Source organism: Mytilus californianus, unplaced genomic scaffold, assembly GCF_021869535.1.
Source record: "Mytilus californianus isolate M0D057914Y unplaced genomic scaffold, xbMytCali1.0.p SCAF_7, whole genome shotgun sequence".
Classification (NCBI taxonomy): Eukaryota; Metazoa; Mollusca; class Bivalvia; order Mytilida; family Mytilidae; genus Mytilus; species Mytilus californianus.
The window spans coordinates 65,877,914-65,950,002 of record NW_026262723.1 but is presented as its reverse complement, the minus strand read 5'-3'; the positions used below and the strand labels follow the sequence as shown (position 1 = coordinate 65,950,002).

Genomic DNA, 72,089 nt, shown 5'->3' with positions numbered 1-72,089 from the left:
GTTATTGCAAGTCTTCGGTTTTTAGGTAAGATCAGTTTGGCGCGTATTTCTTATTGTTCGCTGGCTTATTGTTCGCTAGCTTGATACACCTTATTGTTCGCTGGCTTATTGTTCGCTAGCTTGAGTCTGGTGGACAAGCTTTACAATTTATCATAAGAGAAAACAAACTCCTGTCATGTATTGAGAAAAAAGTTATATATTAAAATCAATCAACCAAAAGAATGAATTATGTTATTTTATATAAGATAGGATTTTATCATTAATTATTAAAATGGAAAACTCACCACTGGCTGAAATATAATTTCTAGAATATTTATAAAAAACAAAACATATATATTCCCGATCTGTATTTTATTCATAAAATTAGTGACTTTATTTTGATTAAAACCATATGGTTTAATTTCTTGCGAATATGTGTGTATGTGAAAAAATACATTTTTCATGTCGGGGACGTTTATAGCCGACTAGTCGGTATGGATTTTTCATCATTGTTGAAGGCCGTACGTTGCCTATAGTTGCTTACTTCCACTTCATTTGGCGGAGAGTTGTCTCATTGGCAACCATACCACATCTCCTTGTTTTGTATTAAAAAAAACGAACTCCAAGGTAAATCAAAATAAAGGGAAGTCCATAAAACTCGACAAAACCAAATGCTCGACTATATCAACCAACGGAACAAATGGATAATAAATGTCATATTCCTGCCATGGTACAGGCATTTTCCAAAGAAAATGGATGATTAAACCTGGTTTTATAGCTAGCTAAACCTCCCACTTGTATGACGATTGTTTATAGTTCCGTCATATTGACAAAATTGTGTGAGCAACCAAAACAGACATACATGTAATCAGTTTACTTGACAACTGGGATCCAGTGTTTTCAACATTCAAAGAATCTTAATAATATAGCAGCTGAACGTTCCTGATATCAAATTAACACGAGTGGAGTATGTCTTCTTATGTTTGTGGTATTCGTTTTTGAATATATATCAATGAGTTGATGTAACATTAAAACTGAGATAAACGAAACAACTGTTCTAGCAAAAAGCACAATATTTGACATTTTAAGGTTGATAACATCAGAGTGTGTAACGCAATCATAAAGTTATGTTTTTGTTGTCTGATCATCGGGGTATACAATAAAGTCATGAACATTAATTAATACTAGTATACTGTAAACAAAGTAGTTTCATATTGATTTATATGAAGTTTGTTCGGTTTTATAGAGCAATTGCCCTTCAATTAGCCATTAATTACAAAACAGTTATATTTTTTATTAACATAACCTTTTATTTTATTGACAATCTTAATATAAATAAGTTGCCCAGTTTCTGAAAAAGAAACAACATTTTTAATAAAAGAAGGAAACGGATGTTGTTTTACTTCGTTATGGTATGGCGTTATTGCAAATTAATAGTTATTACAGTAATAAAAAAAAAAGATTTATGGTCAAAGGAAAATAAACAAATCTGCCCATAGTTTTACTATGTTCGACTGTGTAAACGTCAAATAATTACAAAAACTCCTTTTCAAAACAGCAAATACACTAGTATAGATGATTAATAAAATAGTTGTAGTTTAAAGCACTCTAGCTCTAATTGTAAAAAGTAAAATAATAAAAATACCGAACTCCAAGAAAATTCAAAACGAAAATCCTTTATCAAATGGCAAAATCAAAAGCTCAAGCACATCAAACCTTGGTACAGGCATTTCCTTATGAAGAAAATGGTGGTTTAAACCTGGTTTTACAGCTAACTTAACCTCTCACTTGTACTAGTAACTATTAATCATAAGTAATGGAAAGAATTGCACAATTGCGATTTTGTTATTCTCTGCACAACAAGATGGGCGCAACAGACTGATTTGGTCTCGAATATAAATTTAACAATCACTATTAAAAGTATAAACATTTTAATTATTTAGAGATATTTTTTTAAAAGTGTATATCCTTTGATAATTTCCTAATAACTATTGGTTGTAGTTTTGTGTAAATCTTATGAAAACACATTAAAAAAAATTGGTTTATGTTTTCCGTTATTTGGAGAATGGGGTGTTAATGGCAGATGATCACATCGGTTTTACAACTTCCCCTGAAATGCCCCTTTTTAAAATATTCAGCTTGCAGTTTCATGTAGGCATACATATTTTGTACAAAAAATCCCTTTACATCAGAAATTAAAAGTTGAATAATTGCACCGCCGTTTTCTATCTTTAATTTATCTCTTATTGATTCTGATGATTTTTATTTTATTTAGCCTCTGACAGCGTTACGATGGTCGTAGTGCATTGTCATGACCAGACCCGCTTTGCTTAGACACATCTCTGTTAGACGTTGCAAATGGTCATGTCTTTTGGACTTTCCATCATCTTTTTATTGCTTTTTGTCTGTTTCAAACTGTAGAAGTTTGAGAACAAACCATTGACTACAATACATTATATTTTATTTTATCATTTACCTCATTATGAATTTCTATAAAATTAATGATATAAATTGTATTTGAATAGAAATTAAAAAAGACATTCTTGAATAAAAATACATTAAAAAATGTACAATCATGTTATCCAATTTTATTAATTTTTTTGATAAATTTTAATATCCTGCATATTTTCCAAATATTCTTATTATATTTCATTGACACAAATCATAGACATATGGTCAATTATTTTTTTTTTATATAAAAATACTTTTTTTGATTTATTACTTGCATTTATGAATTAGTACTAATAATACTCTGGTCAATAATTTTCATCAAATGAGTATTGTATACTGTATTAGTTGTCACGACTGAATGCACATACTAAATCAGTGTGGAAATTGGACTATTAGCATCAATTTACTTTTCCGCATCGCTTATATTGATATTAATATAAAATACTTAGGAGGAATTAAAACTAATGAAAATAGGTATACATGAGTATTTTTAGCAGCAGGAATTAAGTCCGGAAAACCTGGATTAACTGGTTACTGAACTTTCTGTTTATAATGGATATATTTTTACCAGTAGTGGGAGTACATTTGTACGGTCGGTCGGATGTCACCCGCTTACTTATTGCATGCCTTTTAAAGTAAGCTGCATGGCATCCTTTTGGACTGACTTTTGATTTCATACGTTGCATAAAAACAAAACAAATTGTTTTTTCGTATAATTTAACATCTCTGCAAAATACTTATTTTCATAGGACGAAGTTTCGTTCGTAACTGTTACTTTGACTGTAAACAACACATCGTAGGAGTTCCAGTTAGCTTTTATAAATTCTCAGATGATTGATAAACACCATGGAGCATGATCACATGGAGCATCAAGACTACGGCAAGGAACCGGAAAAAACCTTTTGTCAGTAGTGAAGCTTCCAGTCGATACTGAGCACCGAGATGAAATCCTCATATACAACCTGTAACTAGGCAAATAGTGTACTAAGCGAAAAAGGTCAAAGTGTAAACATGGGAACACGTGACACGTCCTCTAAGGGAGACAGAAATAGAATTCAAGTTACAGGAAGTGAAAACGCCTCCTAGCGATTTTGAAAATCTCAAATAAAAATGCTACAAATCTATACTGTTTCATAGACGAACAGAGGAGTATTTCAACCAGGACGATGGACAGTCTTAATGACATGGCCATTTGTAATTCATACCAGAGATTCGTCTTAGCAAATCGGATCTGGTCATGACGATTTCTACGACCATCGCAAACTCTGACACAGGCAAATTCACAAAACAACAAAGTCACTTAAAGGCAATTAAACATCAGTAAGCGGAAGTTCTTAAATTTCATATATATCTGCTTTAGCACAGAGGAAGCATGCCAAAGTAGATGTGGGCCGAGCAAAAATTGCTTTCGCCGAAGACAGAAAGCTACCAGGTTTAACCCACCATATTCTTCGGAAAATGCCTGTACCAAGTCACTCGTTCCGTTGGTTGATAGCGTTTGATTTTGTCAGTTTTTACGGACTTACTTTGGTGTTCGTTTTTTTTTAATACTTTTTTACACTAGACTAATTGCCCCTGTGTAGATATGCAAAAATCGACCAAGAGGTAACCCGTAGACAGGCAATAAGAATAAGAGTCTGTATGTAAAAAAAGCTCAAGATACCGCACGTGCAATATGGGATAAGACTTATGTAAAGGCCGCTATCCACCTTTCCAAACACAAAGAGAAGCTGTAGAAACAGAGACCCGTATTCTAGAGTACGAGGACATCCAAGGGCTAGGCGATCTTTAAAAATAGACTGAAGACCCTCTTTAGGGATTGCATGACTTTGTCAGCTAATTACCTGTTGTGCTGTCGTACCGGAAGAAACTGATTTAATAGAAAAACAAAGGATAGGGAGTATTCATCCATGACACAAAATCAGTGAATGCACAGCATAAACACACACAAAAAGCAAAGGAACAGAACTTTGATTGCTGTTCTTAATCTCAAAGTCACAATGAGGCCTTCAACGCGGAGTAAAAACAAACTCTCACCTCACGGCAAGTTTCAGACGGCCCCTAGCATCCGTTTGAGCGGAATTCTTTGCAAAATGATTCGGATAGACTTAGTAAGATATAACACCACCAAATCGAGCCCGGTTAAAAAGAACATGCTGGAAAGTAGTACATATTTAAAACAAATTAGTTGATACGCATATTGTAAATATCAAACTATGTAGAATACTTTTTAGTAATTTAGGTATCAAATGAAAGGTGAAGGATTGGTGATCCTTGTACAAAACTGTGGAACACATATTGACCAATAATTTTGAATAGTACAAAAATGTATGAATGAATTCTAAAATTGAGGGCAAATATTGTCTGTTTCTCAGATATGAAGTACCTGGTTTAGTATGGTCTGTCTAGAAATACATAAACTCGAATTGTAGCTGAACTAAAACCTCTTGCACCCGAGTTTATGTCGTTTGTTGACTAGAACTTCATATCGCAAGCACCTCCGTAGACATGCAAAAATCGACCAAGATATCTGAAATACATCAAACGAATGGAAAACAACTGTCATATTCCTGCTTGGTACAGACATTTCCTTATGTAGAAAAGATAAAACTATAACTTATTTGTTTTATCTCAAGAAGACTACCACCAGGGAGCATGGAGCCATTTAAAAGTCGTGAAAGATTTGCAATATCTTCGCACGACCGACAGCAATGGTACATTCAAATTTGGTTTTGATTTTGGAAAGACAAAAATTCACAACAAAATACAAGTTGTAACACCATCGCAAGTCTGAAACTATGTGCTGTAGTACAGGTCGTCGAGATCTAACAGTGCATCGTCAATAATCCAGATTTACATCGTAAATTCCAGACAGACGGTAAGTGCTATAAGATTAACAGAGTAGAAAGAATCAGGAAGTTCAGCATTCCAAGTCAGTGGAATATATACTGACGGACTTTAGAAACGCAACACACATTTTGGTATTTTTTTTTTACAAAATCATGATTGATCCTCATACATTTTGTAGAACTACTATTCATGCTTACCATACTTCTTTATGTTTAGAAAAATTCAATACCTGACTTCCCTGAGGTTATTGAAAAATGATTTTTTAAGGTTTTTTTTCGTGAAACAATTCTTTAAATCCATACCCACATTTAAATCATCAAAAACATGTTGCATCTCTATATTGCCGAGACTGAGCAATGAAAATCTGAATCAGGTCATAAGAATATTGCAGGCAGGAATACGCGAACGTGCTGTTTCCAGACAATTTTACGAAATTCGTCTTACTGTCCTTACAACAATGGTACAGGCAAACGGGATTTGTTGATGACCATCCATGACCAGATGAATATGTAGTGACAACGCAACGTCAATAAAATTTGATTATGCAACGTTATTTGCGAGACATGTTTACGGCCGCAACGTCAACTGCTAATCTAGTCTCCGAATGCCATGGCATACAGATTCATGCCAAACATATACTGAAATGCCAAAGAATCGACTGTAGAAAAACTTTTTAAAGCCCTAAATTTTAAACCGCTTTATTGCCAAAACACACTGTAATGAATGGGACAGAGGAAAAATCAGAAGGTACAAAACAGAACTGAAAATATTCCCAACAGAATTGGTTGACATTTCTGACAATCATTTTGACATTGTTTACAGGCAGTCACTACCTTCGACGGTAACACATCCATTGATAAGGGGAAAACCAGGCTTTCAGTGCATACCACATGATTTGAACATTAAAAATGACGTCATCAATTCGACTTTCAAATTGCAATTTTTTTTGGACAATAAAGAAATGAATGAAATTTATGATTACACATTTATTTTACAAAAATTACATATTTGAAAATAGGAATAAAAAAAATAATCTAGTGTTGCGTTTTCAAAGTCCTTCAGTATAGTACCAACTAATCATAATATTCGATCGATTCAACGACAATATCTGTTCTATCTAACAAAATTTACATTAGCATATGGTAACTATAACCAAAACATCCTCGAACCTAAAAAACAGGAAGAAAATTACGAAAAAGACCATCAACTCGTTGATTCAGATGATGATTAGTACCGAGAAATTCGTCAACCGCAAATGTTGTGAATACTTATTTTGTATATGATTTAGCAGTACCGGCACTTATAGACTTCAGCGTTTTCCCAACTAAACATCACTTAAGCCTCTTATTTTAAACGATTCTGTTGTTTACAGGGGTTAGCAAAGAAAATATCAGCTACTACCGTAGAGAGTTTTGTGAATCCGAAAGATTCATCCTGAAATCTGCACAATCCGAAGTCTACAGAAAGCATACGGCGACACCCACAGGGTGTCGTCAATTTTTTTCTGGTACCGTTAGAGGACAGATTGTCTACCGTTACTATAACAACGACGGAATAGGATCAAAGTTCAGTACAATATCGTCGAAGGAGACGTCGTATTGCTAAGGGACAAAACATAAGTCGTACCCAGTACCCAACGTGAATTATGATGCGTTCTGACTATCACTTTCGGAAAGTGCATGTACAAACAATCGTTAATGGAATAAACATGTCTGATATTTTCCATCGACAATCGGAAGTCAATTGAAATCCTTACCAAATGGTTATTTTAGTACGTAAGCTTACACGTTTAGAAACTGTTCTTAAAATGCGATGGCTTAATAGACTTATTGATAAAGTTCATAAGTATAGTGTTGTTGTTTGATTACTGCGTCTGGTATTTTTTGGATAAACATTAATTTGGTAATTGATAGTTTGAAGCTACAATTATACAAAAATGTTTCTTCTATTTTTTTTGCATTAGATTATACAGTGTTTTTTTTTTACTTCCCTTCCTGTTTATGCAGGGTATATTCTTTGAAGTACAACACCCGATGCTAGCACGTTAAGTAACTTCAAGCTTGCTTTAAGTTACTGCGAGCATTTTGTGATAAGGTATAATATTTTTTCGTTATCGTTACTTGAGAGTTATGTGTATTCTTGTTTTGTCTTTAATATATGTTCTTTCAAGTATAATTTGCTAGTCCCTTGATCGATATTAGATGGGTCAATGATCTTCAAAAAATGATTTTTCCCTTCACCATATAAATGTGCCTGTCCGAAACGTCAGAAAATTCGTTTTGATTGTCTTATGTCATAACTTCGTACTTTGTATGGTACCATTAAACCCAAATAATGACCTCTTTCAGATATTTTAAATATTTACGGGTAAATGATTGATATTTTTAAATTTTCAATATTCGCATTAACCACCAGTCCTGTTAATTCTAGATAATCACAGATGTTAAACTAGAAATAAGATGCACTGGTTTTTCGCATTTGCAAACACTTCGCTTTGTAAAGTTCAAATATTTTGCACGTACAGGTTAAACAGCAATTTGTATTAAGAAACACTTGGGTATTTCAAAACATCGCCCAAGAGCGTACATAACATGGTCCGTTAGGTATTACTATTATTGATTGAACTGGGTTATTGAAAATGATAATTAATAAGGGTCGTCAGGGCAGCATGAAAATTGTCTTCACAAAATATTTGACTGTAAAAGTACGTTTACTTTTAATGTCATCATACTAGTATACTGTTTCCGTGCGTGCAACACAATCATTCGAATGAGGTTGATATTCTCAAGATAAGATTTTCCAAAGGGATTTGAGACCTCAGTTTTAACACAATGGCATAAAAATGAATGAGAAATTTACAAACAAAATATACCATTAAAACATAACTCAATTTTCTACTGCAGAGATGGTACCGTAGTGCAATAAAAGTTGTTCATCAACGGAACCGACCACGTGCTAGTAACATACGTATTATAAATTATGATTCCTGTGTATAAAATACATGTTTCTGCATCCGACTCCATCGGGTACGCTAGTAACAAAGTTTCTAAATTCTAAAAAAAATAAAACTCTTATAAAAAGTAGATGTAGTATGATTGCCAATGAGACAACCATTCACCAAAGTTCAAATGAAGTGGATGTAAGCAATTATAAGCAACCGTACGGCCTTCAACAACGAGAAAAATCCATACCATAGAGTCGGCTATAAAAGGACCCGACATAGAAAATATAAAACAATTCAATTGAGAAAACCTAATTTATAACAAAACAATTTACGAAAAAAACAAATGACAGACATGAACCAACGACAATCACTGAACTAAAGGCTCCTGACTTGGGACAGGCTAATAAAGAATGAGGCGGGGTTAAACATGTCTGTGAGCGCTCAACCCTAGCGCTGGACAGTATTTAAAACCAAAAGGGTCTGAATAGATCAGCAAAACCGTCTGAGGTTATTTTGCCTCAGGGAATTGCAACCATTAGTTTCAGATCATTTACATAATATTATGAATGGGAAATTTACCAATAAAAAGTATCATTTCAATATTAACAACGAAAAACACTTATTATAAATACAAAATATTGTAAGTTCTTATCGAAACAAACTAAAATCTTATCGCATAATCTTTTGCTATTTGGTAGTTTCAAAGGATTTAGTCGTGTTGATTCAACCCTTGCTTGAAATTGGTAAAAGGGAAGGAGATTTGAGAAGTAGCATGATTTGGCACCTGTAATTAATTGCAATATCGGAGTAGTATCAAGGCAGTGATAATTAAACAAAGAGCCGATAGCTCTGAGGTGGAAGAAGATACACGAAAGAATAACTTGAATTAAAATGAAAGTAGACCACACCAACCCAGCCTTCTATTCGCCATCGTTGCTTTCGACGTATTTTTTTCTTCCAAAAATAATTTACTTACAAAAATAACTCATGTCTCCACTAAAACAGATGAAACTAAAAATATGAAAGTTGGCAGGCATTAACACTTAATTCTCATCGGACGCTAAACTTAAATTTGAGAAACACTAACCCAACAATCAATCATGAACTGTTATAGTTGTTATCATATTTAAAAGCGGTTCAAAATCCTATATTGACTATGATTTTTTTATGTTTGTTCTTATGTTGTGCTGTTAAACAATAGTCCCTGGTCAGGGCTTGGGTTTTGAGCACTTGTTAACATTTTTTACCCAGACATGTTCTGTATTTGCTTGTCCCAAGTCAGGAACCTGTAATGATAATTTTTAGGGGTAATTTATTTCAGGAACAGCCTAGACTCTTAATCCTTAAAGGGAATTGCTGGTTCCCTAGAAATGATGAAATCTAGCTTCTATGAATAAAATTGAATACTCTGTGCTAGAAAGTATAAAAGTCCGAACCCCCTTTTTGCCACAAGAATTAAGGAAAAATAAGTTTTGTCACTCATCTGGTTCAAAACGTCTAATGAAACTGTGGTAATTTCAAATCCATTTTACACATTCAAGTAGAAGTTGAAAATGCTTGTAAATGATTCTATAACACATCACGAGTATTAAAATAAGTCAAAATCACAAACAAAAAAAACAAAAAAAAAAAACAGTTGGGAAAGATCTGTTTGATATCAGGTGGAATTACGAATAGCACTTGTAAATCGGAAAATGAGTACGGTGCAACTGTTCGGAAAATCCGTACTTCATAGATATCACTAGAATACCACTTTGAAAGTAAAACAGTTACGTCCAGTAGTAAAATTCTGTTAAATATATTCATCACATTAATAAGTGAAGGATCTTAGCTAAAACAAAGCACATGCGTCAGGATAAAACACTAAAACGGAACGAATAACCGATTACGTTTTGTAGTTTAAACATCGTTGTGCAAAAGCTGGTTCCCGGTTGACCTTTACACTTTTTTTTCATTCTGTTGAATACAAGCGGATCCTAGTTTATGTTATGCAATGCTATTAAAAGAAACGAGAAATTTGTAATGAAGCATTTACCTTTGATATAATTTATCAGTCAAACTTAATAATCATGGATTTTAAATTAAAATTGCATATTAATATGGATCGGTTAAATTATTAGTTTTGAAATTAACTACAATTTCATTAACAAACATGACGGAACGTAAACAAACCTCGCGCAATCGAGTTTTGCTTATCGTACTCCATAACCCGCACCCTGCATGGCAATTTTAATTTTGAAGTAAACACAAATTACTATACAAGCCCTAATTCGAGAAACTGTACAGTACATATATGTCTCTGTCTTTGTTTCACGATACAGACGCTATTCTATAAACTTGTTACCGATCATGTCAACAAATCGGTGTCGAGATGAGGCATGGAAGTTATAGAATTCTAAAATACAGAAAGGGATACGGAAACACTCCTCGAAACGTTCTATGTTTATACTTGACAATCCAGCAGTATTGGATTTCAGAAGACTTGACAAAAGTCTCCTTTCACAAAAAACGTACATATATAATATATTTGTGTCTAAACGTGTATGTTGTAGTGTTAACCCTCATCATGCATGATCATGCATATTCACTCAGTCAAGGATAACGTTTGATAAGCCTCAAATTCATAACGTTTCAGAGTACACAAACCAAAATGGCCTACACAGAACAGCCAAAACTTGGCCTCGGGGAGTTTCAATTTTAGTATAAGCACATGAAAATATCGAGATTGGTAATTGCTAAGCGTTCAGTGGCAAATATGTCATGCATATTCAAGACAAGGTCGAATTAACAAGAAATGTAAAAGGCATGTTATGCGAATTTTGATATCCACTTGAGATTACCACGTACTTTAGTAGTCAGTGCCTAACAAAGGATGCGTTTGCATTTACAGAATCTATACACCATATGCCGACAATCCACACTCAGTATACCATAAACTTTGTTGTTTTTATTGGAGGATGTAACGGTAGACTACCATTAATAAACTCATCATAGGTACCAGGCTTAAATTGTGTACGACACACCATACTCGACTTCTTCTCTGGTGAAATTATACCTCGTATAGTAATCTACCGTAACACCCTTCACTAAAGCCTGTTTGTTAATAATATAACAAGTAATAGCTTTTCTAAAAAGCTTGCCGTTTTATAGCCTATTTTGTTGAAATTTTTTTTTCTTTGTAGTTTTATCCATTCAAAATATTCCTCTGCGTATAAACTGTAATGGAATATTTATATTAAAAAAGTGGAATATCGGAAAAACCAATATAATATTTTAAGGGTAATAATTTTCTTTATGTGTGTGGTGAGTTAACCCCTGTCTAATCTTAATTTCTAAATTACTTGCCTTTATGCCTGTACTAATTTCGGTAAACTTGTTTATGAATCAATTTTTTAGCAGACATGTCATTTATTAACTCTCTGTGTGTTTGTGTTTAAAAAAAGTGTGATCAATATCTTTCATTAATTGTCCCGAGAAACAGACTCTCAAACGTTTTAGATCCCAATGAATCTTTATTATACCGTAACGTTTTGTCCCTTTATCCTACTTGAGCAAGTCCCAGTAGTGTAGAAGGGTGCATTTTTAAGGAGTAAATCGGTTTTAAATCGGTTCTGAAAAAAAGTCGATAAATTGGCATGTTATGAAGTAAAGTAAATACATGTGTGACTCTCTGGTTGCTATTTTCTGTCTTTATATTGGTCTTCTTGTTAGTTTTGTTTTTTTTTCCTTTTTAGCTTTGTATCAATCCAATAAGGCAACCCCTTTTCAACTGGTTTTTACAGGTATTGCTTACATAATAGAAAAGAAAGGATATTGGGTATCCATCAATGACACGAAATCAGTACATGCACAGGTAAATAATATAATACATAAAAAGCATAAGGACAGTGTATAGTAAGCTTTAACACCACTGCCTCAGGTTATGGATGGGTTGGGCGCCCGCTAACTTGGTAAAGCCCGCCAAGTTCACTGTGTGCTTGTACCAAAATCATGAGCCTGAATTTTATTTGTGTCGTTTGTTACTGTGTATTATATTTGCTTTTCGTTTATAATTGTTTTGTACATAAATCAATGATATGCCGGTGGTTTTGTCGTTTGAATTTTTGACTATTTATCATGTCGGATCCTTTTATAGATTGCAATGCGGTATGAGTTTTTCTCATTGTCAAATGCCGTAGGTTGACGTTTATTTGCTAACAATTACGTCATTTTGTCTCTGGTGAATAGTTACTTCATCGGTAATCATACCATATCTTCTTATTTTCATATTATAAATATTTGACTGACAAAACAAATTTACTAAAACTATGGTTTTGAAGATTTGCCAGCACTATTGACATGCATCGACCAAAGTTCAACTATATACCATTTGCTGTCAAGACATTATAATACAAACATGTACATGAAGCTGTGATTATTGTTTTCTCATATGTCAACAAACGGAGCTCGTTCCTGTTCATTGCCTTAAGGTTTACCGAAATTTGTGTATCTTATTTTGCTAATATTATCCACAATTATCTATTTTTTTGAAAATTCAGAGTTGAAATATTGTAAAGACATGTATCCACTGGAAAAACCACAGTGTTGACCTTGTTAAGGCTTTAGTTTGGATGCTGTTTTATTTATGACGTCCTACATCTCCTTTTTTACACAAACAAATTTGCCAACGCTTTATATATTTTACAATCATGTATACCTGCTTCCAAAACACGTTACGGCACTAAAAAAACCAAGCCACCGGACCTTTACAGCTGTCTATATGTGTAAAATACCCCTCCCCGAAAAAGTTACCGGTATTAAAAGTACTAAGTCTTATTATTTTCCCTTTTGGAAGTTGACCTTAGATATAGACCGTTTTGTCATCAGAACTCCACTGTACCGTGATAAGGAATACGACACATGCCCACTCTTTATATCCTATACTATCCTGTAGACCTGGATTAAATGAACATTAAAATTAATTGAAAATAAAACATTTGAAGATACCTGTTTTCAGTTTTGTTTATGCTTTGATATATATCAGTTAAAAGATACTTATATCTAAATTTTTATTAACTACAGACAGAAGCATACGCGCTCCTTCTATGTAAATGTGTGTTTTTATGAACGTAGACTGATACCTGGTCGTTATTGACAAGTTTGACAATATTTGTATATAATTCCGAAGGCATACTGAATATTTTACGGAGGGAACCAACCTATTATGATTGTAACAATTGTAAATGGCTGTGTACATTCACAACAGTGTACTACTTGATATAGCGTAACTTAGTTAAATCCCTACGTGTGCATTTTAGACATCTTAAATTAAAACAAAATCGCTGATGTTTCGGGTATTTATTGATATATGTGCGTTTGTAATATCATAAGACTGTATAACGATACGCATGAGGGATAAATTTTACAGTAACTTGGTGATTTGTACAGTACATTAAATATTTAACTCAGGAACTGATCTAAAATACACTAACAAGTCAATTGTGAATTCGACAGTTAAAATAATATTTATATCTGATGCAAACACAATTAAATAATAAAGACAGAACAAAGCACATTTACTATACTCATTTGGATACTAAAAAATTCCAAAGATCTTTTAGAGTACATACAATCTAAGACTCTCTCATCTTGCAATAGTATTAAACCATTTGACTTTTCTACACTTTACACAAGTATTCCCCATTCCAAACTAAAAGACAAATTGAAAGAGTTGGTATTACTTTGTTTCATTAAAAAGAATGGCGAACGTAGATACAAGTATCTTGTCTTGGGGAGGGATAAATCCTACTTTGTAAAGAATCACTCTGATTCAAACAAAAAATTCTCTGAAACTGACATTATCAAGATGCTTGATTTCGTGATTGACAACATATTTGTTACGTTTGGAGGACGTGTTTTTCAACAGACTGTCGGAATTCCAATGGGAACCAATTGTGCCCCTCTTCTTGCCAACTTGTTTCTTTATTATTATGAGGCTCACTTCATACAGGAACTTAAGCTTCTTAGGAAGAAAGATAAGAAGTTAGCAATATCCTTTAACTTTACGTTCCGCTATATAGATGATGTTCTCTCACTAAATAATACAAAATTTGGTGACTATGTTGAACGAATCTATCCCATCGAACTAGAGATAAAGGATACTATAGATGCAGTTAAGTCTGCCTCTTATCTTGACTTACATCTAGAAATTGACAATGAGGGTCGGTTGAAAACAAAACTTTACGACAAAAGAGATGATTTCAGCTTCCCAACTTTCCATTTCTATGTAGCAGCATTCCAGCACCGCCTGCATACGGAGTATATATCTCCCAATTGATACGATATTCCCGACCTTGTATTTCCTGTCATAATTTCCTTGATAGAGGATTGCTGCTCACAAGGAAGCTATTAAACCAAGAGTTCCAAATGGTGAAGTTGAAATCATCCCTTCGTAAATTTTACGGACGCCATCACGAGTTGGTTGACCGTTATGGAATAACTGTTTCACATATGATATCGGATATGTTCCTTATGTCGTAACTACAATACCCTTCCCTTTTCACGAATGTGACCTACCGAATAAGACTATTTACCGGATTTGTAATAACATAAGCAACACGACGGGTGCCACATGTGGAGCAGGATCTGCTTACCCTTCCGGAGCACCTGAGATCACCCCCAGTTTTTGGTGGGGTTCGTGTTGCTTAGTCTTTAGTTTTCTATGTTGTGTCATCTGGTGTTATTATTTGTCTGTTTGTCTTTTTATTTTTGGCGATGGCGTTGTCAGTTTGTTTTCGATCTATGAGTTTGACTGTCCCTCAGGTATCTTTCGTCCCTCTTTTACTTTGAATCATTTTGCGTTTGACCTTGCATCATTAAAATATCGATTCAACACTTCACTTTTTAATTGATTGAACGCTTCACTTTCATTTACATGACCTACTATCATGATTTTTCCGTCCTCACTTACGGATACGCTCACATATAAAAGATGCACCACAATATTACTTATGCTGCGTTCACACGTAATTCGAATTTGATTCGCATTAACTAATTCGCATTAGTTTAATTCGCATTCGAAACGTTTAACGTCCAAACGTAAATTCTAATTCGCATTGCAATGTGCGTCAAATTCGCTTTACTGTCCTAACGACGTTAACTTTTAATTCGTATTAACAAAAACGCATTTCTAGTGCGAATTGGATAATGCGATTTAGCTAATTCGAATCAATTCGAATTAAAAAAGAAGAGTGTGTGAACGCGATTAGCGAATTCGATTCGCATTCGATTCGAATTCAATTCGAATTAAATGTACGTGTGAACGAGGCATTAGTCAGACGTTAACAAACTTTAAGCCCCATTTACTACATACGGAATAACTAATATTACCAATGAGAATCCTGAAACAGATTTACCCTATTGTGACGTGCAGCGTATGACTTTTTAGAACGGGTCTCATGTGACCCGGTAATTAGGAAAATCAGAAACCAAATATATTCTTGACAGCAAGATACTATTTTAATCAAGTTATATCAAAGAAATCACAAGATGTAATCATTATTATCTAATCGTATATATTAGTTTGTTTCTTTGAGCCGGACTTCCGGTGTTTGTGCGGTCTTAGTACCACCTGACCATTGGTATAGTCAACGGAAAAATAACGTGTGCTGGAAAATCTCTTCGTTTGTTTGTTGATTTCAACTGCTGCATTGTCATCATAAAAACGATATCTACAACATTTTACCATCATTTTAATTCGAATCCGAATTTTTCTGCTGAATAAACAGTATATAATTGGATTTATACCACTATTTGAAAGTCCAAGCCATTGAGCAATAGGTACAATGTAATTGTTAAGTAAACGGACGAAGTCGAGGTTATCATATTCGTCCATTTGGAAATATATTAAGAATTTTATAATATAAAGCGGTAGCCAGGAAAACAGAAACAGCACAACAACAACTGTTAGCATCTTCACTGCTTTTACTTTCGACTTGTGAATTACTCCGTTGGACTTGTATACGCCAGGGGCGTTCCTATTCCAAACACGAAATCCAATCAATGAATAGCAAATTATGATCAGAACTAATGGCACAGCGTAACAACAAATGCAAATTCCAACAAAGTATATTTTTTCTAGAAACTTATTCTCCCACATTTCACCACAAACATACAATAAGCTACCGCTTTGTACATATCGCTGGTAAAACAAAGCCATTGGTATCGAGATGATAAGAGAAAATATCCATATAGCAAACATGATACATTTGGATGTTTTCCACTTCATTTTATAGTTAAATGTATAACAAATGGCTAAGTACCTGAAATAGAAATTGCATAATTAGATATATTCACATTTTAACCAGTTCAAAATGCATATCTATTTTCTGTATCTATTTATGTGTTTTACATGTATATACTGTCATAAGGCAACTCAAGTGTTTTATCGTTTTCTTATTTTTCGGTGAATACTAAGTGTTGTTCATATTGAAATTGAGTATGTCAATCATGTTGAAACCTAACAAAGTTAATTTGTATTCATATGCCCAAAATTGTATGATTATTATTGTCTGCAATATTTGGTGGTTCCTTCGGAAATACCGGTAAGTGTTTCCGCCACTTTATGGATTACGTGTTTTCTTACTGATTGGTCAATAGAAATTTTGACTTTCTATTTTTGAAACCGCCCTTGTTGTTTAGTGCACTTTGACATTTACTATATGCTGCTTCTCTGCAATTAACAGATAGGAACAAACTAGAACGAGCACACTACTACCTTAAAAGAAAAACAAGATATCGTCCTGCATATACAAGTAATATTTGTTGCGGAGGTCTACGAGGTCTAACAATCATCCATTTATTTGTTATGAAATTTATTTAAATGCTTGCATGTCCACTTTCTTTCATCTGATTAGCAAATAAAAAATTATCATGGATTACCCGATTTCAATAGGATATGCATATAGCGAATTGACTTATTTTTCTGAACATCCTTCTGTTATTCTAAAAAGGATTCGTTTTTATTTGGTATTCACATCGGGTCTTTTATGTATCAACTGACCGGAACCATCATTCTTAAAAAGCGCTTTAAAAAATCGCCGAGTCAGAAAGTCGTCCTGATAAATGTAATTCAGTTGTGAATATTTTTTGCTGTGAATATCATAGCCATGTCGTTTTGATACATGCACAACTTCGTAAAGTAAAGGTGTTCTGTTTTCACAAAAAAAAAACGCACTGTTACTAAGAAACTGTGAGAGTATTTTATAGATAAAAAGAAAAACTGTGATTATCGCCTGCAGGAACCCTCAAGGTCGATGGTTTAAAGCTAATCAAGTTTAAAATTTTAAAGCTTACAAACCAAATGATTACACAGAACTGCGATAATCTAAGGTCAAATTTGCCATTGTTAATTGACTTGGCAAATTAAAAACTAGAGGCTCTCAAGAGCCTGTGTCGCTCACCTGTATCTACTGTGGTTTTGGAAATCATGTAAAATAAGGTTTAAATCATAATAAATAGTATTAGATACCCTAATAATGATTGTGGCCAAGTTTGGTTTAATTCAGCCAAGTAGTTAAATCTAAAGCAGGTCATCCCATTGTAGTCTTACAATAGTTACTGAAGACCCCTAATCATTATTTAAATTAGTTTTCAAGTTGTGACCATTTGAAATTGTTTTTTTTTTACAGTTTTCCCATAGACTTCTATAGTAAACCCTATGTTCTATTTTTAGCTATGGCGGCCATGTTGGTTGGATGACAGGGTCATCGGATACATTTTTCAATCAAGATACCCTATTGAAAATTGTGGCTTAGTTTAATTCTATTTGGCCCAGTAGGTTAAGTATAGAAGATTTTTGAAAAAGATTACAAAAATTTACGAAAAATTGTGAAAAATTGACTTTAAAGGTCAGTAACTCCTGAAGGGGCAATTGGCAATTTTGATCATGTTGACTTATTTGTAGAGCTTACTTTGCTGAACATTTATGCTGTTTACAGTTTATTTCTATCTATTATAATATTCAAGATAATGACCAAAAACTGCAAAAATTCCTTAAAATTACCAATTCAGGGGTAGCATCCCAACAACGGGTTGTCTGATGCGTCTTAATATTTCAGGGCAGATAGATCTTGACCTGATAAACATTTTTACCACATGTCAGATTTGCTGTAAATGCTGTAGTTTCAGAGATATAAGCCAAACTGCATTCTACCCAATGTTTTATTTTTAGCCATGTCGGCCATCTTGGTTGATGGGCGGGATCATCGGATACATTTTTAAAACTAGATATTATCCTAAGGATAATTTAAGCCAAGTTTGGTTAAATTTGGCCCAGTAGTTTCAGAGGAGAAGATTTTTGTAAAAGATTACAAAAATTTACGAAAAATTGTGAAAAATTGACTTTAAAGGGCAATAACTCCTTATGAGGTCAATTGACAATTTGGTTATGTTTGACTTATTTGTAGATCTTACTTTGCTGAACAATTTTGCTGTTTACAGTTTATCTCTATCTACTATAATATTCAAGATAATAACCAAAAACTGCAAAATTTCTTTAAAATTACTAATTCTGGGGCAGCAACCCATCAACGGTTTTTCAGGGCAGATAGATGACTTAATGAACACTTTTATCCTGTCAGATTTGATCTAAACGCTTTAGTTTCAGAGATATAAGAAAAAAACTGCACTTTAATCCAATGTTCTATTTTTAGCCATTGCGGCCATCTTGGTTAATGGGCGGAGTCATCGGATACATTTTTTAAACAAGCTACCCTAAGGATGATTTAGGCCAAGTTTGGTTTTATTTGGCCAAGTAGTTTAAGAGGAGAAGATTTTTGTAATAGTTAACGGACGACGACGACGGACGACAATAGACGACGGACGACAAGTGATGAGAAAAGCTCACTTGGCCCTTTTGAGATAGGTGAGCGGGCCAGGTGAGCTAATAAGATAGATTGTTAACCCATTTATTCTAACCTGATAAATGCAATAAGACCCATTTGTAGAACATTTGTAACGTTTAAAACTTTTGTAGTGTACACAAATATTGCTATTTAGTTTGTTCAATGTACCACGTATTTCAATATAATTGCATGTAGCCATCTACACGTAAGAATTATCTGCCATGTGATGTCATCTCGTATTTCAAGGTATTGAATGTCTAATTTAGTTTGAGATGAAAACCTCAGGAATGTTAACAATAGGAAACTGAAATGTGCCATTAAAGTACTTCGGAACAAACATGCTTATTTTATAGTCTCTCATTAGATTCTTCGAACTTGTCTTCATACTAAATTCTTTATCCTAAATATTTACTTTAAGTTCTAATTATATTTAAAATTGAGAATGGAAATGGGGAATGCATGTGTATACTTTGCATAACTTATTTTCGCTTTTTGTGAGTACGAGATAGCTATGTTTTTATACATAACTAAACTTTTGAATAAAAGACAGTACAATGCAATTTTACGTGATATCTAAATGAATCAATGCCTTCATAGTAATAAAATTATAATGGGGAAATGCTGATTGCCAACCATGCATGCAACTGTTGAGTAGATAATGATACTCTGCATTGTAATAATACGAGGGTCTGGATGGGGTTCCCTCATTTCTGTATTCTTTAATTTTTTAGGTCATTTTTCTTTATTCATTATTGTTTGCCCTTTATTCTCTATTTATCATATTTCAACACCCCATTATTCCCTATTCTTTTTTTATACTATGTTTCTCTATTCTTTGAAAATTTTGCTCTTTATCTTGCACTTTTTGCCCCTTATTCTCTATTCTGTAAAATACATGCAGACCCTCTAATAGTATTGTCGTTTCTTGTAGTTCTATTTTCTCTAACATGGATGGCATATGCCTTTCATTTTTGAGTCATTATACATTAATAACAACTTGTTGGTTCAATGTAAAATAATAATACGCTCTGCATGTTCGATTTGATCCATAAAATAGAGCTCGCTATGTGTTTTACATGATTTCGTATTTCACTAACATTTCTAATTTGATTTAATCAATTTTAGATAGTACTACATGTATGATATTAAACTTGACTGCATGATATTCTTTAATGTTTAGAAAGTCAGCAAGTACGATAAAGACCCAATAAATGGACAGATATAACCAAACATTGAAGAATATATAACCAAACAGCAATAAGAAAAATCAATGTATTTTCAGGAAAACATCCGTTATAAATTGTTCGATACAATGTAAAATTGAGAATGAAAATGGGGAATGTGTCAAAGAGACAACAACCCGACCATAGAGCAGACAACATCCGAAGGCCACCAATGGGTCTTCAATGCAGCGAGAAACTCCCGCACCCGGAGGCGTCCTTCAGCTGGCCCCTAAACAAATATGTATACTTAGTCTAGTTCAGTGATAATGGACGTCATACTAAACTCCAAATTATACACAGGAAACTAAAATTAAAAATGATACAAGACTAACAAAGGCCAGAGGCTCCTGACTTGGGACAGGCGCAAAAATGCGGCGGGGTTAAACATGATTTTTGACTTGATTTAAAACACTATACATTTAACAAAAAAAAAAAGGAACCTGTAACACCTCAATACTCAATAACATTTCAGGCTTAATGTATTTTGTTGGATTTATGAATGATTTACTATAATGATTGTTTTTGTTTTGTTTTTTGGTTTATCTTACCATTTTTTTAACAAAACGATAGTAGGTTCTGTCGAAGGACAATGTTCATTAGATATAATTGTTTTGTACTACCAATCAATAAACAATATTTTACCTGTCTACGGCTATTGCTGCCAGAGTATTCACAGATGCACAAACAGACACAGCTTGAAGGTACGGAGTAACCTTACACATGACAGCTCCATATCGCCATTCTATATAAAATAAAAGTAAACGCATAGTGTCAATAATCACGTGGTTCGATAAAAAATTAAGACACATGTCAACATTTTATACGGTTTGGTAGAGAAGACATTAAAAATTGGAAACACAGGAAGAAATAGCATGAGACAAACTGTATTTAGTCAATGCCAAACACGATTTTAAATAAGTTTATTCAGAAAAAGAAACATTAGACGTTAGATATTTTCGAAAGTTGAAGGTTAGATTGTGATGAAAGTAAAGCATTCAGAAAATGATATTTGTATAGTAAACAAAATGACATTGATAGCGCGAGGTGAATTGAAAGTCAAAAGGTCTGAAACAATACATTACATTTGTATAGATATTAAGGATTTCACTTATGTATTAGTGCTTCTTGACATTTTCATGTTTTGTAATAACATTTATTAACAGAACTGAAACACAATTTAAAAACAGTAACAGACACAATACAACCAGTTATGATCAACATTTCTATATATTTAGAAAGAAAAATAGTCCTCTCTGTTTTTCTAGTTCCAATCACTTATTCCGGAAACCGTAAATCGTTTTATTTTATACAATAGTCATGTTCATCACAACGTTTGAAACGGAAGTATCTATAATTCAAACTCCATTAACGTAAGAAACCTTTTAGAATTCTTCCATGAAAAACCATATTACGTGATTGAATACATACATGTACATGCAAATGGATGGTTATAATGAAGTGTAATTGCTGGTTATAGATGGCAACAACTATTAACAAAATAAAAAAAATGAATGTTTATGACTCTTTAAATACATTTATTTTTCAGGTAAAGTATCATTACATATTGTTCAATTAGAATTGCGCAGGTACATACAATTTAATGACCTACGTTTTGCATATTTTAAATTTTAATGTTGGCAACAATTAAGTGCAGGCCGTTTCCTTATTTGAAGTTAGAAATTCTGTGCTTTAGTACTTCTCACATATTTCCAATGACGAGCATTTCATGCAGGGAAACATAAACAGTGATTTAATGTTCTAAGATAATTGCAGGAACAAGAATTTCATTAATTGACACTCGTAAATTAAGTTCAAATGTGCCCTATTATGGAATAATGGGGTAAAGTGTACTTCTAGTTGGGAGCACTTCTTTTCTCCATAAAGTTGCTTTCGATTTACATTTTATTTTAATTTTATAAATGTATAATACTTTCGTTTTAAAATGCAATACGTCTGAATTCGCAATATTCCCACGTAAAGCAGTCAACATTAAAAGTGTGTATCATGGCAAGAAATGTTCCAACAATAGAATATTTACAAATTTGTTCAGAAGGAATCAATTTATAAAACTACTGATAGTTACAGCTACCAAGATGAGTCTTAGTGTTTGACTGATATTTATATAATATATTCCCGTTAAGAAGACGACCAATGTTTGTTTTATAAGATTTTTCTATGATTTATTTTGATTTTAGGTTTTAGGTGTCTATTTCTTATCAATTTTTCATTAGCATTGATAGCAGATCTCAATCTAGAAATGTTCAACTTTTAACATTCCCTTTGGAAGTAGCATTATTGGCCAGCACGATTTAAACGAATACATAACATCTGTAAGCGACATCTTTATCTAAAGATATAATGTAACGTAAAGTCATTATTTTCCTGTATATGTTAAGCCTTAACTGGTTATTTGGACATAAGGTCATTCGAAAACATCGACATATCGAAGAAAGATTAAAAATTATATATATAAACTCGCATTTGGTCATGACATAAATGGTTAGAGATGATGCAATTGTTGCTAAGACAAATTGAACATAGTTATCCATGGTCATCTCTGTCATAGATAATCCATAAAGGTCAGTTAAGTCATGGTGGCATCTATGAATCGTTCAAAGAGATCACTTCAATTTGACCTTTTAGAACCCTTGGTCCAATATCTGCCTTGTAACATGACTTTTTTTGTGATATTGGAGGCTCAATACGGCGGACAGACAAGAGTTGCATAAGTTCAGCGGATATTAGAACAATTAATCGATTTATGGTAAAAGCATTAGTGACACTGAAAAACATGCACTGTCTTCGATTTTGCGGCCAACAAATTGATGCCGACAACAAAAGTGAATTTAAAGTTCAATCTCAATGCAAAGCAAATGACCATTAACCAGTTTTGTATTTCTCTATCAGAAGTGTATGACACGAGTACAACAATTGGTATCTTTGTGGTTAAGAAGTGGACGAAGGGCTCAGTAATGAATGGTATTCTTTTCTATTTCAGATAATTGTATAAAAGCGATTTCGAAATACTATTTGACGATATTTCGCATTTTAACTAATTTTATTCGAGCGTCACTGATGAGTCTTCTGTAGACGAAACGCGCGTCTGGCGTACACAATTTTCAGTCTGTTATCTATTGAGTTTTTTTAAATGCTACATTTGTATTTGACGATTTAATATATACCAAAATGAAAACTTGTGTGACAGTTTTTTTGTGGGTTTATTAATTTTAATGTACTCAAATCTTCAATACGATATAACCATTAAGTAACACTACCTTTACCGTGCAATTTGTAATATTTGCTTTGTTTTATATCAATTCTATAAATGATGATAATTGTTCATAACGGTGATAAACCCTCCAATATGGATGGGACGATTACTGAGTCATCGTCAGTTTCATCAAAAGAAATAGACATTGATCTTTTACAAGGTGTGTTTATCATTTATAATAATTATCTAATTGATTTAATTAGAGTCTGATGGTTTTACACTAGGTGTTTTGTTTCCTTTAATCAGTCGGGTGATGACATATGCTATATTCGTCGGGTTGGTAGAGCGGATATTGCTTTGACGTGAGTTGGAAAAATTAGATTACTGTAAATATCAAATTTAATTACACTTGTATATCAATATAGGTGATAGTAAAATATTATTGACATTATATGTATTGCACAATAAAGAAAGCTTTATTTAATCAGTTATCAGTATGCATCGCTTTTACAAATGTCTATTTGCTAATACCGCAGCGCAACTGTAAGATCACAACTGGTAGACCTAGATGCTTCCGTATCTGCCATTTGACCGTAGCCTTTAGATTAAGGATAGTCTATTAAGGCTGTTTTCTGCTCTTTGGTCGGGTTGTTGTCTCGTTGACACATTCCCCATTTCCATTCTCAATTTTATTCTTTAAAACAGATGAAGGTGAAACCGATCCAATTTAAAAGCGTGCTGTGATCATTTCTGGATATTTATTCACCAAGAACAACATCGGTATACACAGCTCATGAAGAATAAATACAATGGATTTGTTTCTAAAAAGAACCATAAAAAGATAGCTAATGGAACAAGAGGCTCTCAAGAGCCTGAATCGCTCACCTTTAATTTTTTGCTTAAATCTTTCATTGATGATTATTTTTGCTTTTCAATATATATTAATGCGTGGCTTAAAAATGCCATTTAAATGTTCTTTGTATATGTCATATTTTCTTCAAAAGCAAAAAAATGCATTTTACCCCTATGTTCCATTTTAGCCATAGTGGCTATGTTTCTTGACATACAAGGAAATAAAATACAAAATTTATACTAGATACTCTGAAACTCATTCAGTCCAAGTTTGGTTGAAATTGATTCAGGAGTTTCAAAGGAAAAGATTTTTTTTAAAGTAAGCAAACTAGATGAACAAATTGTGAAAAATTTTCTTTAAAGGGGCAATAACTCCTTATGGGGTCAATTGACAATTTTGGTCATAAAGCTTATTTGTAGATCTTACTTTGCTGAACATTTTTGCTGTTTACAGTTTATCTTTATCTATAATAATATTCAAGATAATAAGTGAAAACTGCAAAATTTCCTTAAAATCGTCAATTCAGGGGCAATAACCTAAAAATTAGATACCCGATTTGACTGATAATTTCAGGGCAGGTAGAACTTGAACTAATGAATACTTTAACCTCTTGTCTGATTTGCTCTAAATGCTTCAGTTTTTGAGATATAAGTCAAAATCTGCATTTTACCCTATGTTCTATTTTTAGCCATGGCGGCCATGTTTTCAGAGGAAACAGAAAATAAAACACAGACTTTATTCTAGATAACCTAAGAATCATTCAGCTTAAGTTTGGTTTAATTTGGTTCAGTAGTTTCAGAGGAGAAGATTTTTTAAAGTTAGAAAACATGATAAGCAAATTGTGTAAAATTGTCTTTAAAGGGCAATAACTCCATAAGGGATCAATTAACAATTTTGGTCATGAAACTTATTTTTAGATCTTACTTTGCTGAACATTTTTGCAGTTTACAGTTTATCTTTATCTATAATAATATTCAAGATAATAACCAAAAACTGCAAAATTTCCTTAAAAGTACCAATTCAGTGGCAGCAACCTAGCAATGGGTTGTTAGATTCATCTGAAAATTTCAGGGCTGTTAGAACTTGACCTAATGAACAATTTTATTCCAATAGATTTGCTCTAAATGCTTAAGTTTTTGAAAAATAAGCCAAAAACGGCATTTTACCCCTATGTTCTATATTTAGCCATGTCAGCCATGTTTTTTGACGAAACAGAAAATAAAACACAGACCTCATTCTAAATACCATCAGAATCATTCACCTCAAGTTTGGTTGGAATTGGTTCAGTAGTTTCAGAGGAGAAGATCTTTGAAATAGTTTACACCGGACGGACGACGGACGACAACGGACGCCAAGTGATGGTAAAAGCTCACATTTCCTTTCGAAAGGTGAGCTAAAAAGGTCTACACGGAGGTAGTTATTCTGTGAGAGATTTATTGGAGCTATTTTACTCTTTTTAAAGGATGTTTGCTACTCTTCTTTTGACTTTTTTTTCAGATATTCGGCATCCTCTTGTTTTTTTTAATCTATGTACAGCCAATAAAATATTTTCTTGCTAACTCCTACATTTTTTTCATAATTTTATTACATACCGTTCAAAAAGCAATTTTTGAAAATCTGCTTACATTCTTGTTAATTTTTCATCGTTTTTGAAAGAAAAAAAAAGCGCTAATGTTAAATATGAAAAATCTAGAGAGAATCATTTCCCTCCAAATTTTCAATCGGTTATATCTCAAAAACAAGGACACGAACCTTTCATTTTTTTCTGCTTTTTAAGTTCCTGTATTCATATACTATCAATGTATTACCCCCAGTTTTTGTTGGGGTTCGTGTTGCTTAGTCTTTTATTAGTTTTCTATGTTGTTTCATCTGTACTATTATTTGTCTATTTGTCTTTTTTTTAATTTTTGGCCATGGCGTTGTCAGTTTGTTTTCGATCTATGAGTTTGACTGTCCCTTTGGTATCTTTCGTCCCTCTTGTATTACAGTCTTTTTAAAAAGCTTGTTATTTTGAAATAGAGGAGCGAACATCCTTAATCTTGAATTCGAACCTTTTCTTTAACAAATTTTCCGAAAAACCCTACTGGTGACAACAGATGACCGTTTGTCTATGTTTTTTGTTCAAATTATGACCAAGGCTTCAGCGGTGATACCCCCAGGACTAACAACCAAGCAGTATACTAGTGTGTAGTTAAAAGTTCTTGTTATAGTTTCTGTACCTTTTTTTTGGTAATAACTATGAAAATTATATTGATTGTGTATACATGTATATCATGCAAAAAATCAATTTTGCATATTGTTTGTTCTAATGTAATTTTAGTTTTGACAAGAGCAAAAATAGTACGGAAAAATGACTGAATAATTTTTTTGAAGCGTAATTTTATTTAAATACACATACTAAACTACCACAACGACATGTTGCCATCAATGTGATACGCTTACCCCCCCTCCCAAAAAAAAACCACAACAACATCAAAACAAGGTATTTACTGTTCAGTTCATATTTTGATCCCTCTGTTAACAGTATAAAGCTTTGTAATTTATTTACTCAGCAGAGTCAATTTCAGTCAAATCTATTCACATGTCTTGTTGTCTTTCTTCTGTTTGAACAAGGACAAACCTCACATGCGTGTTTACAATGATTATGTAATTATTTTCTTTGTAATGAAGGCACGTGTTGAAGATGAAATGAGAAATTGTCTTTGATAAAAAAATCTATTCTGAAATAATACATGATTCTTAGTAAACATATAGTTACCTTGTAATTTTAATCAATTACGAATTTTAAAGCCTGAAGGAGTTTAGTTTTATGCACAACTTTTATTATGCTTCCTACCAGGACAGTTCCGCTTCGCACATATTTAAATTTAGGGAAGCAAAACAGTCTTATTCACGAACATTTGGGGTGGTTGGATTTTTTTAAATACATTTTATGCTAGATGCAAAAAAAGCAACGCATGATGGTTTTTCGAAATTTCTGACAACGCAGATTGGAGGGTTTATCCCCGTTATGAACCATTATCATCATTTATAAAATTGATATAAAAACAAAGCAAATATTACAAATTGTTTGACAGAGGTCGTAGTACTTAATGGTTATAGCACAATTTACAATTGGCTTTTAGATTTGAGTACATTTAAATTAATAAACTGGCAAAGGAAAAGAGGACAGAAATGTTTCATTCGACAACATAATTATAGATGTTTTGAAGAATAAAAGTTGCTTTAACTACTCATATAAAGATTTGGTAAAATTGTTTAGCATTTCCTTCTCACTGAAAAGAATGACAAAACAAGTTGGTCAGAGTTACTTTTTCTCCACCGACATGGAACCTTCATTCTTGCGAGATTACAAGATTTTTCTAAAACGTTTGACAAAACCAATATTTCAAAGCGTTGACGATGTTACGGCAAACTATGCAAAGTATCAAATTCAAATGCCTCTTGATATGTGGGATGTATATTTGCTTACGGTGTTAATTGATTCTTGAATGATATATAACAGCTAGGGATTATATATAAAATACTCTTTTTAAAGTAGTTAGCTGCTCTATTTTTGCTTCATAATAGCGAAGTACATATAAGTACATCAAATACGGTTTATGTTAAATGACGTTTTCCAATGCGATGATATCGTCATCAAAAGGATATTTGAAAAAAAAATAATCGATTGATCTTTACATCAAGTATTTAACTGAAAATACAAAATCTTGATACAATATTATTATATTTGGACAGTGTTTTTGATAGTTATCAGTACAGATATAAAATTATAAAATAAAATTTTAAATCCCGAACGTCATCTTTTTTTAATGTTTTTATTTGATTTTACTTGAGTTGCTTTTATTAAATACCATAGAGCATTTAACACAATCCAGTATTATAGTATTATAGGCCATAAAAAAAATTTGTGGAAAAATAAATCAATAAAAGTCACTTTGAAGGCAAAGACTTGATTTGTCCGTGGAGACATACAAGTCTTTTATAGACTATCATCGGCGTTTGCAGGAGTTCTCAGTAAGTGTTTATTCTTGTAAAACAAAATTCATTTCAGTTGAATTGTGCAAATGTATTATCTATCAATGTTTATGTTTAACAAATAAATCATCTCAATTCAAGATAGACATGACGGTTAATTAGATTTACTGACGAAACACTCGTAATAAGAAGTCAAAAGTACATGTACGTCATCTGTTTCTTTAACGCACATGTATACACTAGGGAGCGATAATGCCGATTTCTCCTGTTTTAGTTTCATTCGGAGGATCAAATTCTAAAAAGTTTACAAATACTACTGGAATTTGAGTAGCAAAATGTCTATATCATATACATGTACATAAATCTATTTTTAACAATTTACATATTTCCAAAAAATCTAAATGTTAGTCAGCTACAAATTTCTGTTGATGCAAAATTGCAAATTGTTCATGTTTTTGTAAACATTTTGAATCGAATAATCTCTTTAATCAAAATGAGGTTATTTGCTTCTGAAAGACAATAAAAAGCTCTACTTCAATAAAAAAAAAAAAAACGTTTGGTTAAGAATGTCCTTCTTAAACATTTTTGGGATGAACAGGTTTTTTTTACCAAAATCTGTCAAAATTACGATATTTGGCTATCTTCAGGCGTCAATAATGTGTTATCTGAGTGTATAGATGCCAAACCATTGAAAGACAACAAATATAAAAATAAGGAGACATGATAAGATTACCAATGAGACAACTATCCACCAAAGTTCAAATGAAGTGGATGTAAGCAATTATAGGCAACCGTACGACCTTCAACAGTGAGAAAATTCCTATACCGTATAGTCGGCTATAAAAGGCCCCAACATGAAAAAATATGAAACAATTCAATAAAGAAAGCTAACGGTCTTATTTATAACAAATATATCTGCGATACTGTGAATTGGAGTAAAGATGACTTTTTGAAAATGACCCTTATGTGAAATAAATCTATGGAAATTAGTCCTCTGTTGGAACAATTGAAAGAAATATATGTGGTCAGTACATTACAAAATCAATGCTCATTTGACAATGCAGAACATTTTTTTTTCTCGCTCTGGAACATATTTTGATACTAATTAGGAGATGTGCGGTATGTATTAGCCTGGGGTCCTGGCTCACTGCTCGACGTACTGACGAGAAGAAGAGGTTTGACCAGGATGCCAGGCTAGGTATGTATTAGCCTGGGGTTCTGGCTCACTGCTCGACGTACTGACGAGAATAGTAGGTTTGACCAGGATGCCAGGCTAGGTATGTATTAGCCTGGGATCCTGGCTCACTGCTCGACGTACTGACGAGAAGAGGAGGTTTGACCAGGATGCCAGGCTAGGTATGTATTAATCAAGCAACACAGAGATACAACGATAAAAGTTAGTCTGTAGCATTCAAACACCCTTCGTTATAAAAGTAAACACCAGATGAAGTATTCTAGTTCCATGTATAATCAACTACTGACAAGTAATGTATTATTAGGATTTAAAAAAATATGTAACTTAATAAGATATTCTGCGAATGATATAACATAGAGACACTTGAAGCGTTTTTTTTTAAAATATATTTACAAAATAAACGGAGCACTTGCTCATTTCTATTCATATACCCCTCTCCCCCCCCCCTCCCCCTAAAAAAAACACAAAAAAACAGAAATTTAAAACAACAATTTTAAAAGTACCAATCTGCCTAAGAATCAGGCAGTGGTGAAAACATGACAAACAAAAAACGCGCTCTGCTTTACATTAATTGAAGTTCAGAATGTATAATGGTGCATGAATATAACATTCGTTTCCTGTCCCTGTTCTGGTAATTCAAGATATAATTTGGTTGAAATGCACTAGAAATTAACAATTAAGAGAAGATAACTCCGTAATTTGCTATCATTCTAACCAAAATTTATTTAGATATTTCCCGACTTACCAGACACTCAGAAACGAAAGACCTACTACTTCTAACTCAGAATGAGGGTACCTTCAAAATAGGGTAGTTGGTCTTTTTTCGGCCATGTTGTGAATTTTTTCTAATTTGCCTGATTCTTACAAAGACTGGCACTTAATTAGCAAAATAAACAAACAGCCAACTTAGTTAGTGCCAACAAGAAGGTAAATAAAGATTCTTTGCATTAGTTTCACTACATATATTCTCTATTCCCTTTAATCAAGCAGCATGTACTACGTGTTTCGCCTCAGTTTGCTATGTGTTTGACACGTGCGATAATTTGTACAAACAAATCTAAAATTTATGCTTTTGCAATGAAAATATCTACTATAATTTTAAAAAATTAAGACGATTCCAAATACCCGAACAAACCATTTAGTAAAATACATTTGTATTTTACAAACTTATTTTTTACGTCGGATACATTTATGATGCGCTGATAATTATGTTGTCAACTTTCAAAAAGCTGCTGTTATTGATTATTCATATTTTTGTATATAAAACCTAAATGTATTATGATATTTTACAGTTTAACAGATGAATAAGTTCGTAGATATTGCTTTAATGACTGCAAGTATTTTGATCGATTTTAAATAATGATTAAAAAAATTCTGTTAAAAATCAAAGCTATGTTAAAACTGCATTAGAGTTATATTATTTCTAAAAGAAAAATATTAATCAATTGGCAACAACCAGAGAAATACCATGATATACTTATATGAAGGAGATGCATTGACCTCATGTTTTCCCATTGTAACAAAACTAAACAATGTGCAGGATGAAAACCTCAACTGTTCAATAGCTGTACTGACTATGATAAAGCCTTTGAAAGTACAAGGAAGGAACACAATTGTAAATATCCGAACAGATATCATGTACCTTACCTTTGAGCAACTTACCTGTGACAAAGATTGTATATGGAATTCCCTGAACGATACATACCCTTGTGCAAGGATCGTATCGAAATCCTTGAGAGAAACATATTACACTTGTACAAACTTTTATGGTACCTTTTTGTCATATAGCTCCTACCGTTGCTACGTATTTATACATCCGGGGCTTTCAAATGTGTGGGATTTAGCATTCCCGATAAAGATAAATCCTGAAAATTAAAGTAACTCTGACGTACGAAATTCACAAAGTGTTATTTTCGTTCACTTGTAACGACAACTCACGAATATCGGTACCAGCAAAATAACATTATGTATACAGTAAAAGTATACATATACAACCCCAGATGAAATCAAAGATCCCCTAGTTATAGAAAGTAAATGAAAAAGTAATAGATAATGTGGCATGCAAAGATATGCACTTGAAATTAAGACTAAACAAGGACTGTGAGTGAATCCTTGAACGGATACCCCCGCCTCAAACTATAAGAATATTGAAGTAAGTAAGTCCGATTATTTTCCTTAAACTTGTTGGACCGGGATTATATTTCTTCATCCACATTCTCAGGTAGTGGTTTACAACTGTGTAAAGTTTCATCAAAATCCGGTAATTGTTTATGAATTGAGCTCACAAGGCACATTACAGACTGACAGACAGAAGGAAGTAATTAAATTCGATTATCTCCTCATTAACGTGTTGGACCAAATGATATCCTATAGTAGTGTCCTACTGCTATGTAAAGTTTTACCAATATCCTTTATAATAAGGAGTTGCACTTGTAAGGCACATAGACAAACAGACATACAGAGACTTGTACAGAAAGGGTGATAAATATATATTTCAAAACATTTGTTTGCGGGGTATTACAAAAGGATAATCAACGTTTGCTGAACAACAACCAAATCTGACAGTCTACTCAGTAAATCAGGACAACCAAAAGACCGAAATTAAACTATGCATCTTAATGAATTGTTATAGATCTAAATTTTTTTTTTTTGGGGGGGGGGGGGGGGGGGGGGGGAGGGGGGGGGGAAGGGGGGGGGGGGTGAAAAGTGTGAAAAGAAGCATTGATGTTAAGCATATCCGAATAAAATTACTTTGAAATATACTGAAATGGAACGAACTAAAACTATATAAAAGGAAATGTAATGTACTAGCCATCACACGGGTATGTTAACAGATAACCATAAACCGCATGAAAAATAGTGAAGAAAGAATAGGAATCGAACATTAGACCAATGTGGTACCCTACAAAACACAGACAAGGATCAATGCGAATTAAAATAAAAAGAAACAAAATTCCTTTCGCGAAAATCGTAAAAAAAGGAAATGTACTTCAGATTGAACGCCATGATATTCGTATGTCTAGAATTAGAAACATATATCTCATTGTCATACTTTTAAAACTATAATCTGGAATAATACATAATATACTTTGTGTACAATGTATTAAAGGAACATTTAAAACATTTTACTCTACGATACTTTGTACGTGTCTGTTAATAATTTTATGTCTTCAATTATGGTCTGAGTGCTGTTATTTCGGTGTTTACTAATTCACTTTTGTTATTACACCTTATTGAAGATAGTAAAAATGGGTGGTCCTACATTGCTGTTATATATATGAACAGATTCAACTAATTGAAGAACAACATAAAAGGCATAAATACATTTTTATAGCTTATAACGTTCTCGGAATAATTTGCTACATATTTTTAACCCACTGCTTTTGTAAATAGTAGGGTTGTAAATAGTTTGACAACATTGTTAAGTTAAATTTAATTTGAGAATCAAAGAAAATTGTTTGTTTTACTGTATTTTTACGTGTGCAATGTTTGCTTTCATTAGACCAATAAATGGCCAGAATATGTTCTAGTGCACTTTGAAAATTAGAAGATTGGTCCTAAATTTATGTAGAGACTTCAAAAGTCATTGGCCCATTAAGGCTAAAAAGTAACAAGAGCAATTGTGCAATATAAAGACTTCTTTTATTTAAAATTCAATAACTTGTTAAAAACAGTGAAATAAAAATAAAGTTTTGTATTGCTGAATAACAACAGAACTAACGGAAGATATGACATTTCGCCTACATATAATGGAACGCCTCATAACTTCTGTTGTCAAGGTTAATATGATGTTTTAACAACAAGTAATAATTGATGGCATCATATTTATGAGTGATACGATTGTGTGTAAAATAGGAAGAACATTGAATAGAGAATGGAAATGGAGAATGTGTCAAAGAGACAACAACCCGACCAAAGAGCCAAAAACAGCCCAAGGCCATCTAACGGAAACTGTTTATATGTTTTTGCAGCTTAATATTAACATGATTGTCCTAAAAAGAGACAAGTTTATAGCATTAAGAAACATTTAAAATGCTTTATTATGTAATATACGGAAACACAGGTTCATTACACTATATAAATGGTTGTTATGTTGCTTGATTGTAACAACTGAACAGGAAATCCCTTTTAATTTACTGACATAAAATATTTGTTTTTTCCACTTTATTCGCATATTTGTAACTACCTTTAATCAATACGATAGCAGGAGATTCTTTTCAGTGCCTTACTATTCAGACTTGGACCGAGAAACAAACATACTTTCAAGCTTTTAATATCCTACTGAGAAAATCTTTTTGACACGAAAACGACAAGATAATACGCTCTTACAATGTTAGTTTTTTCCCGATGGACTAACTTGGTGTCGACGGATTTCATTATATTGCAGTGTTTATCTTGGACTTAATACGGATAGTAATTGATAGATTCTGTTTTTTCATCGATAGGTTTTTGATCAATACGCACGGTACTATAACCAGATAAACAAACCAATACAAGATATAAATAGCAAGGTCTAATCGTTCTGACGTTTACAATCTGTGAATTAAGAAACACTATAAACGATTGAAGAGCGGATAGCAAAACAAACAATTATAAAAAAAACAAAAAAACGATCATTTCTGACCCTATATAAGTGGACACACGTGGTGTGACGCATTTGCGATTGTTTTGTCCCATCAAATTAACCTCCTCTGTTCATATTAATTATAGTAGATCTCAGTAAAACGACCCTACTTTATGATTAGTAAATCATAATAAACATTGTTATTAGCTCCTTTTTTACATTAATTCAGTAGAACTCTTACGAGACTATTTTATAAAGCAAAGTCAAATACTTATTATATACTATTAATTCTGACACTAACAAGATATATGAACGACTTCATAGATTGATTTTGTTGTTGCAGGCACAATTCCAGGATTGAACTACGGTTAAATAGGCAAGATAAAAAATAAATATATGAAGCTAACATGAAAAAACAAATCAACTTAAAAGCCTAGTTTTAATGCCATATATACACAAAATTTTCTTTTGACATTTTGGCGCAATGTTTTTACGCAAATTTAAAAAAAATGCAGTTTTTATATTTGCGCCACAAGGTTATATTTGAATTCATTTGCGCCACAAGGTAATAGTTTTAACGTAAGTTATATCCAGAATACGACACTGGTTTTATATATTTTGTAGGGTATCCCTGACAATCTAAGTGAGTTCATGCTCATGTTTCATACATTATACAACAAAGTAAAGCATTTCGCTTATTACTACAACGGACGCATGCAATCAAATTAAAAAAGAAATGAATAAAAGTATGATGAATATTTTTTTAAAGAAATGATTTACATATTTGTTGTGGATAATGGGTGTTAAAGAGATTTAGATTTCAGCTTCGACATAATCTACACAACATTATTAATGAATATAGGGCTTGTTTTGTTTGTTATACTGTTAGATATGGTAGGTAATTCTACATTTCTTTTCTGCATTGTGCAGGTTTAAGATTGGACTTGCAAGTTGAGGAACATATCGCTTTGAAAGGGTGCGAGACATTTTTGCGAAAACAATCAAAACTTCTAGAGGACATTTTAGCGGAAGATTAATCCGTTTACCTGTATTTTCGAAACATCGGCACTAAAAAGGGTTAAAATTAAACGCTAAAACGTCTGATATCTTTCCCAAGAAAGTGGAAATGTCCTACGCTGCTTTTAAACGCAATAAAGTTTGTATCTCTGATGTAAACGCGCCTCATAACTACTGCAATAATTTACTTTAACATTAGAATGCTAACCATGACGCGATTTCAATTATTGTAATGAAATTTGAGTATTCTTTGAAGAACAATGGTAACTATTGCCTTTATAGATGTCAAAGGTGATTACAATAACTGTTCTACAGACGTTTTATGCTTTTGAAAATTCAGTAGTGCCATATAATGTCGATTTATATCAAATATTTATACTTTTAAATTTGTAATTTAATTTAAATTATATACATTGTACTAGTGTCGTACATAATTTATGTGATCAATTGTTTTTATTCTTTTGAATTGTTACTTTTACTATTTTATCTCTGAAAATTTGCACTTGCAGCATCTTTCGTAACGATGTAATAAATACAGAATTTAATATGACACAGTTATAATCAAAAACACTTAACACAATATAATACATGTGATTTATCTTACCACGAGACCAAATGCGTTAACAGATAACCGACTTGCTAGAACATCATTCTTATTTCTCAGCCAAACAATAATTGCTCTTATGATAACTCACAAACTAATACCAAATGCTCCCTAAAATGACATTGGGTTATTTCAATTCTCAGAGAACATTTTTCGTTAATTTATCACCATACTTTGTCAAATGAAACGAATGTAATGCTCCGCCAAATTATCTTCTCTAAGGAACAAACAGCGTGTCATTATAGTCCCATTGTATTCAAGAGAACAATGTAAGTTTAAGTCCTTTTAGTTTAATTTATATTTTAAGTTACTATTCATAAAGAAATTGAGAGATTTGGTATAACGGCCAATAAGACAACTATCGATAGACCAAAGGAAAAAGATTAAACAAATACAGGTCACCATACCGTATATTGGACAATAAAAGGTCCAGTATGATAAAATTTGAAACAATTCAAGAGTGTTCCTTATAATACAAAAATGAACTAAAACAAATATGAGAGACAACACTTAAAGACAGCTACTGGAGTACAGATTTCTTCGCTATGGACAGACACCTTTAATGAAAATATGGCAGGGTTTAATATGTTTGTGATCGATAAACGTAGCCCCCAAAACTTGAGACGGTGGCGTAGCAACATAACATAAGAATAAGCGGAAAAACAGTTGGAAACGACTTAACGCTTGACCCATCAGGTCAGCACTTATCACAAAAACATATAGACAAAATACACACACTAACAAAATTGAATGTAAATGTACTCGCAGGTACTGTAGGTTCGTTCAAATCCCTATTTCAACTGATAAAAACACTATTTTCCCCAAGACGAAAATGTCGATCAGTACATCACCGACGGACTTCATAAGAAGTGTAAGAAAAGCATGACCATTCGCAATACCAAAATATAAGGATCGACATGATGTATGATCACGTGTGTACATGTTATATCTGGATAGCAACATATGTTTAGGTATGCATTGACCTATTAAAAATAAAATCAATGTTCGTACTGATAAAGACACTCAATATTCAAAGATTTGAATATTACAATTATTATAATAAATTGACAACTTTTAAGAATGAGTGTATACAGAGTGTATACAGAGGAACAACAAGTATCCTAATTTACGAGCTAAATAAACAGCTTCACCGTAGCAATTGGATGTAAAATCCTTTTTTCATAGTACGCTTTACAGCCAAACCTCCGAACCAAATCGGTGTATCTAGTAAATGCCAAAAAGTAGTTACTGATAACGTAATCCCTCACCTAATATATTTTCAGTTATACATTGGTTACGCTTACCTTAATCTAAAAGATCACTACCATACAGACATGGGCATAGAAAACGAGTTGGGGAAATAATCCGGATAAAGGGTAATTGTTGAAGACTGTGTTTCTTCCTAGATGTCTTATAGTGATTCGTGTCGCTGGGTTACTACCTCATTGACAGCACAGTTCATTTTAAGCATATTCATTATCAAGAACATTCGGCTGTAACTTATTATAGCACAGTTTATCCCTTCGTAGTTTTTGTCACGGTATTGTCGGTTTTCCTTCGATTTATGATTTTCCTTTTGGTGTCTTTTGTCTATATCGTTTGATAACATATGCCTTGCGAATGTTTTACGCCATATTAGAGGTTCAATGGATTAGAAAGAAATTTATTTGAAGTTAAATACGATGCGAACCAAAACTTAGTGATAAAAATTGTCAATATAGTTCAAAGCTAGGTGCGCTGAGAGTATTTAAAGATCAATTAGTAAAATAAATAAAAATAGTAGTATCTTATGTAATAAATCGACCGAAGAATAAAATGATGTTTGTTTGGTCGACGTTTATTTTACGCTAATCATACATGATAAGTGCTAGATATTGCATCATTCATGCATAAGAAACCAAACGAAAAAGTGTTAGCACTCAGTGCTGTGTATGAGTTAAATATAGTGCTTAAGCGAGAAAAGGGCGGGTCCCAATTGACCAAACATTTAAAACTACTACCATACATCCAAAGTCGTTGTTTATAACCCCAAAACATCAAATATTGTGTTACATCTATAAGATAATGTGATCGGTTTTTCCGTGTAATAGGGCCCAATACAGCTATATCTAGTGCACAGTAATTTCTAATACAGTCAGCATCGTTATTTATTTAATGTGAAGTGTTACATTTGAGAAATCTATGTTCCCATTAATTATACGCAACCAAACACATTTTCATTAACTCCTTTCATTTCTTGCGTGTTTTTGCATGTTTCATTCCGAAATAAGTCGTAGACATGAAAGATGAAGCTCTAAAGAGTCGCGTTTTCTCAGCGATCTGTCAAATTTGTGAAGCTATTAGTATCCTCGAATCACTTTATGTTAAAATTTGCAAATGGAATGTGAATTTATAAACGATAAATTATGTTCAAAAGAAAAAAGAAAAACAAATATGAGAGAGGTAGTGAATTTATAATTAATAACGTAATAATCAAAGCTAGCTAAATTAATGTGATATGTGTCAATCAGTACAAATAATTAGATACGATGAATTTCTGGAATCCCAGCAAATTTGTTGAACATCTCGCGGCGATCACTTTTTGGAGTTTTTAGTATGCCTAATCGACATAAACACTAAATTTAATTTAGTAACTTCTTATGATGATATGGCATATATTATATGAATCTTTCCAATGTACAAGTTTCATTGGTTTTTTGTGTGTTGTCGGATTAACGTATATATCGCACATTTTATTCATATTACCCTCCGAGAGTACTTGATATTAGCCCGGGAATTCCCCAAGTGTTTCACATGTTTGTGATCGCTGAACGTACACGTATGCGAGTTTGTCCTTCTTCTTTTTCATCATTATTATAATCATAATTGTTATCATTATCATTATCATTATTATTATGATCGTTGGTAATCATTTGGCTTGTGTACGTCACATCCCTCCTTTATCCTTAAGTCTAAGAAGTTGCTCCATTTGGACGATCGCATTGTTAGACATATCGGATATCAAGGATGCTACCAGGCTCTTGTAGGAAGAGCGTGTTGTCTAGAGAAAACAATACCCGAACTGCTTTTTAATTCATAAATTATTGAATTTTTAAACTTAAATCTATTTACGAACAAAGATAAACATTTGTGTTTACTCAATCATCTTTAACATATATGCATTTTTAATGAATTTCTTTTAAACTATGCAAGTTTTTAAATGTTTTATTTCAAAATCAGCTGCAAGCATTAACAATAACTTCAGAATGATTACTTTAAATATATATACAATGATCTGTGAAATATGTTATATATTGTGCTTCTCGAAATCATGGAGGAGTTACAATCTTAAAAATGAAATATTACAGTTGTATAAATAATTGAAAGCTTTCAAATAAAATTGATCTGTTTTTATATTATCGTTATAAATATAGCGAATACACACCACAATGCTCATTAATACACTGAGACCACCTTTCCATGTTTGAATTGAAGTGTTTAATTGAAAGCATACGCCATGATATGGAATATGTGTTACCTTTGTCTTGTTTCACTTTATAATGATTAAAACAATGCATCATGTTTGAATGACATAAAACGTACGGATGTCAGCGACTTTTGTACCTCAAACTCAAAACTCAAACACATCAAACGAATGGAAAAAAACTGTCATATTCCTGACTTGGTTCAGGCAAAATATACGTGATAGCAATTAGCAATCGGGGACACAAATCCTATTGTATCCGCCGTACCTGTAGCTCTTAATATGGTGTGAATAACGTAATAACTTTTTATATCATGACACTTCTAGTTTTTGGTTTTTGCAATAGGCGACACAGATCAATATCTGCTGTACACAGTTGTAAAATCCATTTCACTTCGATTACAATCAGAAACGGAGACCCAAATCTGATGTAAACGATAGCAAGAGGGAACACAAATCATATTGCATTCGTGGTACTGATTTTTCGTTATATGGGAATAATGTGAAAACAAGACACTTTTTGTTTTGGGTTTTTGAAATAAATGACACAGATCAAAATGTGCTGTACACAATTGCCAAATCCATTGCATTGCAATGGCAAACGAAAACGCAGACCAAAATCTGTTATTTACGATAGTCAATAGTAATCGAGAACACAAATCATATTGGATCCGCCGTACCGATAGCCCACAATATGGTGAGAATAATTTGATAAGTTTTACATTAAGACACGTCTAATTTTGGATTTATTTTGAAATTAAAGCCTTTAACTTTAAGTTTGCAAACTCATTTTCGATGTGAAAATTGCTTTCTGTGTGGCTTTAGTCGAGAGTGACTGCGATGTTTTATGCTGCGACAGTTTGTTAAACACACTCGGAAATATATATCAATGGCATTAGATCATTGTTTTATTTCTGTAATGTTAAGTTTTTCACGATCTCTGTAAATTTCCAGTTTTAACATTTTGTAACTTTACTAAAACTAAAGTTGCAACTTCCTCAGGCAAAGATTACCTAAGATGGATTTGGCTGCTTATTATTTCCCATTTTTGTTTTCATCTCTAAGTAGATTTATGTTTTTGGATTTCTTAACCTTTTGCCATTTGCCTACCTGGTAAATGTTAATCCTACTCCAGAAATAAGTGCAATGCAGAGAGAAATATGTATTTTTTTGTTATTTGTGTTTTTTTTTCATTGGACTCTTAGTGGGAAGTGCTGAATAAGAACCATAAAAGTGAACGTTATTTAAACTCGGTTGATATATCTTTTGATGTTTTTATGATCATCCAGAAATCCAGATAAACACTTGTATGGCTTGCCGTTTATTTAATGCTTTATATGTCCATCAGTGTAATTTGCATCAGCTATGTAGTCAGTACCAAAGTCTGTTCCCGATGGAAATAAATCCAGAAATTATAAAGTGTTGTTTCGTTTTTACATCACTGAGTCAATACTGCTGCTGGTGGACTATCAGTCCCCGAGGTTATCATCAGCTCAGTAGTTAGTACTTCGGTTTATAACTAACCTTTCTTCAATTTTCCATTTATAAATTATAAATGATTAAGAAACTAAGGTTGCAACTCCCTCAGACAAATTTGCATGGCCTTAGATGGATTTAACTATTATTGTTCGGGCCTGTTTTGGTCATATATCACTTCAATTGTTTTGGTTCTCATACATCGTTGGTTTTCAAATATTCGGCTATCAGCGTTCCTGATCATGGTATATCCAGAAAAGAGCTTTGGACGCATAAAATTTATAAAGTGTTGTTGTCAATGTTTTTGGCAGTGTATACATGATAATCAAAACAACGCTAAGGCGCAAAAAAAAAAAACAACAAAAAAACCAAGAAGATCGAATTTAAACATGCATTATATTTGAATATGAAATCAAGTGCAAGAAGCAGAAGCATTTAATTCTTATAATTACATTTTTATGCTACAACCATGAAATTAAGAGTTATATCAAGCATTTCGTTTGTTTTTATATAGAATTTATGAATCGGAGTCGGGTTTCAGCTGGCCCCTAAACAATAATGTATACTTGTTCACCGAAACAAAACAAAAAACACAAGACTAACAAATGCTAAAAGTTCTAGACTTCAGACAGGCGCATAAATGCAGCGGGGTTAAACTTGTTTTGTGAGATATCAACCCTCCCCATATACTACTAGCAAATTTTTAATAAACAAATACATAACAATACGCACAGTAAAACTCAGTTTAAAAGAAGTCCGAGTCCGATGTCAGAATGGGTAATCGAAAAAAAAAACCCAAAGCAAAATGATAATGATCAACATGAATTAACATTAGCAGTTACTGACATGACAGCTCCATTACTCAGTTAAACTGATTTATGCATTGTTTTAATATTGCCACGGATAGCACGTGCAGTCACAGTATTTTATACATAAATAATATTTGATATTGGAGTGCCTGAAAACTGTTGTCAGTCAGTCAAAATTACGGATTCTAATGAAACATATATGTAATTATTCATGTATAATCAAAGCTGTTTGTTTCATGGTCTCTTCCGTATTTTATTTCGCACTTAAAAATGTTGCTCTTGGGAGTACCGGATAAAGTATAAAAATAACACTTTATAAATGTCCTGCGTACAAAGCGGTTTTCTGGATTCTTTTTTTGAGATATGTTACTAAATCCAATCGTTCACTCATAACATATTAAATGTTATAGTGTTTGTGATAACAACATTAAATTATTAACGCTACGTTTTAATTGATTTAAATGCCGAACACAGATTGCAGTTGAGAAAAGTACAATAAGCTCATTTCTCATCGTCAACTACAGGGAAAAGGTTATTTTGTCAGTAAACCATATCTAAAACTTTGTTTTTCTGGATAATATAGTGAAGGCAAACATTGGAGTTTTATAATCTATAAACTCTACACTTGGAAAATGTCACTTAATTAAATTGTAGCGTCTCGGTGGTAATAAAACATTCTTATACAATGCTATTCTTTAATCCTTTTATCTTTTCTATCCGATTGCATTATCTTGCGTGTCCCAACGGGTTAGTAAAACATCAAACTCTCATTCGCCGCTGGTAATCAGTGTATAATGGTAAGAGCAAAGTCTCACATATTATTTGTTTTAGGAGGGTACGTTCATATCATTTTAACAAAAAGGTTAATGGTTTAATTCTTTAAGAGTGTTGACATTTTACTATATTCACGTACCATGTTTCCTTGATTTCTTTGATTTAGACTTATCACTATAAAGAGACAACGAGAAACCTTTTCTTACAGTTTATGATTTAACATGCATATAGAAATCAGAGGATCTGGCATGATGCATAGATTTTATTACAGATTACATATCTTCATGTTTAAAAGGGGAAATCTACACGGTTGCACCAAATGCAAACGATATTATCCATTATTAGGATCTAAACATCTTAGAACTTGAGATGCCAGAAAAGTCACCTGTTCACATTTTCACCGGGTGTGGAAACACATTGCGGATGGTGAATGAATAGCCTTACCCTTAGAGTTCATGCGATTCCCTCATGTTTTTACCATGATTTATATGTTTTGAATGGATTTATGATATATGAACATAAATCGGTAAACTTCTGGTGTCGGTTTCACAAAAAACTTACGACTAAGATTGATCTTAAGTACACTGAGTTGTTCATGACTTACGACCAATCCTAGTCGTAAGTTTTTTTGTGAAACCGACTCCAGTTGTCTTTATAAATTGCAAAGAATATTGAAATTCTTTGTCAAGAATGACTGGCTAGCATTTAAAACAATATTTGTCTTTTCAAAATATACATCTAATAGACAATTTGTATACATAAAGATTTAACATTCTACACTAGTCTTTTATATCTTAAACTGGTTAAGAACAAAACTGATTAATTAAAACGATGACTTTCGATTAAAAGTTCATTTTATCAAATAAACTTGAATATACAGAGACTACGAAACATGTACTTATCTATTTTGTTCTAGAAATTATTACAGATGACAAATTAATAAAACAAAAAACGCGATTTTAAATGCCTTCTAGTAACCATTTTGTATTAATCATTTCCATAGGCTATAGCTTGTTAATATTTTAGTTAGAGCAACATTTCATTATAGCTATTTTGAAACAGATGTTTTAAGAACTCGATAAAAAAAACCCGCTATTTTGAAAACTGCTGACAGAATGTTGGACGCTGTATCGTTGATTAAAGAGTTTCAGTGTCTGAATTGGCTAAACGAATATAATAATACATGTCCACTATGACATAATCACCAGTTTGTAATGTTTTCAAATCAATCACTAAAAAGACAAGCATTTTTCTGGACTTTACTATACAAGTCAAAACTTTATAATTATGTAATAACTCTTACATAACCACTATGGCTGGAAGTGCAATAATCACTACGATATACTATTCTCATCTCTAGTTACAGTTTAAAATTGCATTATTGCTAATTACTGATTATAAGCTATTGGAAATATTTCTGTTCAGTAGGCTATATATTTGATTGAATGAAACGTACAGCAGATTAGATTACCGGAAGCGGCTGGAATCATGTAGCGGATGGAATTGCTAATTTATAACCTGCTGTCATTCTCCTTTTAATCTTCCAGACTTAATAAGTATAAACATTAATTAGCTAGCACTTGAGGGGTTTGTTCAAAAATGTTAGTAGACAAAAGCTAATAGTTCATGACGTAATGGTAAACATTCAAAGAAGATCAGGTTCAAACTTAATTAATTTTCTTGCTGTCAAACTTCCTTGTATCTTGTATGTCAGTTTTTTCAAGTCATTGCAATTCTAAACTTAACTCTTTTAATATTCTACTTGGATAACCTACTGCAGCTCTAACTAAGATTTAATGGTTGATTGAAATTGTAAGTCCCGTATGCAGTACTATATATATTGTCCAAATTTAAAACGAGAAGTAGAATTGCCCAAAATAGACTTCATCTCATCTATTCGAATGACAAAGCAAACTATTTATTCAATGCTTTCAGAACAAAATATAGATTTTTTAACGCACTATTACAACAAGAATTTTGACAAAACGATAATGAATTCGGGATATCTTTCTTATTTACAATAATCTTAAGTTTGTTATATTGACTATGTAAGGTCGACTTAAGCAAATGTACATGTATGAAGGAACATGAATAATAAGAGCAGTTGTTTGATCCCCGATGTTGAAAAAAATAGTAAAATCATTCAATCCTCCTAAACCTTTGTTAATTTATTAGTTTTTAACCCGGATTTGTTTTCTCTCAATCGATTTATGACTTTTGAACAGCGGTATACTACTGTTAGCCTTTATTTATATTATGGGTAAATAAATATGATATACATATTGATCACTTTATTGCAGAAACGGTATTTATGACGTCAGTATGGCGTCATAAACATGTCCTATTAATATATTTGACCTATGATTGTCATTGTTTTTAATAGCTTTTGATAACTTCAAAATGAGTTCATAATCGCATCACGATGAAACTGAAATGCTCAGAAGTTCGGAGGCGCTCCGTGAAAATTTAAAAATACAAATGGATATACATGAACGATTGAAAGGTGTGATACGATAGTTAGGATAGATAAAATATTTGATTGTTGCTATTGTCTCTATCGAACTCCACAACGATATGAAGAAGTAAACAATATATAATATGAAAGAATCGAAAATAATATACCGGACAAGGTAGGTTTTTTTCTTAATGAAACGAAATTATTTATGTTCACAAACACTCATTAATGAAATGGATGTGATCTAGAAGATCTTCAAAGGTCTAATACAATAGTAATCAAGGAATGTGTTGCCTAAAATCAGGTGTCTTATATTCTCCAAATACGGAAGCTCGGATATTTCAAATTCAGACGTAGACGCTATCATGGTTATCGTCATTACACATCACCTTCACTTCTCAATGTCTATAATAATGACCATCTACAAATTATTCAGATGTGATTGCATATACATCATTTTGACAGGTAGCTGCGTTCACTACCCTTCTCAAAACTTCATTTTTTGTAAAACTTATGTTTGGGAACCCCTGTAACAACTCCCCATTCTGACCTATATAAACTTAAAACTACCATCTTGGATATTACCCATCACAGACTTTTCAGACTAGTCAACATTGGAGAAACGACCCTTTCTAATCTTGCTTTTGAAAACTAAGACCTGGATGCCAATAATTTGAGAAATATCATTCATCAAAAATCAATCCAATCGAAAATGTCTTTCTTCCTTAAAGATCAGTCGGTACCTATACCACACCTATAGCGACTTCTGTTTTCATCACCAAACATGAGCAAGAAAATCTCACTTTTTTTCTTTACTTCCTCCTCCTTGCCTTTGTATGTCCTCATTCCCTGTCCATAAATAATCTGGCTGGCCACATTGAAACTGGTTACCTTTCACACTGTTCATCATCATCCAAAACTTCAAAAAAGATTGAAAAGAAGAGCCCATCTTTGTTTCATAAAAATAGAATGGCCAACGTAGAAACACATATCTTGTTTTGGGAAGGCATACATTATAATTTATTAGACACAGACACTCTAATTCTTCCAGAAGTTCTATGTAACTAATAACATCAGGTTTGTATATTGACAACATATTTGTGACGTTTGGTGGATGTGTTTTTCCAAAGACAATCGTTGGAACCGCTTGTTCCGGTCGATCTTTCTCTGTATTTATACGAGGGCAACTGTACACAAGAGCTGCTATGGAAGAACCAAGCGAAGCTAGCAATATTCTTTAGCTTTACATTCCGCTTTAAAGATGACACACTCCATAATTCAACCTTTGGCGACAATGTTGAACATTTATCCAGTCTAACTTGAAATTAAGACTACCATTGACACAAGTCTATGAAGATCGGTTTAAAACTAAACTTAACAGTCAAAGAGATTACTTCAATGCTATGTAGCAACATTCTTGCAGGAATATATCTCTTTATTGATATTATAGAGCTTGCATTTTCAATCATTAAGTCCCTTTTTATGCTTCCGCCGCACCGGAGGGGGCATTAAGTGTTACCCTTGTCCTTCCGTTTGTCCCAAAATTAGTTTCTGTTCTCTAACTTTAGTGTGCCTCAACCAAAAGTTATATACACAATGCTTATTACCACAAAACACAGATCAAGTTCGAATTTGGGTTGCATCACTTCAACCGTTCTTGCGTTATGTCCCTTTATAGCGTTATATACAAGCGGGGGCATTATCTGTGTCCCGTGGACACATTCTCCATTTATTTATATTCAACAACAATATTGCATGATCTGTTAACATAACTCCACTGACACAGCTATCTCAGTGAAGGTCCCCGTTTAATTAGTACCAGAAGTTCAGGGAATCATCAGGAAGATAAACTGCATATTGTTAGTCGGTTACTAAAATATTAATATAACATAATAAAGGAATAATGTCATTATTTTAATGTTTTTATATCAGCTGGCGTTAAAAAGCAAGAGATACTCAGAATTTTATAGCTCATCCGAGATTGGGATAGTTGATTATAAACATTTCCTGCATAACGTCCTTTTTAGAGGGCTGCTGTTTGCAAGGCAGCTATTGAACCAAGGATTGCACTATATGTAAAGTTGAAGTCATCCTTTCGAACGTTTTACGGACAGCATCATGTTTTGAAAGACCGTTATCAAATATCAGTGTCAAATATAATCATCGATATGTCACCCCTATCCCATCCTCTTTTGCTCTATTGTAACATCGCTGAATCCGACATATAACCGAATATTTACTTGCAATGAGCAGCACGACAAGTGCTACAAGTGCTACAAGTGAAAAAATATCTGCTTGTCCTTTCGATGCGCCTGTGACTTCCCGCGGCTTTGGTGGGGTTTGTGTCGCTTATTTTTTTTTATGTTTAGTGCTTTTTTACTGGTCTTTGTCTTGTTGTTATTTTTTTTCTCTTTAGCAAAAAAGTATTAACAAAAATACGGAACTCCAAGGTACATTCAAAAAGGGGAAAATCCCTAAAACCTGACAAAATCAAACGTTAGACCATATTAACCAACAGGACGAATAGTAAACAAAAAGTTATGTCACTGGTGTCAGTTGTCCTGTCGTCGCCTTTTTTATGATATGCTGTTTTTTCTGATGTTCCTCGATCTGTAATGTTTCATTTTTTCCTAAATTGATATTGACTCCATTTTTATTAATTTAAACTGTTTTCTTTTATCCCTCAGTGTTAAATATTTTAACCTATATCTTAAATTTGAAATAATTTACAGTTCAGTAATATCATGTATTGGATCATTTACTGGAAGATATTATTATTATCGTCCTTATAGCAATACATTTCACTGTTTTAAACAGAAATATGTCATGACTAATTCAATTTGCAGGGCACAGTTTACACTGCTGTAGTCGACTCGTCCCGCATGAGTTATTTTGACATACAAATGGAAAAGGATAAAATGATTCTGCAATAATATAAATTCATATACTATTAACAGTTTACCCACCATTTTTTCTTAAAATGTGCTGTACCAAGTCAGGAATATGGCAATTGTTATCACATAGTCCGTTTTGTTTTATGTTGGCGTTTGTTTTTGTAGCAGTTCAGTGTTTCTGTTGTTCCGTTTTGTTTCCTCTTATGGTTGATGTGTTTCTCTCAGTTTTGGTTTGTGACCCGGATTTGATTCAGTTAAATCGATTTATGACTATTTAACAGCGGTACACTACTATTGCCTTTATTTACCTGAACTTCATGGTTTTAATATATGAATAGCTGCTTTTGAGAAAGTTGCTCTCAAATAAGCTCCCGTGGGTTGTTTAAAGTAGATTTTGCAGGTTTGTTATACTCAGTCCTATCGCTGCAATGGTACGTGACTCGCCATGTACTTATCTTTTAAATCCATTTTATATGGTCGCTAAATTATTTCGGTTTAGTTATGTGTAATGTAAGAACAGTGTGTCTGCATAAGACAGATTATTAAAATATTTAGTTTATAATAGATTTGTCCCATTCTAACACGAGATTAATTTAAACAAAGTTCTATGGCCGTCATGTTCTTGAAGACTTTTCTGGGCCATAGTAAGCATACTAAAATCTACTTCACGCAAGTTTTATGGTCACTATCGAGGATAAGTTGACAAATACCTAGTATTTGTGTCTCAAATAACATGATCGTAGATCTGACGACAACGTACGTAATAGTCGCGACTCGTCTGATCTGTCATCTCATCGATTGTTTTTCTATTTCTTATTGTAACATTTTCTCTTGCCTTCGGATTTGCATTATGGGTTTTGCATACTTAGCAGGAGATGATGTCCGGTCAACGAACCCGTTTCCCTACGGTTGGAGCTACGGGAGAAACCATAAAAAATGGATATAGGTTCTTTTCTCTTGGTTTGTATTTTCAGATTTTTTCGAACATCGGTAAGCTACAGTAACTGTTTCCTCTTATTCTATCCTTAACATTTCAGTCACAATGGCATATTTGATACAGTTTTGTCCTTAAAAATAATTTTCGTAGAACTTGACTTTTCCATCAACGTGACCTTTCAAAACAACTAGATCTCTATGAGTTTTCCTCTATCCCGTAGACATCATGCACTGCGATGGGAATACTAATGAGTGTTCTTCTCTTGGGAGCATTAACTGAACTATTTATGGCATGATTTGTATAGCTTTCATAACTGAATATGTCAATTGACCTAAAACATCCATCTTATTGGCACTTGTATCTTCTTATCAATTAATAGCGTAAAACGAAAAGCGCCCTACAGGTAATTCAGTAATTTATCATTTCGACAACGTTTGATTATTACCAGATATCGGGAGTGCCAATGTAATTACTTTATAGCACGGTTTGTATGCCTGTAGATGACATCCTTCATAGTATGAAAGCATTAACAGTTTAGTCTTAAAAATTGTGAGTAATGATTAATATCGCATACATACTGACTCATGACATTTGATTATGAGAATGACCTATATGAAATAAAAGAAAAATAATTATAGTTATTATAATTTGTACCGATCTCAATTATCAATTTACGAATCAACAAAAAAACAATACAAGGCAATGCATATTCCATATAAATGAAATTTAATACACAGTACCCAGCTTAAAAATTGTCAATTGGTCTTGTATTGACAGAGTGGTGTTTTCAATTCAAAACCACTGACTAAAGGCAAACACATGAAATATTTTACTCGCAATGTTATTGATTTCAAAAATCTTTTTTTTTTCAATCAAAATTTCAAAAACTGATATTGGAACTTAAAATGATTTGGATGATTTAACAGTTTTTCCTATCTATTATATTTCATGATAAACTTGTATATTATCCTAGTACACTTTGTTTCAGTTACTCGGTTAGATTTTTTTAGACAAACTATTTTATTTGATATAAATGGGAATTGTAACATTTAGCTATGACTATTGCTATTGGCAAAATTTGTTATCGCCTCTTCAAACGTCATAATTATTAGATGTATTTGTTTACCCCTGAGCCGATTGAGTGTATCTAATTTAAAGAAATGTTGTGATGGGGTTAAATCTGAATCGTAGTCTTTACAATCTAGCAGAACAAAATAATTTTTTTTGTTTGGGGGGGGGGGGGGGTGTTTTCTACGCTTTACACAACTATTCCTAAGGCCCAATTCAAAAATTGACTTCATCAGCTCATTTAACAGAGCTTTTTTTTTGTTTTTACAAAATTGGGAATCGTAGATACAAATTCTTTGTTTAAGGTTAGAACAAAAACTTTACTTTGTCAAGAACTACTCCGATACCTACATTATTTACACCGACATTAATATCATCAAAATGATGATTTTATTTTTTGGGCTCGACAACATATTATTTAGTTTGGTGGATTGATATTTCATCAGACTGACGGTTTTCCAATAGGTATTAATTGTGCACCGCTACTAGCTGACTTACTTTTGTACTCAAATGCAGCAGAATTCATACATAACCTAGTTTCTCAAAGAGAAGAGAAAAGGCACTTTGCAATTTAATATTTTTTTAAATTTCACTTTCAGATATATCCATGATGTCCATTCACTCACTACCCCACATGTCGGCAAGCGCATATATCCCATTGAACTTGGAATTACAAAATGTAAGGAAACTGCCGAAACAAGATAATCGCCCAATTTCCCGGAGTCAATATTGACACAGATAGATGACTTGACAGTAAAATCTATTACAAATGTGATGAATTCACGAAATCATTTGTTGCGCTGGGTACTTTTAAGCTTAATGTAACATTGTGTCTCGGTCATCACTTTTACATCCCAATACACTTAATAAATTGAACAAAAGTATTTTTAAATAAACAAACAAAAATCGTTATTCTAAAATCTTAATAAAAAACAGTGAGCTATAATACCGAAACTTCCTTTTCTCATCAAACATAAACTTTTGCAAATGTTATATTATTTTTTAGAACGATCATGTTGACCTATTACGTACTACATTAATGGAATATTTTGAATGTAATTAAAAGACAATTCCGATCTTTTAAAGATAGTGAATATGTTATGTCAGTAGAGAAATACATTTCCTTATCGTGTAAATGGACTTTTGTCTGGAAGTTCATATCGTTTTATGAAGATCATAAACAATGTACCAATGAATGATTTGTCTTAAGAATTAATGGAAATGATCAACATGCATGTAACAGTCTACAACCGTTCGTCATTACAACACATGTTTTTGTATGTGATAAGAAGAATACATACAATAATGAACTACTCGAAATTATGGAATTCGGTTAAATACAATATATAGAAAAAAATTCAAAATCAATTATATAAACTGTCAATTATTTAAGAGGGATAGACATTATTCCACGAACCCTTTCATATATTTTTATCCTTTTGTGGTGGCTTTTTTTTATTCCTTATAAAGTGGAAAGATAAAGACTTCAAAATGTCAAGCGCACGTCATAGAAGTACACAACTATAAAGGATGAAAATTATATCAAGAAGAAGTCATAAGAATTGGCAATAAAAAATTAATGAGCAGTTAATGTCAAAGGCCATTTCTTTTAAAATCATTACAGTCATGTTTATCTGAGTTTTGATTCTTCATTCAAAATAAAAGCAAACAAAACATAGTTTGCCTCTAGAGATGATGTGCAAAACATGTGAACAAGTTAAACTTTTACTTGCGGCCCTTTTTTAATTTCTTCTTGTTGTTATGATTTAAGCCAATTAAATGTATTCTGTATAGAAAACTTCCATTGCACATGTGGGGATTATACAAATTATTCTATGTAAATTGATAATTCCGTAATAAAATTGATTTAGGCGTTAATGTTATATTTTTTTCCTTCTGACACTTGTATACCCTCAAACTACAAATTCATTGCATGTATTTCAAATCTCTTAGGCAGAATCTCACATCTGTAAATGAAATCAATCAGTTCTTTGTTGAAATCATAGCATTAAAACATAAAGCTATGAAAACTGTATGTTACAATCATATTCTGGAATATACTATTTTACTGTCCAAATATCGAGGATCGGCACTTTACCTTGATCTTACAGTTCTAATAACTTTGCTGTACATTCACAAATTGATCATAACAACTACACCAAAAACAAAAAGACTCGAAAATAAAGATTAACCTTTTGGGGTCCGCATCATTCTTCAACCAAAAGGCCTAATAGTATAACTGTGCTCTAAATGAAAGCTTTTTGCCGATGTGCATTTGTCTTAGCTGAAGTATTCGCCAAATGCTTCTTTGATGTTATCATTTAGGTTCAGGTGCTTTCGATCTCTCAAATCTTCCTGTTAGGTCGATGGAATCGGCAATTGCTCAAGTTTGTAACGGATTCCCCTTGATCTTTCATCATCCAATTGTATGAGTGACGTTGCAGTGCTGATACTCGTATCCCGAGTTCTAATTATTGCTTTATGCGGGAAATTTGGGACCCTATACCATTATCAAAATTCTAAAACCTGGCAATTTATTTCCCATCTGCAAATGTTGTGTCTCATTCCAGGCAGAATTAAGCGCATACATAAATCAAGACAATTACTTTTACAACATCAAATTCTGATATGTTGTTGCGCATCTCCAATACTTGAAAATATGAAATCAAAACCATAAAACCAAAAATGAAAGGACTGGTTGACACAAGGTTCCATTAGACTTCTTAGATGTGAACCCCGTAGTGAAAAATGTTAATCGATCTAAAACTTTGTAATTGTCCATCTTCAGATGGTATGTAATCATAGCATGTTATTTAAGGAGAAAAGAACCTTATTAGATAAGAGTTAACGCACAAAACTTGTGACACACAGACAGAAACAACGACAATATCCATAAACTCTCTTTTAAAATTTGTTAGTGCAGGAATAATTAGGTTTGACATTATATATGCAATGTCAACGTATTGCAATATAACCGGAAGTGCCTTTTGCCCTATATTCTAACTAATTCGAAAATTGGAGTTAATTAGCAGAAATTTCTTCAATACCATGCTACGAGTCGTCCTTTTTCTTCGTTAACATGTTAAAAGCCTAAGCAACATTCATAATTATCCTTAATGTAACATTATTTGTTAAGGAAGCTGCCAAGGTAGCATGGTGGAGATTATAGATTGAACCTGATAAAAACTATAAAAAGGGACAGTCTTATTATGTTATGTATAAAATCATTTAAGGATATTTGTAAGCTGTGAAAGCAATACACATAAAGGATATTCATTTCTGATAAAAACGTTTTTCTTTTTTTGGTCCATATTGGTATCCTCGTAAAATGATTTTAGTCTTGTGCATAAATAATACTATCTATCTTCAGAATGTTTTCCATAACTGTTTATTTTTTCACTGTCACTGTTCTTGCAGTGGTTTATTTTATCATTTAAGAAATGAATGCTTCTTTTTGCAATTTTATTGGGGTGTAAAAGTGTTGACCAAAGCACATTTACACCCCAATAAAATTTTAAAAAGAAGCATTCATTTCTTATAATTACATTTTTATGCTAATAAGACCATGAACAAAAGTTTTATCAAGCTTTTCTTTTATTTACCTGTGCACTTTTTTGTGGAAGCACGTGTCATTACGAATGTAACATTTCATTTTGATATGAAGGTTAATTTTTAATGACGCGCGATTGTTGTTAGCCAATCAAACTAACAGATTATCGTAAAAGATACATGTAATGTAATAATATGAACATGAACCCTAAAGTAAAAGTTTAAAACAATCCAAACCCCTGATAATACATTGTTCAAGGGAATTGTAATGTTTAATAAGTGTCATGTATTTTCTTAGACTGTAAGACCGTTCTATAGAAAACATTACCATTTTTCGGCTTTGATAGATCTAAGTCATTTTTGTCGTATTGTTCTACCACTGAGAGTAAAGCACTGTGCACGATGACATTTAAATACATACAAAGCCAATAATAAAAGAAAAAATATTGGCTATTTGATAGGTGGTCATAACAAAAGCTTGATTCATATGTCTCAATAGTGGATTGATTGATTGATTGATTGAGTGTTGGTGTTTAACGCCACTTTCAGCACAATAAACTATATCCGGTGAATGACATTTTAGCGCATTAATAGGAGCACCAAAGTATAACCCATTTTAGCGCAAGATTTCTAAAAAATACCAAAGTCATTAAAATACAGCACTAAAAGTCTAAAAGGTTAACTCAAATGTAACGGTCTAGCTTGAATTTTTACCTAGAGAACGTACATCATGAATTGACTATACCCCTGTACAATACTGTTCATATAATTACAGTAAAACCTGTTCCGTCTCTTTATCTTGCCTATACTGAGGTGCACATTCATCCATACTTCCTATTTTGATGTATGTTGTTGTTTGCAATTTGATGAAAAATGCAAACAAATGAAACATTAACTCAGCATAAATTACTGTTCATGGTTTTAGTATGGTGAGTATTATTCAACCAGGTTAGGTTTCGCTTACATGGGCTATCGAAAATACAGGTCAACGAATTAATCCTCCGCTAAAATGGACCGTAAAATGGCCGGTTTTTATTGGTAGAGGAAACCGGAGAGAACCAATGACCTTCACTCAAAACCTAAAACAAAATTTCTGACAGTAAAAACCGGATGCTAAAAGATCCGCTCTTAAGCAAAGTAAAATTAAAAAAGTGTTTAGATACACATAGAAAGACAAAGATCAACTTTCATTACGATGAATTACTCTCTTTTATTGGTCAATTTTCTGTAACTATCTTAACGATTTGTATTAGAAACTGTATACTACGGTACCATTCGCTTAAAATTTTATAAACGGCGCGTCTGCGATTTGTGATACTAGTAAAAGGAGGAAATAATCATGCTTCTACCAAAATGTGAGATGCACATATTCAGTATGTATGAATGTGCAATATATATATTAAAAAAAACACCAAATAATTGCAAAGTATCTGGTTTGAATAGAGTAAATACTAAGACCTAACGTGCTTACAAGTATTTATCTTTTATTACATAAAAAAGATCTAGCTTTGTAAGCATTCCAGCCGGTTACATGTACATGCATTTCATTTCATTCTATGGAGGTCCTTTCTTGTTTGGACTTTGGCTTTCCAAATAAGGAGATGTGGTATGAATGCCAATGAGACACTTATCCACCAAAGTTCAAATGAAGCAGATGTAAGCAACTATAGGCAACCGTACGACCTTCAACAATGAGAAAAACCCATACCGTGTAGTCGGCTATAAAAGGCCTTGACATTAAAAATATGAAACAATTCAACTGAGAAAACTAACGGTCTGATTGTTAACAAAACAAATATGCCAGACAGGAACCAACGACAACCACTGAACTACAGGCTACTGACTTTGGACAGGCACATATAGAATGTGGCAGAGTTACACTAATTTGCTGGCGACAAACATTGTGTGCTTAATGTGAAGTTATACATACGAAAAAATAGTGCATATAACATACAACGTACTTACGAATTATTAATTACCACTGCAATTTGTAACTGTTTGTTCTTAAATTGTGGAATGCAGCGAATCATTACTTAAAGTAAAGACCACCTTATCTTTTGTTATCATATTTCATAAACGGCATTTTCAATTATGATTTGTTAATTTTTCGAATCTTTCTTAATAATCAAATGTTTTATCCGTTAACAGTTGGATATGTTTTATTATTTCTTTAAAGCAATTTAGTTTTTGTTCCTTTTTGCCGTTAATATACATACTTGATAACTCGCGCCATTTGTACAACAATCGATCGTAGCACAGTTTTTGAAAACCAAATGCAGACTCCATTTTCACGAAGAATGAGGCAAACCAAGTTCTGTTATAAGAAGTATATTTTTTTTCATATAAGTAAAAGCAACTACAGTGCGTTAGTACATTGTATGCATGTGAATGTTTATAATCGTTTCAAACAATCACACTATGAATAAAGTGAGTGTTAGGTAAACTTCAGTAAAACAGCAACGCAACATCACAAACAATCAAGGGGATATTTATAGGTCAACATACGGTGTTAGACAATAGTGTAAATACATTTATTCATGATCCGAGTCTTAAAACAATGAATACATTTATTACCATATATTAGTTACCAAATATAGTTATCCTAGAACTCATGATAAGTGAGACATTCACATGACGAAAAAAAGCTATACATTGTTTTAGCAGTCACTTAACCATGAAAATTAGGTCAAGAACAATGATTATATGACAGACGGGAACCTCGTAACACAATGGATCTATATACAAAGTATGAATCATCCAATTCCTCTACCCTCTGAAATATAAAGCTATACAAATGATTTACAGTGTTGCCGCCGACACCATCAGATTGTATTCTGTATGCCTCGCATTCTGCGCATTTTGTCGAATGCGATTTAAAAAAGAACAACAGAAATTGGCTCCCTAACCTAAAACTGGTCGGTGAGCATTCAACTTAACAGTAGAAAATGAAACGTAATAGCTACTACTAGCTTCGGAAATTTTTCTATGTTGATTCAATCTGATTAAAATTCTGATCTATAATAACTCGCGTGCTCATATATATATATATACGCTCATATGAGGATAACGAAATCAGAGATCTATATTTTGATTAGATTGATGTTGATTACAAGTGTTTGTAAAATACATCAATGCTGTGCATAATCTTCTTTTTTGTAGATAATCTTAAACTTCATATCAATTGTAGGCCAATTTATGATCAATAAGTCATATAAGTGCGTAAGATGGAGTGATTAAGCCTGTTTCTAATTTTCATTTTGTTTTCATAACTTTAACAGAAACCCTCCCCCTTTTTCGACGTTTGCAGTTTTTCTTATTTCTATAAAGCAAAGATATACTCAGACCTGCTAATTCAATCCATTCTGCGTTGATTTTACACCAGTTTTGGAAGTAAGTACAATTTGATGTGCTTCCACACTCACCAAAAGAAAATTGGATATTTACCCAGAAAATCATTACGAACACCTTCTATCAAAAGACGGAAAATAACATTTTGGGAGGGCAACTTGTAAATGTTTATATCCGAAAAACATCTCTAGAGATCACTTGTATCGAATTTTATGTAAAAATTCCGAATTTGGAAATTTTAATAGGTCAAGGTCACTGTTATTTAACAGCTGAATGAAAATTGTAAATGTGCACCCTATCAGTACAAATGTCAATCCCGAATTATATTTGGCAACAGAAATATCAAATTAGTCTTAAATATAGAAATTATAGTTATAATCCTTTGAATTATTCGAATTTAATTTGCTATAAACGCATATGTGAAGCTGTCTAAACGTGATTCTGCGTTTTCCTTGAAATTTTAGCTTTGACCTTTGACCCAAATTTAAGAAAATCGTGACCACTGTAGACAACGACGACATCAATAATTCGATGAGGCTTATTCTCTTCTTTCCAATGATATAAAATATAGCCGTGTGTTATTCCGTTAACCCAATTCTATCAAATTCGTTGACTGGGCACCCTACTATTAATACATATTTATATAAAATACTACATAGATATAAGAAGATGTGGTATGAGTGCCAATGAGACAACTCTCCATCCAAGTCAAAATTTATAAAACTAAACCATTATAGGTCACAGTACGGTCTTCAACACGGAGCCTTGGCTCACACCGAACAGTAAGCTATAAAGGGCCCCAAAAAATTACTAGTGTAAAACCATTCAAACGGGAAAACCAACGATTGTATTACTTTTTTGTAATAGTATTTTACTCACCGCAGATTTTGTTTCTTTATAAGTGCACATACATTTATTTCACAAATAATCAAACAAAATTTCTATAGTGTTTGAAGCATGTGTCCTGTCGATGTCAATATCTAACAGGCATTTAACATGGAAATCAATTTAAAAAACAAAAGATTTCATAATTGGTTGTCTTTTATTTGCACGATATAGGATTTGAACTTTAAACAGTGTAAATGGTAAGAAGATAATGACGGATGGCTGCTTAACGTCCAGCGGCAAATTAATATGCATATTCAGGACGAGAACATATTAATGTAAAATGAATACTAACCCTGCTTTTTACTAGGCCGACACGCTGAGTCGGAGTTTTAACGTGCTAGTTCACAAGGTAACACTCCACAGGAAAACATGTCAACTAACCCGGACACATTATGTTGACTCCGAGCCGACCAGTCTTTGTTCTTACTCCTTAATGCCGCGTGCATAGCGGAGAAGAAGCAAATACCAATTTTAAAGCCTTTGGTTTGACCCGGCCGTGGTTCGAACCCACGACCTCCCGCACTCGAGGCGAACATGCTACCACGACACCACTGATGGTTAGAAGGAACAAAAAATAACAGTTATATATATATTTATAATTGTATTTAAAAAGGATAAATTTATATGAAAATGCAAGATCTCCAGGTGTGTAGAATATTATAATACACTAACTAATTGAAAACAGATACCGGTTTTTATATTGAATATATTATGTAGTCTAAGAGAGTACTTTTTTCACCCATTTTGTGTTTTCTCTGGCAAAAGGGATGTGTAAAGTAAAAGCAGGGCTCTGTCAGCTGCCCTGGACCTCTTAGGGTTTATGCATCCAGGTGATTTGAAATAAAAGATATTATTCACAAAAAAACAAAAAAAAAAGAATACAGTACATATGCATGTCCATCCTAGTGCAAATTATATTTTTTTAATATTTTATCGTTATAGTATGAAGATTATATTTCTAGGTAAAACAAGTAATCATTTGCACACTGTACAACTATATAAATCACTCCTGTTATACACCATAAAACAAAATGTTTCTTTTGATGAACACATTAAAGAATTTTATTCGCATTCGAAATACAATAAGCATTTTAATAAAATAATGGTTTCTTTAAAAAATAAAATTATTTAGTAGTCTTTGACATTTAAAAACAAATGAAAGAATAGACAACCTGGGACCAAGAGACTGTATTATTCATGTAAGTCCCAGGTGCAACAAATTGTCATTAAATAAATAAATAAATAAACTGTACAAAAAAAAAGAAACTTCACTTTGTAAAGGCATAGAATAGATTGAGTCATGATATTGTTTTAGAAACTACATTTTGTAGTGGCATTGTAACAAAAATAGTTATGCTATTGTTTAAGAAATTACATTTTGAAGTGTCATTGTATAGATTGGGTTCTACTATTGTTTTAGAAACTTCACTATATACTGGCTATTGTATAGATTGCCAATAAAAAATAAATACGCCGGGGAAAAAAATAACAAGGTTTATCCATTATTATAAAAAAAATAAGGAGATGAGGTATGATTGCCAATGAGACAACTATCCACCAAAGTTCAAATGAAGTGGATGTATGGTTGTTTTTTTGGCTATTTTCTTGAAAAGTATTATAGATTTGAAGAAAAGTTTAGATGAAATAGATCAGCCATAATATTATACGATCAACAAATAAGTTAAGATAAATTAATTGGAAATCAACTCCTTAACATTTATTGTCCTTAAATAATGATTTTTCTCCCTTTCTGCGTTTCGGGTTTTATTTAAGAACTATAATACATAGTTCAGAAAAACAGAACAACGAGAAAAGAGTTTAAATACGTTGATATAACTAAAACTGTCATTATTTTTTTTTGCCGTTCTTGAAAATTTTAATAGGTAAAGAGAGGCAATATACAGCTTAAATGAGCTTGCAGATAAGATATACCAATGGGTTAACATTTCTAAAATTGCGAATCAACTTTCTTTAGCAGTCATTGCCCGAAAAGAAGTTTTTTAGCTAAATTTTGAGATTTTGCAATAAACTTAAATCTATAATAGATAAGGAGAAAATGTGAACACCAAGATAAAATCTACATGAAAAAAAGTAAATTTTGCAGAACACACAATGTATTTGTTTTTAAGAAGGAGTTTTTTTTATATTCTTCACAGAATACAAAAGTAGAAATTTAGCGGATTCAGAGTAGTTCTATTAGCTAGAGAAGAACCATTCTATATTTTGTAATGGGGATGAGGGATGCTAAATGAAATGAATGTGATGGTGTCTAGAACTGAAGATCAATAATTTTGCCGGAGACATGCTGAAAATGTATTTTTCTGTACATTCAGATGCATAATACGATTTGGAAAAAAAAATAGGTGTGTACGCAACGTAAAATAATTTTTTTCGATGAAAAAAAAATGAAATAAGTAATCCAGCCTTATAACGGGTAAAAATGATTATTTTGTCTACGCAAAATATCTTGCTCGAAAGCCCAACCCTAACCAAAGAAATTAATTGGTCGTTCTTGAAGCAATTTTGTTCGTTTCGAATTGTTTTTGCAGATTCAAAGGACCTTTCGTAAATATAACATTTGGTCTTTTGTGGAGAGTTATCTCATTGGCAACCATATCACATCTTATTTTTGTATTTAAATTTGTAATCAAACCCTTAATTTTTTCAAACCTTGAAATTAAATTTTCATATGATTAACTATTCTGGATTATTCATGTGTACAATCAAGTCGGTGTAATTCAACAATTCGGTACATACAATGTGTGTTCTTCAAAGGGATTACTATTGTAAAGAAATGTTTGATATCAATATTTTTCTGATTTTTGTCTCAATGAAACTGAAAATATATTGTTGCTAGGCACTTTTCAAATATAAATAAATGGTTGCAGGCACTTTTACACTGTAAATGAATGGTTGCTAAGGCCTAGTGTGATAACATTCACCCCTGACCTTTTATGTAGGGTCTATGTAATAATCCATACAGTCCTAAATCAAAACACATATGGTAACTAGGTTCTTTTGTATCAGATAAGGGTGGTTGTGAAGCACTTTTGACAAAACCTTGACTTCTTACCGTTGACCTGTAAACAGAACAGTAGCTTTCATCATCCTGAAATTTTTTTTTTTTTTATTGTTTGCTTCTTTGTCTTAAAAAATCAATAAATGTACGAAAGAACAAAGGTCAAGGTCATATATGAACTTTGACCTTGCGTTTAATTGAAGGTCATTTAATGCTCAATATTTATCACATCATAGTCATTCAATAGTATTAGTAATTGCCGTTTACGGGTAATGACACGGTCGAATTTCTGAAGAAAAAAAACAAAAATGAGATATTTTGGTTTCCATAGCAACCATCCTAGCACCCTGAATCCCAAATATTTTACTGTTAATTATTGACTAGAAACATTGATACTTTATATTATTAACCACAACTCAAATGGAGTTGGATGCAAAACTATATTTTGTTCATGCTAAATGTGTATAATTTGCCTTCAGAAATACAAAGAAAAATGACCTCTGCTCCCGCGGTTGTGACAATATTCAGCCAAAATATTTTTTATATATGACATTGCTGTTATGTTCGTTAAATATCATGTTTCTGAAAATATTAACAAATATCATTAAAATAAAATCTTGTTTTGCTTCAGAATGCCTGCAAAGTAGTTGTTTTTTTAATGTTAAATTCCCCAAAATGTACGGGAAAACTCATTGACTTTGTTACTATGTCAACCGTGTCCTATCAACACTTTGAAAGGCATTTTTCTTACTTTTTCACCCAATTATATGGTCAGGCTAAGTTTCAGGAAAATCGGTGACTATGCGCGCCGACCCCCCTATATGAAATGGTTGGTGGTTACAGAGAATTGCTCTTAATACCTCATACTTCCAAAGAAAGTTCAAATTTTTGTGATTTAGGCCTACAATTTAGTGATTTTGTATACTATCTTATTATATGTAGCATATCCAAATTGTAAATGTTTCTTACTAATGCTTACTAATGAAAATATCATGGTCATTGAAATATGAGACGTCGCAGCTAAAGTACACATTGAACCAATCAAAAACAGTACACATCATAAAAAGAAACTAGCGGAATACCACTACTAAGAGAAGTAACATGACAACAGAAAACAGGTTATAAAAGTTTGAAAAGATGGTCCAAAAGTTTTTAAAGAACTCAATATCAATAACATTTTTTAGATCTGTTGTAGTCCTGGCGCGAACAATATAAATATGAAAAAAATGTACTTACCAATAAATACATGTGTCAGCAGTGTGATCGGAACACAAAATATTGCGACAAGTATGTCAGCTACAGCCAAGTTGACGATGAAGAAATTTGTCACTGTATGCATCCATTTGTATTTCAGTACTACAACAATTACAACTAAGTTACCGAAAAGTGCGAATAAGAAAGCAGTGCTGTAAGCTATTATGTAGATTGCAAGTACACCAGGAGGATGTTTGAATTCTGATCCGTAGCTAGAATTTGTTGTTTCGTTTATATTTAGTCCATTACTGTCCTGTGCATATGAACTTTCTAAATTCACCATGTTTATTTCAAATTCATTATTCTTTCCACTTGCATTGTAAACAATTGACATCTTGTTGCAAAGTTCGATTAACTGCGTGTCAGGAACAAATAGTATGAATAAAAATCCAATATTAATTATCTTTTCTTCAGGTGTGAAATTTCTTTTTAACAACAATAAATGTTCAAACGTTCTATATTGCAGAAAAAATCTATAGTAATACACCGAAGTAAATTTTACATAAATTGCTGAAACTATTAATTTCACATACTATTTTCTTCTTCCGATTTCTTGATGATGTTTCGTGTTAGATTAATTTTTTGAAAGTTCGTTTGTTCGCGTCGTCTAGATTTATCGATCAATTCTTCTGATTGGATTGTCCCGAACAGCCAGTCCATTCATCCATCCCACAATAATTATTTTATTTATACCTACCACACATATTTCAATAATTACAGTGTTGTTTCCTTTTCATATCTTGCTTTATTGAAATAATTATGTTTTTTTTTGTATAACAAATCACTTCATCTGCCAAATTGTAAATAAACTCGACTGAAACCATATAACTTAACGAGCATACCTTCTGAAAAGTGCGGTTGTGATATCTTACCATAAACTTAAAGAATCAGGACGGAAAATGTTAATAGTTTTATATTTCAAAATTCAAACACTTAACTAAGTGTTCCCACCTATTTAAATATGAATGTAATTATACATACGAATAAAAGGATATATGTGGTATACATGAGACAGCAAAATATTATCTTTTCTCAGTTTAAAGAAACAAGAATGATATTGATGTTTTAATACACTACAGATTTCCGCTCTCTTAGAACAAAATGTTTTATAATTCTGCATAATTGCAATAACTTTAAAATATTTCCTAAATTTAGATCGTGTGGTTTTTTTTAACCACAATTATTTACGAAAATATCATTTTTGCTTACGCATTTTCCCTGCTGAGTATTGCATCATCATTATTGCGGCCAGGTAATTAAAGGCCATTTTGGGTAAATGCCTGGTGACACAACACTTTTAATTGATAACAACTCAAAGCATCCATTGCGATAATTTGTATGGCAGGCGCCATGTTAGAGGGAATGTATTAACCATAAATGAAAAAGACAGTAAACATTATATTATTAAACTTTTTAACCAAAACATCATAAGGGATAAATAGCATGTTGTAGGATTAAGGTAAATGTGGTCGAGGAATGACGCCATATATTGACACGCTTGTGTGCGTGTGTACATGTACGTGTGCTTGCATTTATGGGGGTGTCAAAGAATAAAGTATTTTTTTTTCAAAAATAAGCCAGATTCAGTGTAAACAATTAAATTTGATGCTGCTGCATAATAAGCTATACTATCATGGTAGAAATATCAGTAAACAAGAACGTTATATTCCTTTTCTTTCTGAAACATTTTCATAAAAATTATAAACTTTTGCATTGATTATAAATTATGCCTTTTGTTTGAAAACATATTTTCCTGAAAATTATGTAAGTTAACTCAAACCAAAGTTGCAACTCTCTTAAACCAAGTTCACTTTTGTTTTCTTTCCATACTTCAAGTCACGAATGTTCCTGGTAAAGGATATTCATGAAACGTGCTGTGCGCACGAAATCATATCATGGTTTCTGAACTCTCGCCTATATAATCCTTTAAACAGATTTCTTTATTTACTTTTTCTATGATAAATGCGGCGACTTATAAATGTTGACTTATGAGTTTGAATATCATGTATGTATCTTTTTGCAGAACCTCGGTGGCCGTGTGGTCGAAGTATTTCAACAATTGTATCAATAATCTGTCAACACTGAGGTTGTGAGTTCAAACCACTCATAAGTTCGATTCCAATCTCAATTGACTAGGATTTTCCTGCCGAAGGCCGGTGGTTTTCTCCGGGCAAGTTAACTCAAACCAAAGTTGCAACTCTCTCAAACCAAGTTCACTTTTGTTTTCTTTCCATACTTCAAGTCACGAATATTCCTGGTAAAGGATATTCATGAAACGTGCTGTGCGCACGAAATCATATCATGATATCTGATTATTTGCTATTGTTTTATTTACCAAATAAACTCTCGCCTATATAATCCTTTAAACATATTTCTTTACTTAATTTTTCTATGATAAATGCGGCGACTTATAAATGTTGACTTATGAGTTTGAATATCATGTATGTATCTTTTTGCAGGACCTCGGTGGCCGTGTGGTCGAAGTATTTCAACAATTGTATCAATAATCTGTCAACACTGAGGTTGTGAGTTCAAACCACTCACAAGTTCGATTCCAATCTCAATTGACTAGGATTTTCCTGGCAAGTTAACTCAAACCAAAGTTGCAACTCTCTGAAACCAAGTTCACTTTTGTTTTCTTTCCATACTTCAAGTCACGAATATTCCTGGTAAAGGATATTCATGAAACGTGCTGTGCGCATGAAATCATATCATGATTTCTGATTATTTGCTATTGTTTTATTTACCAAATAAACTCTCGCCTATATAATCCTTTAGACAGATTTCTTTACTTAATTTTTCTATGATAAATGCGGCGACTTATAAATGTTGACTTTTGAGTTGGAATATCATGCATGTATCTTTTTGCAGGACCTCGGTGGCCGTGTGGTCGAAGTATTTCAAAAATTGTATCATTAATCTGTCAACACTGAGGTTGTGAGTTCAAACCACTCACAAGTTCGATTCCAATCTCAATTGACTAGGATTTTCCTGCCAAAGGCCGGTGGTTTTCTCCGGGCACTCCGGCTTCCTCCACCAATAAAAACTGACCGCCACAAAAAAGTCAATAGTGCTGAAAGTGGCGTTAAACAACAATCAATCAATCAACCGATGGTGTATTTCGTATATCTTTTGTATATATACGTTCGCAGTCTCATCCTCCAGTCAGAATAGGGACGTTGAATCAGATGCCTCGTGTAGAGACAGAGAGAGAGAGGGTCCCAAGGTCTCTGTAAAAATAAGAAGATATAGTTTGCAAATGAGGTAGCACTCCACCAGAGACCAAATGACGTAGAAGTTATCAATTATAGGTCACCGTACTGCCTTGAACGACGAGTAAAACCCCCTACCACAGAGCAAGCTATTAACTTTTAGGCATTGGCATGACAAATGTAAAATAATTCACACGAGAAAACTAACGTCCTGATTAATGTGTAAAAAAGATCTGCACGTAAAAGATTCCTGCGAAAACTTTTAGAGGGCGGTAGGTGACCCTTTGGAAGGCAGCATGCAACATACCATTGTTTCCTAGCTGTAGTCCAAATTTAATGCACTTAGTCTCTGTTGTCTCAATCTGCAGAACCTACATAATGTACTAATTGTAAATAGTTTCTTTTCTTGAATAAAATGCATGCAATGTTACGCAATCAAGCAACAATAATCTAATTAAACATCTGAAAACAATTCCTATCATGAAATTCGATCAAGGACTTGGTACTCATGACATGACAAGGAAGTAGTCATTTCGAATTTCAACTGAAAAATCAAACAAAGCTTCTCAGTTCTATCTCAAATAACGTATTTGAATCTATAATTCTATTGCAACAAATAAGTTAAGTTTTTTTTTAGGATTTTTGTTCTGATGAAGAGATGTTTATAACGTTTATGACGGCGGATCATTCAAACTCAATTATCTCAAAGTTTAGAGGTTTTCTAATGAAATGTATCGCAAATGTAATTCTTTAATACTTCCTTATTATTAATCATATTACAGTATTCGGTTTCATTTGTACTTTTAACGTGATATAATATAACAATTTGATAGTCATTTTTATTTTCACTTAGTACACTATAATTGTATTTAAACTTAAAAGAATAATTATTACGCGAGTGTTTATCTTAGCATCTCAGCAGGTGCACACTTAATAGTATTTTAATTTGGCAAACAATTTTTAAAAATATCAAATTATAATAAAATCCAGTTTGTAAAACTTTATGTACAATTTATTGATTTAATGATCGTTTTGGCTCAAATACTGGTTTATTAATCACAGTACAAAATATATTGTAAGAATTATCAGTTGCACCATCAAATAATATGAAATTTCGGTTAACCTCGGAACAAGTTGACTGTTCGTGTATTGAAAATGACAATGAATGGGATGGATGTATATGAAGCATCGATTAATATTACATAAAATAAAAAAAAAAGACATCGCATTTTATCATTAAAGTAGTCGTCATGAACTATATATATATATACATGTATGACATTTTTGCAAGTCGTAAAAACAATCAGCAATCAATGATAAATGTTTTTTAATGATTTAAAACATCTTATCGAAAAGAAAGAAACTTATAAGATAGTAATTTTCTAGGATAACATTTACAAAATAAAACAATCGGCTATCAAAGTAATACACCATGTCAGGAAGAAAGGAAAAAAATTCGAATGCACAATAAAAAACACAAGTACAGGATATTAAAGCACATATAAATAGCGACTTTATGATCACAGTAAAATAGAAAACAAATAAAGATCGTTTTATCTGAACAAAACAAAGAAACGCGTATTTTCAAAACGTCAACAGTTACAAATGTTTCCAACGAGAATATCAATGATTTGTACAGGGATAAGTTATTGTCAAACGCCTCCAACGGAATTTTCAAGTTTGTTTGTTGAAATCCGTTGGCATAGCCAGTATAGTTTGTTTACATCTTCATTCTTTGGAATGGTGGATAGTTGTCCCATTGGCGACTATACCAAATCTCCTTACTTTTGTATTTATCAAAAGACCAAGAGCGACATGTATATGTTAATTTCTGAAACGCAAGGGTCAAGTCAATATGTCCTGCTTTAGGTAGACCTATTTAAATTTTTCTGAACGAATGCATGCCTTTTTTTATAAAGAGGATGGCAACTTAAAAGACAATACACTAACACCTTATTTGGAATTTTGCTTTATGTGTTCTACACTCATTCAATGATAACGTGTTCCTTGTGCTGTTGCAACATATTCTGAATCCAGATGAATTGTTACCAAAGTGAATAAGAGCTTTTATTAATTTTTTATGCATACTAGTGAATGCTATGTGAGTTTTAGCAATGTGGTGTTAAATTGCAGACTAGACATTAGCAATAGTAAATTTAAATTAAATGCGCTCGTAAATGATAAGGATTGGTAAGCATGAGGTTTATGACCTCTTTGCTTATGTCTGGTACTGGTACAAAGAATTGTTATATTCGACGGCTCTGTAAACTGGATTTGATAGACGTGTACTGTTATGGACAACTTTTACAAGCTTCAATATGTGTACTTCACGTTTCATATTCATTTTTCCAATGTGTAAAGGATCGAATAATTCCTCGTTCATCGTGTAAAATCGTTCTCCAACGACAATTTTTATTTACCCTCCTGAATTACCTGAATTTGTATTTTACTACACTGCATTCAGAGGAAGTACGTTTATTTTCGTTTTTCATTCATACTGAAGTTTAGTTATTTACATTTTCTAGTAATAACGACCTCTCTCTCTCTCTCTCTCTCTCTCTCTCTCGTCTTTTTATATCAATATATAAGTCTAAAAGTTTTGAATTAAATATTTGTAAAATTGTTGCTTCAAGCCATTGCAAAGGTTGCATGCACTCTGGGGTCCCAGCTTGCCGTGTGCAAAACGATCGATTTGTTGATGTAATATTATCAACCAAACTTTTTTCAATCACGGAATTTATTACAAGTTTTTATTCGATGTTCGAAAATCACTTTTACATCTCATAATTACTGCACTATACCTTAATAGTCACCTAGTGACGTGAACTTTCCTTTGATCTTTGATAAAAATACACAGCGCGATGTTTTTCGTTACTATTACAAAAGTTATCCTGTGACAAACATATCGAAACGCATGTCAGTAAAATGATAATGCTAAAATATTCTAATTTATAAAAAGTCTTATAATCTCCATTCCATGCTGCATTCCAAGTCCCTGGAAAGTTAAATGTCATTTTAAGCAAGCGTTTTATGTTTGCATAAATACGTGTATAAAAACGTTATCAAAATCGTTTATTTTGTATATGTACATGTAGATTATATATTAGTAGTTATATAAGAATAAGAAAGTGTGGTATATTTGCCAATGAGACAGCTATACACTGTATCCTCCAAAGTCCAAATTAGGTAGATATAAGTAACTATAGGTCAATGTACGGCCTTCAGCAATGAGAAAATAACATACCGTAGTTTAAGCTATAAAATGTCCCGACCGACACAACAAAATGTAAAACAATTCAAACGAGAAAACAAACTGTCTAATTTATGTACAAAGCAAAAAAACGAAACACAAATCAGTCAAATATAACTGTTTATAAAATGTCAAATCTTTGTTTAATTATTCAACAAATGTCAAATGTCCAAACTCTGTGTCCACGTAATCATTACACCAGGAATGACATGAAATGCATATCAAAGTACAATGTGTAGAGTGTTGCCTCTCCTCTGATGGGTCCTGATTTGCCATATACATTGTGAATTTGGGTATACACACTATATACTTATTTGTATAATATCGTTTAAAATACAAGAATAACGTTTGCTTTGCATATAATATATGTGTTCAATTTGTGCTAGGCGTTTTCAAGTCTGAATAAAATCAAACCTCTCAATTGCTATCGTTTATGTATATGTTGCGCGTGGGCTCCCACGCGACATATCAGAAAACGGGAGCGCTGAGAGGTTTGATTTTAATCAGACTGAACGTTTTCCCCATCATTAAACCCGGAAATCTACTTTTTAGCATTGGATATAGACATAAAAGTTTCCATATGTTCTTGAATCTGAAATCGCCGATAGGAATAATACTTCAATTTGTTTTCAATATAAATCAAATTCGTGTTTTTGATTAATAAAGACCTATACTTAAATATCAATAAACAGAAAACTTATAGATTTGAAAGTTCAAAAGTTTAAAATCTGAACACCCAAGTACATATCTTGATACTCTATTATCTTAATCGCTAACTAATATATAGAGAAAAGAAACACAAACGGTATCACATTTATCCTTCATCTTTGGTAACCATTTTATCTATCAAAAATATTTTTCAACGTGTCCAGTTTTATCCTCAAATATTAGCTTAGTACCCTCCCCGACAGGTGAAATGTACATTTTGTATTTGCTTGATCGGAAACAGCTGGACATTTTTACTTTTTCTTATGACAAGTTACTGATACAGAACAAATATTTAGACGGAAGATGGACATGGAAATATTATTAAACAAATTCACCTTTGATTAACCTCGTGTTAAACATTCTGATGAAATGATAAGATGACATGAATGATGATAGTTACGGACAAATGCTAAGTTTCAAAATTTACAGGAAATTCAATAGAAAATGCAGATTATGCGAGTCAATTGGGAATTAAAATAAGTGATGGTGATGTACTTTTTCAAGATTTGTTTTGAAGCTATTGATAGACAAAGTTTCAATATTTTTTTTATCATCAGAAAATGCATTTCAAAATGATTTAGTTCGTCTGCGTTTGATTTATAACGAAGAAGCAGTGGGTCACATTTTATAAGCTTCATGTAAAATAATAATTGTTTTCATAATATAATTCAGTTTCTTTATATTAGTTAGTTGTTACACTTCGTGTTATATTGTCCGATATATTGTCAGATCTCGTAGAGTTTTGATAAATTGTGACTATATTTAATTTACTTCTGCCGATAAGCAATTATTAAACTCGTATAAGACATATCATAGCAACTTTGAAGTTTTTCCTAATAATGAAATATTAAAAGACGTACATGCTAGCATATAGACGTTGCGCACGATGTTGGTACTACTTAGCGTTTCACGACGTTCCTCAAAATAAGGCGATTTTCGTTGGGACAAGATGGCTATACTTTTTGAAGTCATTGCAATAGAAACTATACGCATGGTTTCCGGCAAAAAAATATCATGAACCATGAGAAAAGTAAAAAAACTTTCAAAATATAATAAGTATTTTTTCTCTCAGCTTTTTCCATTTCACGGTATAAATGCGCAAACCCGAAATATACTTACTTTGCATACGGTTGGACATTTTTCAGACCGTTTACAAAAATAACATTTTCCAGATTACGGTTTCAGTGATATTGATTTTGCTTTAACACGCGAATAATTATAACAATAGCAATATTATTGTGAAGTTTTACGATGATCAGAGAAAAAAATACCGTAGGAGAGAAACGGAACTTTGATCTTTTGCACACAAAATGAAACGTTGGACATTACGTTTTTGCGTAAAAATGGGATAATTAAGTGTTATAATTCCTGGTATTTTAAATTTCGGTTCCTTTTTTTCTTTAATTTCAAGTCTAATGGAATGAATTCAATCAGAAATCACTATATTTTTATCGAACTGACCAGTCTACGTATTTATTTTTATGCTAATCTAACTATATATATAGCAAAATGGAATTGGTACCAACATTGGTGCGCAACGTCATAGTTAAGGCAAAAAAAAAAAAACAACACATATTTGTATCTAATATTGACGCCCCTTTAATGGACCACTGCATAAAACAGCTACATTTCAATACTTCGGCAAACCTTTAAATAAGATTGTCACCATATCTGCTATTAGTGTTACATGTAAATTCCTACGGCACTTACAGATAAAAACGATAATCCGACTTTTCGACATCACTAGCATATCCTAATCAATTTCAATGTGAATTTGTAAGAAAATACTGTTGTATTGAAATATACAATTTGTGCGAGCTGTCATGGTTTATTGGATAATATTTTTTTTTTAATGTTATGATACGTATTCGAGAAGCATCATACTACTGTGTACGTTTTTTTTTTGTGAGAACCTATTTATATACAATAGATAAATCTATAATAATTCCTAACAAACAGTTCACATTTGAAATTGAAAAACAATAGAGAATACATGTAGCTATAAAAATCAAATATATATTTCTGTAAATGGCATGCCACACAATTATTCAGTAACCTTAAGACTTAAATTTTTCTTTTGAAGTTTTGACACTTCCACAGGCTCTTACATTTATAACTTGTTTCTGCATAACTAAATAAATTAAGAAATTACAATTTTCGATCGAGTATTCATATTAATAAAAAAAAAGATAAATAAATGTAAACGATAATTGAAATGGCGGTTAATTTTTAAAATGATTATAGTTTATTGTTGAACTTCAACATACATAAAATTATAATGATTACATGCGAACAATCAGACTGAGTCATCAATAACTATATGTTTAATATAAATAGTTAGCAAGTTTGTGGCAGGCAAATTCAGGATAGACAGTGGAATAATTTATGACAAATTAACTTAAGTGCAAAAACTAATAAATTTTCTTTACATACTTAAATGTTAATTGATTAAACATTTATCTGCTGCAAGAAAGAACAATCCTTAATTTAACAAAGACATGTTTTAATGAGAATACATGTTTGATTTGTGTTGTATAATACCGTATCAACAAAAATATAAATAGTATCGTGAATGTACATGTATGTTTATGTAATGTTTGCTAAATCTGGGTTTAATAGAAGAATTATCATCTATAAAGGAGGATAATCACATAATCTATAATCATAATAATATAAACAAATACGGCGACTGAAGCGAGTACTGTTCATGAAGAACTAAAATTATGTTTTGCTCAAAATAAAGCAAACAGTATTTTACTGATATTACAACCTCAACAATCCATTTAGAAGATACAAATCAAGGTAAATAAATACAAACTCGAAGAATAGCATGAATTCCAAAAAGATTAAGACCGGATGCGTCGACAGTTTTAGCGTCTCTTCCTATGCATACATCACCCGTCATGCGAATCTAAACCCAGTCAAAATGTCACAATCGAGAATAAGACACAATAGTTTAATTTACAGATGAAGCAACTATTCTGGGATCTTAAAATCTACATGTAAGACGTCGCTAATGAATAAAAAACACATACGTCTTTTCAGTCAATAAATTCGTGATGGTGACCATAAATCCTATGTAATGTCGATTTCCGTCGTTTTTCCTCATAACTCTGATGATGCAGATATTGTGTCGGCAGCACGCCTATGTTAATGAAGTCTGTCTTGTGCGACGTATTAATTAAACTAATGTAAATGGCAGACGATGGGACATAGGATTTGTTACTGCTTTC

General features: G+C 32.5%; 1 protein-coding gene across 1 annotated transcript; it reads right to left on the bottom strand.

Moving 5' to 3' along the window:
* Window positions 1-15,697: 15,697 nt before the first annotated feature.
* On the bottom strand, window positions 15,698-62,302 carry LOC127708075 (neuropeptide SIFamide receptor-like). Its single transcript, XM_052212873.1, has 3 exons — window positions 61,669-62,302; window positions 20,973-21,072; window positions 15,698-16,524 (listed from the first exon to the last, which is right to left on the bottom strand). The coding sequence occupies exons 1-3, from the start codon at window positions 62,018-62,020 to the stop codon at window positions 15,768-15,770; spliced, it is 1,209 nt and encodes a 402-aa protein (XP_052068833.1). The 5' UTR covers window positions 62,021-62,302; the 3' UTR covers window positions 15,698-15,767.
* Window positions 62,303-72,089: the final 9,787 nt, after the last annotated feature.

Bases quoted from the DNA above. Each gene is read 5' to 3' on its own strand.
- LOC127708075 (XM_052212873.1), bottom strand. From the start codon at position 62,020: ATGTCAATTGTTTACAATGCAAGTGGAAAGAATAATGAATTTGAAATA. The intron at 21,073-61,668 runs GTAAGTACATTT...TATTTTATATAG, and splicing joins GCTGACACATGTATTTATTG to AATGGCGATATGGAGCTGTC. The intron at 16,525-20,972 runs GTAAAATATTGT...TTTCTATTTCAG, and splicing joins GCAGCAATAGCCGTAGACAG to GTACTTAGCCATTTGTTATA.